Raw genomic sequence first — 72,089 nt, forward strand, 5'->3', positions numbered from 1 at the left:
GTATAGGGAGTGTAAGAGGAGTACAAATGGAATGTATAAGGAATATATGGGGACTGTATAGGGGCTATACAGGGAGCTTACAGGGGGTATATGGTGAGTGTATAGAGAGTATATTGGAGTGTATGAGGAATACATGGGGAGCATATAGGGGGTATATGGAGACTTGGAGAGCATATGGGGAGTACATGGGAAGTGTATAGGGAGTATATGGGGAGCATATGCAGTGTATGTGGAGTACATATGGAGCATATGTGTAGTATATGGGTAGGCTATAGGGTATACATGGGAAATGTATAAGATGTTTATGGGGAGTGTATGAGGACTACATGGGGATCGTAGAGGTTGTAAAAGGGGAATACATGGGGATTGTACAAGATGTGTAAGGGGAGTACATGAGGAGTATGTATGATGTATAGGGGGAGTGTGTGGGCCATAGAATATGTCAGTGATATATAAGGGATGAGAATGTCTGTACAGTGCTGTGGAATATGTCAGTGATATATAAGTGATGAGAATGTCTGTACAGCGCTGTGGAATATGTCAGTGATATATAAGTGATGAGAATGTCTGTACAGCGCTGTGGAATATGTCAGTGATATATAAGTGATGAGAATGTCTGTACAGCGCTGTGGAATATGTCAGTGATATATAAGGGATGAGAATGTCTGTACAGCGCTGTGGAATATGTCAGTAATATATAAGGGATGAGAATGTCTGTACAGCGCTGTGGAATATGTCAGTGATATATAAGTGATGAGAATGTCTGTACAGTGCTGTGGAATATGTCAGTGATATATAAGTGATGAGAATGTCTGTACAGCGCTGTGGAATATGTCAGTGATATATAAGGGATGAGAATGTCTGTACAGCGCTGTGGAATATGTCAGTGATATATAAGTGATGAGAATGTCTGTACAGCGCTGTGGAATATGTCAGTGATATATAAGTGATGAGAATGTCTGTACAGCGCTGTGGAATATGTCAGTGATATATAAGTGATGAGAATGTCTGTACAGCGCTGTGGAATATGTCAGTGATATATAAGTGATGAGAATGTCTGTACAGCGCTGTGGAATATGTCAGTGATATATAAGGGATGAGAATGTCTGTACAGCGCTGTGGAATATGTCAGTAATATATAAGGGATGAGAATGTCTGTACAGCGCTGTGGAATATGTCAGTGATATATAAGTGATGAGAATGTCTGTACAGTGCTGTGGAATATGTCAGTGATATATAAGTGATGAGAATGTCTGTACAGCGCTGTGGAATATGTCAGTGATATATAAGGGATGAGAATGTCTGTACAGCGCTGTGGAATATGTCAGTGATATATAAGTGATGAGAATGTCTGTACAGCGCTGTGGAATATGTCAGTGATATATAAGTGATGAGAATGTCTGTACAGCGCTGTGGAATATGTCAGTGATATATAAGTGATGGGAATGTCTGTACAGCGCTGTGGGATATGTCAGTGATATATAAGTGATGAGAATGTCTGTACAGAGCTGTGGAATATGTCAGTGATATATAAGTGATGAGAATGTCTGTACAGCGCTGTGGAATATGTCAGTGATATATAAGTGATGAGAATGTCTGTACAGCGCTGTGGAATATGTCAGTGATATATAAGGGATGAGAATGTCTGTACAGCGCTGTGGAATATGTCAGTGATATATAAGTGATGAGAATGTCTGTACAGCGCTGTGGAATATGTCAGTGATATATAAGTGATGAGAATGTCTGTACAGCGCTGTGGAATATATCAGTGATATATATGTGATGAGAATGTCTGTACAGCGCTGTGGAATATGTCAGTGATATATAAGTGATGAGAATGTCTGTACAGCGCTGTGGAATATGTCAGTGATATATAAGTGATGAGAATGTCTGTACAGCGCTGTGGAATATATCAGTGATATATATGTGATGAGAATGTCTGTACAGCGTTGTGGAATATGTCAGTGATATATAAGTGATGAGAATGTCTGTACAGCGCTGTGGAATATGTCAGTGATATATAAGTGATGAGAATGTCTGTACAGCGCTGTGGAATATATCAGTGATATATATGTGATGAGAATGTCTGTACAGTGCTGTGGAATATGTCAGTGATATATAAGTGATGAGAATGTCTGTACAGCGCTGTGGAATATGTCAGTGATATATAAGGGATGAGAATGTCTGTACAGCGCTGTGGAATATGTCAGTGATATATAAGGGATGAGAATGTCGGTACAGCGCTGTGGAATATGTCAGTAATATATAAGGGATGAGAATGTCTGTACAGCGCTGTGGAATATGTCAGTGATATATAAGTGATGAGAATGTCTGTACAGTGCTGTGGAATATGTCAGTGATATATAAGTGATGAGAATGTCTGTACAGCGCTGTGGAATATGTCAGTGATATATAAGGGATGAGAATGTCTGTACAGCGCTGTGGAATATGTCAGTGATATATAAGTGATGAGAATGTCTGTACAGCGCTGTGGAATATGTCAGTGATATATAAGTGATGAGAATGTCTGTACAGCGCTGTGGAATATGTCAGTGATATATAAGTGATGGGAATGTCTGTACAGCGCTGTGGGATATGTCAGTGATATATAAGTGATGAGAATGTCTGTACAGAGCTGTGGAATATGTCAGTGATATATAAGTGATGAGAATGTCTGTACAGCGCTGTGGAATATGTCAGTGATATATAAGTGATGAGAATGTCTGTACAGCGCTGTGGAATATGTCAGTGATATATAAGGGATGAGAATGTCTGTACAGCGCTGTGGAATATGTCAGTGATATATAAGTGATGAGAATGTCTGTACAGCGCTGTGGAATATGTCAGTGATATATAAGTGATGAGAATGTCTGTACAGCGCTGTGGAATATATCAGTGATATATATGTGATGAGAATGTCTGTACAGCGCTGTGGAATATGTCAGTGATATATAAGTGATGAGAATGTCTGTACAGCGCTGTGGAATATGTCAGTGATATATAAGTGATGAGAATGTCTGTACAGCGCTGTGGAATATATCAGTGATATATATGTGATGAGAATGTCTGTACAGCGTTGTGGAATATGTCAGTGATATATAAGTGATGAGAATGTCTGTACAGCGCTGTGGAATATGTCAGTGATATATAAGTGATGAGAATGTCTGTACAGCGCTGTGGAATATATCAGTGATATATATGTGATGAGAATGTCTGTACAGTGCTGTGGAATATGTCAGTGATATATAAGTGATGAGAATGTCTGTACAGCGCTGTGGAATATGTCAGTGATATATAAGTGATGAGAATGTCTGTACAGCGCTGTGGAATATGTCAGTGATATATAAGTGATGAGAATGTCTGTACAGCGCTGTGGAATATGTCAGTGATATATAAGTGATGAGAATGTCTGTACAGCGCTGTGGAATATGTCAGTGATATATAAGGGATGAGAATGTCTGTACAGCGCTGTGGAATATGTCAGTGATATATAAGTGATGAGAATGTCTGTACAGGGCTGTGGAATATGTCAGTGATATATAAGTGATGAGAATGTCTGTACAGCGCTGTGGAATATGTCAGTGATATATAAGTGCTTATAATAAATAATGTGGGGTGTATGGAGATGATTTCTAGGGTATATTTGCGGTGTATATGAAAAAAAAACTTCCCACATTACTTACCTCTTTTTTTCATCTCAGAACCAGAGAAATGATCAGGCGTCTACTTGTGGTCAGATACTATGGGGAGTTCCTAGGGGCCCTCAGATGGAGCCCCAGGTAGCAGAAAGTTTCCGTACACCTCTGGATGGACAACTCTTTGAGTATAGATATTGTAGTAGATGTCACCTGCAGTCCTATGTAATGCCACAGATAACACAGTGATAACTCTCTGAGTTCAGATAGTGTAGTAGATGTCACATGCAGTCCTATGTAACACCACAGATAACACAGTAATAACTCTCTGAGTATGCATATTGTAGTAGATATTACCTGCAGTCCTATGTAACACCACAGATAACACAGTGATAACACTATGAGTACAGATAATGTAATAAATGTCACCTGCAGTCCTATGTGACACCACAGATAACAAAGTGATAACACTATGAGTACAGATAATGTAGTAGATGTCACCTGCAGTCCTATGTAACACCACAGATAGCACAGTGATAGCTCTCTGTGTACAAATAATGTAGTAGATGTCACCTGCAGTCCTATGTAACACCACAGATAACACAGTGATAACACTATGAGTACTAATAATGTAGTAGATGTCACCTGCAGTCCTATGTAACACCACAGATAACACAGTGATAACTCTTTGAGTACAGATAATGTAGTAGATGTCATCTGCAGTCCTATGTAATGCAACAGATAACACAGTGATAACACTATGAGTACAGATAATGTAGTAGATGTCACCTGCAGTCCTATGTAACACCACATATAACACAGTGATAACTCTCTGATTACAGATAATGCAGTAGATGTCACCTGCAGTCCTATGTAACACCACATATAACACAGTGATAACACTATGAGTACAGAGAATGTAGTAGAGGTCACCTGCAGTCCTATGTAACACCACAGATAACACAGTGATAACTCTCTGAGTACAGATAATGTAGTAGATGTCACCTGCAGTCCTATGTAATACCATAGATAACACAGTGATGACTCTCTGAGTACAGATAATGTAGTAGATATCACCTGCAGTCCTATGCAATACCACAGATAACACAGTAATAACACTATGAGTACAGATAATGTAGTAGATGTCACCTGCAGTCCTATGTAATACTACATAAGACACAGTGATAACTCTCTGAGGACAGATAATGTAGTAGATGTCACCTGCAGTCCTATGTAATACTACATAAGACACAGTGATAACTCTCTGAGGACAGATAATGTAGTAGATGTCACCTGCAGTCCTATGTAATACCACAGATAACAATGTGATAACACTATGAGTACAGATAATGTAGTAGATGTCACCTGCAGTCCTATGTAATACCACAGATAACACAGTGATACCTCTCTGAGGACAGATAATGTAGTAGATGTCTCCTGCAGTCCTATGTAACACCACAGGTAACACAGTGATAACTGAGTACAGATAATGTAGTAGATGTCACCTGCAGTCCTATGTAATACCACAGATAACACAGTGATACCTCTCTGAGGACAGATAATGTAGTAGATGTCACCTGCAGTCCTATGTAACACCACAGATAACACAGTGATAGCTCTCTGAGTACAGATAATGTAGTAGATGTCACCTGCAGTCCTATGTAACACCACAGATAACACAGTAATAACTCTCTGAGTACAGATAATGTAGTAGATGTCACCTGCAGTCCTATGTAACACCACAGATAACACAGTGATAACTCTCTGAGTACAGATAATGTAGTAGAGGTCACCTGCAGTCCTATGTAACACCACAGATAACACAGTGATAACTCTCTGAGTACAGATAAATTGGCAGATGGTAATTGCATTGGGAGAGACTTACGTTATAGGCTATGTACACCTTTGGGGTTAGTTTTTTTATGATTGCATCTTGCTCATTTTGAGCTAAAAATATTTTTTTCAGTTGGTCTTTATTAAAAATATTCAATCATTCTGCCATTAAGGGTTAACTGTTTGTCTAGCTTTATGACTGGTACTTTCACTTTTACTTAGTTCCCTAATAACCCTTATCTCTAAATTACTAAAAGTCATAAACACTTATTTAAGCCATATCCTTATCATTAAGATAAGAATTGCAGTATATTGAGTGTTTATAAGGATCAGAGATTGAGTTTATAGAAATCCGTGTGCTCGCCTCCAAAGCCGCAGCATTCAGCAGCTCAGTCTGCTGTGTGTGAATACCCCCCTATCACAGAGGACAAGAAGCTATCCTTCAATATATAATGTAAGTGCCCCCACCCCATTACATAGTAACCACTGCCCCAGGAGACAGTCTTCCGTCTGTATAAGATCACATTACATATCATAGTGTGAGATCGATGACTTGTCCACTACCAGATAACATTGCTGTATCCAGGGCAATGAACAGGTTAACTGACCAACAGCTGGACAGCACAGGGTTAATTCACAAGGACATCTGGAGGGTGAGAAGCTTCTAAGAATTCAACAGCTGCATCATTAACATACTATATGCAAGATGCACATCCACAAGTATCACAGGACGCCCCCTGTAGGCAGCCGGTGGTAACACAACTCACTGAACTCAGCTACATCTGCAGTCATTCAAAGTGCGAACACGGACCAGCAGAGAGTGCAGCAGACAAAGCCAGATCCTCCCTGATTGGATGAAATTTCTCCAGAGATTATTCCAGAAATGAGGAAATTACCCGAACGTTTACAGAGGAAGTCAGATCTAAGGCGATGTTCACACATTAGTCATAAACGTTACAAGATCAAAGGAAAAAATTGTGAAAAACTGCCAAGGACTGAGTAATCCTCAAGATACCGAGCAACAGCCCAAGATAAAACTACCGCCAACACTCACATTCGTCTGTCTGTGGACAAATACAGTATAAGATACATTGGGGTCTTAATAAGCCCTGTAGCTGGCGGTGGATCAGCGTGTCCATTTTCTACACCTAAGACAGGTGTGCCAATTAATGGATGAGACGGGCCTGCCGCCCCCCCCCCCCCCCCCCCCCCTTTATGGCCCATGCCAAAATGACTTTTTAAAACCTGGTATAAGCGGTCTTTGCACCACAATCTGAACCAGAAATATGTCAAATATAGGCATATTTAAGATAGTAAATCAACCCCCATTGTACATAGGAGCGGTATTATAGTAGTTATATTCTTGTACATAGGAGCAGTATTATAGTAGTTATATTCTTGTACATAGGAGCAGTATTATAGTAGTTATATTCTTGTACACAGGAGCAGTATTATAGTAGTTATATTCCTGTACATAGGGGCAGTATTATAGTAGTTATATTCTTGTACATAGGAGGCAGTATTATAGTAGTTATATTCTTGTACATAGGAGCAGTATTATAGTAGTTATATTCTTGTACATAGGAGCAGTATTATAGTAGTTATATTCTTGTACATAGGAGCAGTATTATAGTAGTTATATCCCTGTACATAGGAGCAGTATTATAGTAGTTATATTCTTGTACATAGGAGCAGTATTATAGTAGTTATATTCTTGTACATAGGAGGCAGTATTATAGTAGTTATATTCTTGTACATAGGAGCAGTATTATAGTAGTTATATTCTTGTACATAGGAGCAGTATTATAGTAGTTATATTCTTGTACATAGGAGCAGTATTATAGTAGTTATATTCTTGTACATAGGAGCAGTATTATAGTAGTTATATTCTTGTACATAGGAGCAGTATTATAGCAGTTATATTCTTGTACATAGAAGCAGTATTATAGTAGTTATATTCTTGTACATAGGAGGCAGTATTATAGTAGTTATATTCTTGTACATAGGAGCAGTATTATAGTAGTTATATTCTTGTACATAGGAGCAGTATTATAGTAGTTATATTCTTGTACATAAGAGCAGTATTATAGTAGTTATATTCTTGTACATAGGAGCAGTATTATAGTAGTTATATTCTTGTACATAGGAGCAGTATTATAGTAGTTATATTCTTGTTCATAGGAGCAGTATTATAGTAGTTATATTCTTGTACATAGGAGCAGTATTATAGTAGTTATATTCTTGTACATAGGAGCAGTATTATAGTAGTTATATTCTTGTACATAGGAGCAGTACTAAAGTAGTTATATTCTTGTACATAGGAGGCAGTATTATAGTAGTTATATTCTTGTACATAGGAGCAGTATTATAGTAGTTATATTCTTGTACATAGGAGCAGTATTATAGTAGTTATATTCTTGTACATAGGAGCAGTATTATAGTAGTTATATTCTTGTACATAGGAGCAGTATTATAGTAGTTATATTCTTGTACATAGGAGCAGTATTATAGTAGTTATATTCTTGTACATAGGAGCAGTATTATAGTAGTTATATTCTTGTACATAGGAGGCAGTATTATAGTAGTTATATTCTTGTACATAGGAGCAGTATTATAGTAGTTATATTCTTATATATAGGAGCAGTATTATAGTAGTTATATTCTTGTACATAGGAGCAGTATTATAGCAGTTATATTCTAGTACATAGGATGCAGTATTATAGTAGTTATATTCTTGTACATAGGAGCAGTATTATAGTAGTTATATTCTTGTACATAGGAGCAGTATGATAGTAGTTATATTCTTGTACATAGGAGCAGTATTATAGTAGTTATATTCTTGTACATAGGAGCAGTATTATAGTAGTTATATTCTTGTACATAGGAGGCAGTATTATAGTAGTTATATTCTTGTACATAGGAGGCAGTATTATAGTAGTTAGATTCTTGTACATAGGAGCAGTATTATAGTAGTTATATTCTTGTACATAGGAGCAGTATTATAGTAGTTATATTCTTGTACATAGGAGCAGTATTATAGTAGTTATATTCTTGTACATAGGAGCAGTATTATAGTAGTTATATTCTTGTTCATAGGAGCAGTATTATAGTAGTTATATTCTTGTACATAGGAGCAGTATTATAGTAGTTATATTATTGTACATAGGAGCAGTAATATAGTAGTTATATTCTTGTACATAGGAGCAGTATTAAAGTAGTTATATTCTTGTACATAGGAGGCAGTATTATAGTAGTTATATTCTTGTACATAGGAGCAGTATTATAGTAGTTATATTCTTGTACATAGGAGCAGTATTATAGTAGTTATATTCTTGTACATAGGAGCAGTATTATAGTAGTTATATTCTTGTACATAGGAGCAGTATTATAGTAGTTATATTCTTGTACATAGGAGGCAGTATTATAGTAGTTATATTCTTGTACATAGGAGCAGTATTATAGTAGTTATATTCTTATATATAGGAGCAGTATTATAGTAGTTATATTCTTGTACATAGGAGCAGTATTATAGCAGTTATATTCTAGTACATAGGATGCAGTATTATAGTAGTTATATTCTTGTACATAGGAGCAGTATTATAGTAGTTATATTCTTGTACATAGGAGCAGTATGATAGTAGTTATATTCTTGTACATAGGAGCAGTATTATAGTAGTTATATTCTTGTACATAGGAGCAGTATTATAGTAGTTATATTCTTGTACATAGGAGGCAGTATTATAGTAGTTATATTCTTGTACATAGGAGGCAGTATTATAGTAGTTAGATTCTTGTACATAGGAGCAGTATTATAGTAGTTATATTCTTGTACATAGGAGCAGTATTATAGTAGTTATATTCTTGTACATAGGAGCAGTATTATAGTAGTTATATTCTTGTACATAGGAGCAGTATTATAGTAGTTATATTCTTGTACATAGGAGCAGTATTATAGTAGTTATATTCTTGTACATAGGAGCAGTATTATAGTAGTTATATTCTTGTACATAGGAGCAGTATTATAGTAGTTATATTCTTGTACATAGGAGGCAGTATTATAGTAGTTATATTCTTGTACATAGGAGCAGTATTATAGTAGTTATATTCTTATATATAGGAGCAGTATTATAGTAGTTATATTCTTGTACATAGGAGCAGTATTATAGCAGTTATATTCTAGTACATAGGATGCAGTATTATAGTAGTTATATTCTTGTACATAGGAGCAGTATTATAGTAGTTATATTCTTGTACATAGGAGCAGTATGATAGTAGTTATATTCTTGTACATAGGAGCAGTATTATAGTAGTTATATTCTTGTACATAGGAGCAGTATTATAGTAGTTATATTCTTGTACATAGGAGGCAGTATTATAGTAGTTATATTCTTGTACATAGGAGGCAGTATTATAGTAGTTAGATTCTTGTACATAGGAGCAGTATTATAGTAGTTATATTCTTGTACATAGGAGCAGTATTATAGTAGTTATATTCTTGTACATAGGAGCAGTATTATAGTAGTTATATTCTTGTACATAGGAGCAGTATTATAGTAGTTATATTCTTGTTCATAGGAGCAGTATTATAGTAGTTATATTCTTGTACATAGGAGCAGTATTATAGTAGTTATATTATTGTACATAGGAGCAGTAATATAGTAGTTATATTCTTGTACATAGGAGCAGTATTAAAGTAGTTATATTCTTGTACATAGGAGGCAGTATTATAGTAGTTATATTCTTGTACATAGGAGCAGTATTATAGTAGTTATATTCTTGTACATAGGAGCAGTATTATAGTAGTTATATTCTTGTACATAGGAGCAGTATTATAGTAGTTATATTCTTGTACATAGGAGCAGTATTATAGTAGTTATATTCTTGTACATAGGAGCAGTATTATAGTAGTTATATTCTTGTACATAGGAGCAGTATTATAGTAGTTATATTCTTGTACATAGGAGGCAGTATTATAGTAGTTATATTCTTGTACATAGGAGCAGTATTATAGTAGTTATATTCTTGTACATAGGAGCAGTATTATAGTAGTTATATTCTTGTACATAGGAGCAGTATTATAGTAGTTATATTCTTGTTCATAGGAGCAGTATTATAGTAGTTATATTCTTGTACATAGGAGCAGTATTATAGTAGTTATATTCTTGTACATAGGAGCAGTATTATAGTAGTTATATTCTTGTACATAGGAGCAGTATTAAAGTAGTTATATTCTTGTACATAGGAGGCAGTATTATAGTAGTTATATTCTTGTACATAGGAGCAGTATTATAGTAGTTATATTCTTGTACATAGGAGCAGTATTATAGTAGTTATATTCTTGTACATAGGAGCAGTATTATAGTAGTTATATTCTTGTACATAGGAGCAGTATTATAGTAGTTATATTCTTGTACATAGGAGCAGTATTATAGTAGTTATATTCTTGTACATAGGAGCAGTATTATAGTAGTTATATTCTTGTACATAGGAGCAGTATTATAGTAGTTATATTCTTATATATAGGAGCAGTATTATAGTAGTTATATTCTTGTACATAGGAGCAGTATTATAGCAGTTATATTCTTGTACATAGGAGGCAGTATTATAGTAGTTATATTCTTGTACATATGGGGCAGTATTATAGTAGTTATATTCTGGTACATAGGAACAGTATTATAGTAGTTATATTCTTCTACATAGGAGCAGTATTATAGTAGTTATATTCTTGTACATAGGAGGCAGTATTATAGTAGTTTTTTTCTTGTACATAGGAGGCAGTATTATAGTAGTTATATTCCTGTACATAGGAGGCAGTATTATAGTAGTTATATTCTTGTACATAGGAGCAGTATTATAGTAGTTATATTTTTGTACATAGGAGCAGTAATATAGTAGTTATATTCCTGTACATAGGAGCAGTATTATAGTAGTTATATTCTTGTACATAGGAGCAGTATTATAGTAGTTATATTCTTGTACATAGGAGCAGTTTTATAGTAGTTATATTCTTGTACATAGGAGCAGTATTATAGTAGTTATATTCTTGTACATAGGAGAAGTATTATAGTACTTGTATTCTTGTACATAGGAGGCAGTATTATAGTAGTTATATCCTTGTACATAGGAGCAGTATTATAGTAGTTATATACGTGTACATAGGAGCAGTATTATAGTAGTTATATTCTTGTACATAGGAGCAGTATTATAGTAGTTATATTCTTGTACATAGGAGCAGTATTATAGTAGTTATATTCTTGTAGATAGGAGGCAGTATTATAGTAGTTATATACTTGTACATAGGAGGCAGTATTATAGTAGTTATATTCTTGTACATAGGAGCAGTATTATAGTAGTTATATTCTTGTACATAGGAGCAGTATTATAGTAGTTATATTCTTGTACATAGGAGGCAGTATTATAGTAGTTATATTCTTGTATATAGGAGGCAGAATTATAGTAGTTATATTCTTGTACATAGGAGGCAGTATTATAGTAGTTATATTCTTGTACATAGGAGGCAGTATTATAGTAGTTATATTCTTGTACATAGGAGCAGTATTATAGTAGTTATATTCTTGTACATAGGAGCAGTATTATAGTAGTTATATTCTTGTACATAGGAGGCAGTATTATAGTAGTTATATTCTTGTACATAGGAGCAGTATTATAGTAGGTATATTCTTGTACATAGGAGGCAGCATTATAGTAGTTATATTCTTGTACATAGGAGCAGTATTATAGTAGTTATATTCCTGTACATAGGAGCAGTATTATAGTAGTTATATTCTTGTACATAGGAGCAGTATTATAGTAGTTATATTTTGTGTATAAGAGCAGTATTATAGTAGTAACATGGTTTTATAGTCATTTCCTATTGCCACTTTGCCAGGTTTGCTGATGTAATATTATGTAACATTATGTAATATGTGTGCTAACTACTTGACAATGGAAAACATACTGGAATTGTAATTGTTGCTTTTTCTGTGTGAATGACACGTTATTAAATCATTTACAATGTGATTAATAAATATACTTACATCTTATCTTGTAAATATTTTAACTTAATGGAAAGTTGGTGTTGTGGCTTGATTGCAGGAAAGTTATTCCTGCAGATGAGAATGTACATTATACATCTTATTGTATAGTACTGTGTAGTAGAACCAGAACTTGTGCACTTACCTTATACTGATCAACAGTTTAGCTGTATTCAATTATTGCAACCAGCAAAGAATGTGTGATCTGAGACGCAAAGGTGAAGAATAAGAAATCTAATTCCAGGGATAGTAATGTAAATGATGGGGCAAGACCTCAATATCTAAGACTCATAAAGTTACGAGATGGATAGATAGATAGATAGATAGATAGATAGATAGATAGATAGATAGATGATAGATAGATAGATAGATAGATAGATAGATAGATAGATAGATAGATAGATAGATAGAATTTTAGTGTTGGGTTTCGCCATTCTTTACCTGTTTATTTTTCTTTTTTATGATGTATTCTTTCCATTGTCAGTTTCTTCTGTTTCTCTTTTTTGTTTGTTCTTTTTTTTTTCCTTTTTGTGCTCTTTTTCATTGTGTTTTTTATTTTCTTCTGTCAAAATATTAGGTTGGAGAAATCTAAAAATGGTGTCTTGTTAGGAGAGGTGGTATCTCGTGCTGTCAGTGGTGATGGGTTCTGGACGGATACCTACTGACTTATGTTTGACTCCCATTGATTGGAACCGGTTCCTCCTGATCCGTGTACAGGTGGTTCTAGTATTCGGATCCGTTTTACATTGTGTACATGAGATGGGATGGCGCTGGTTTCCTTTAGGATCAGCAAGAAGAATTTTAATGCTTCACTCATCTACAGTATAAACAATAAGACAAGTGTGAACGACGCCAAGCAATGCTGAAGTCCAAGCTCCAAGAACAGTAAAATGAAGAAATGTAAGAGATTGTCAGATTCTGGGCCATGACTCCTATGAACCCTCCTGTGTACACGAGCCTAGCCCTGTTCCTCCTGTTCACACTGTGCTGTCCATACCGCCAGCAGTATCCTGTACAGGACCCATAGACATGTATGGGGCAGACGTATAACAGCAGAGCGTCCTCTCCGCCGGACATGCGTCTTCTGTCCACGTAGGAAAGTGTGAACTGAACCAACAAGAAGTCACCAAATAACTGTATATAATTTATAATGCAAAAGCATGAGTATGTAGTATGTATCTGAGAGTGTAGGAGAGTATGTGGCCGCATGGAGATATATCGCTATATGTGGGTATACAGAAGTAGATGGGTGTATGGGAGTAAATGGGAGCGTGGGGCTATAGGAACATATGTTAATATATAGTGTGACACAGTGAGGGGTTGTGTCTGGCAAGGCAGGTATTTTCCTTGTAGCATGTGCGGTTGGGATGGTTTCCAGCCAGGTGAGGTCAAATACCGGACCGGAGTTTAAGTGCCGGTCCGGGTTTTGGCAGCACCTGGCTGTCCTTAAATAGGCAGCTGGGCTCAGCAGAGAGGTCTCTGTTTTTGGGATCTGAGGCTTTGTGCCGTGCTGGAGGGCTGAGAGCTGCACACTGGGGTAACAGGCCCCCTAAAGCCTGGACTACTGGATGCAGAACTGCCAGCAAGGTGACTTGTGTTATATGAACTTTCCATTGTGTGTGAATTAACACCAAGACTGCAAAGTTACTGCTGTTTTGTGCAATTGCCTCAAGTGTGAATAAACACTGACGTTTTGAGTTAAGAACTTGTATTTTGCCTCTGTACTGCGCCCGCTTACCCTATCTACCAGAGCAAAACCCCACAATAGATACATATGGGTTTATGGGAGAATGTAGTTATATGGGTTGTGGTAATGTGAACAGTGCTGGAAGGCGTGTTGTCCCACGTCAGGTACCTCAGATGGGTGAGACAGATACAATCCAGACAGTGGCAGTGGTCTCATTAAAGCATAGTTTGCTGCGACGTTTTGTATACATTTTCTTGGCTGGATTTTACTTGGACAGGTGGCTAGGCTTGGTAGAGGGAGTTGCCAGTCCACCCCCTTCCAGTATGGGTGGTTTTCCTTTCTACCTGAGGTGATGGCAGGTGAGGCCTGCTGTAATCAGGCTGGCATAAAGCGCCTCAGAGTAGGTCAGTCTGGGAAGAGATACGCTGTGAGATGCAGAGACCCAGAGCAGAGGCTCTGTGCGTGGTCTCGCCAGGCTGAGAGACCCCGGGGCACTGTGACAGCCCGAAGTTTGGGGAACGCAGTGACGCCGGGATTCAAGGGTCACAAGGCCGGAGTCGGGAGGACTGTTGGGCCACACTTCCCCATACAGGTACGGGACTGATTACAGCCGGAGAGGCTGGGGAACTGCGGGCTGAGAAAAGCCGCATATGGGTTCCGTGTGTGAACAGGGTTCTGTAGCTGAGTCAGGGCCACGTTAACAGGTGTAGTGAGAGCCCCGCCGGGCAGGTATGTGGGAACCTCACCCCCCCCCCAGTGATTATTAACTGGACTGTTCAGTGTATGAAAAATGTCCCAATAAATGCAATGTTTGGCCTCGAAAGCTGCGGTGGACGACAATTCTTGTGAGAATGACCCCCCAAGTACAGCGATCCCTTACAGGGTATATGTTAGTATATGGCAGTACATGGCTGCATATGGGGGTATATAGGAGTATGTGGTTGTATGGATATATGTTAGTATATCGGTATATGGAAGTATATAGGAGTATGTGGCTGTATGGATATATGTTAGTATACTGGTATATGGGAGTATATAGGAGTATGTGGTTGTATGGATATATGTTAGTATATCGGTATATGGAGAAGTATATAGGAGTATGTGGCTGTATGGATATATGTTAGTATATCGGTATATGGGAGTATATAGGAGTATGTGGCTGTATGGATATAATTTAGTATATCGGTATATGGAGAAGTATATAGGAGTATGTGGCTGTATGGATATATGTTAGTATATCGGTATATGGGAGTATATAGGAGTATGTGGCTGTATGGATAGATGTTAGTATACTGGTATATGGGAGTATATAGGAGTATGTGGCTGTATGGATATATGTTAGTATATCGGTATATGGGAGTATATAGGAGTATGTGGCTGTATGGATAGATGTTAGTATATGGCTATATGTGGGAACTCTTATATATGTGACTGCACAGTATATGTTTTCGGTCTCAGTCGTGTAGTCCGTGTATCTGGATCCCTGGATATATGGACCCCAGGATAATAAAGGGCGCAGACCTGGCGGACCCTGGGCGGGGAGGACTGGCAGAAGTCACACAGATGTACAGACCTGGGGATCGAAGTGAATATAGAACGCCTCTTACATGTCAGAAGCTTTGTTTTTTAGAATTTTAGCATCAGAACAGCATTTCAAAAAAAATATATATATATATATATTTATTTCTATATCGCCACCGTATTCCGCAGCACTGTACAAATTCAGAGGGTTCATGTACAACACAAAAGACATCACAAAAAATAAATGAGAATCCTTCCGGTACTGACCCAAGTGTAAACCAGGAGGCTTCCCCCGACCCTGCGGGCACCCGCCATCATATGCACGATTCTGTCTTCATGTTTTAAATATGTCAGATTATTTATTTATTTTTATTCAGCTTTTCAGGCGTCAAAATTTCTGTCATGGAGACAAATTCTATTGAGGGATTGTTTATTTTGATCCTGTGATCACTGATTCCCTTTAGAATACTGAGCCTCGCTGTGAATTATCGCTCACGAGTCATTTAAGAAAGGAGAACAAAAGGTCCACTAGGGTCATTAACGGCTGAGGGCAGCACAGGAAGGGTTAAATCCAAGCTCACACAGAAGGAACATGAGCCGCCCTAGTGGTCACTGCAGGAACTGACAGCACAAGGCAATGATGAGAGTAATAATCGGGCTACATTCACACAAACGTATTTTGTTTCCGTGTCCGTTTCGTGTTTTTTTTTGCGGAGAGGATGAGGACCCATTCATTTCAACAGGTCCACAAAAAATGCGGACAACACACCGTGGGCTATTCACATCCGTATGTCTTTTCCATAACCCAGCAAGAAAGATAGAACATGTCCTATTCTTAGTATTGGCATTGTTACAATGGATCCGCCAAAAAACGGATGCCAAAAGAACGTGATCCGTATTTTTTTTGGGTCAGTGTTGTGCGCACCGCAAAACACATACGGTGGTAAAGCCAGCGGAGACCCTCTGTGTACACAGCGCACCTGTCCCGGGGGAACTACAAGTGTCAGCAGAGCCAGGTATTCTGCAACTCTCTCTGGGATTTGTAGTTCAAGAAGAACAAAGTGGGTGTTATCGTCACTCCCCATAATGCACTCAAGGGTTAATTGCTGAGACTTGTAGCCTTGATGAGAATCAGTTCAGGGCTACACGGCGACTTGTGCCTCGTCAATTCTTGTCATTTTTTGTAATAACAATCAATGGTCACGACAGTCGCAACAAATGCATCCAAGTTGGATTTTTGTGCAACTGACGCGTCGCAGTCGCAGTGCGACACCATTGACTCTACAAAAAAAGTCACGTGACACATGTTGCCGTGTAGCCCCAGCCTAATAGTAATGATGGGGGTGGTGATGATGACATTATGAAGATGATGGGGGTGATAATATGTGATCACATAATATAACCCTAAACATTATTATTAGAGGCTGAGAACATGAAGGGTTAACATATGAGACCCCAAGGTCCTGCTCCCACCATTATCACACACACACCATCCTGCAGATTATTGCACCAATATAAATATGCTGATGTGATTAGATTGTCAGCTCCAGGGTGAGAGCTCCCTCCTTAAGGCCTCTTTCACACGACCATATGGCTATTTCAGTGTTTTGCCGTCCGTTTTTCACGGATCCATTGTTCCGTTTTTGTGTCAGTTGTGTTTCCGTTTCTGTTCCATTTTTCCGTTCCGTTTTTCCGTATTGGCATATACAGTATACAGTAATTACATAGAAAAAATTGGGCTGGGCATAACATTTTCAATAGATGGTTCCGCAAAAACGGAACAGATACGGAAGACATACGGATGCATTTCCGTATGTGTTCCATTTTTTTTGCGGACCCATTGACTTGAATGGAGCCACGGAACGTGATTTGTGGGCAATAATAGGACATGTTCTATTTTTCAACGGAACGGAAATACGGAAACCGAATGCATACGGAGTACATTCCGTTTTTTTAGCGGAACCATTGAAATGAATGGTTCCATATATGGACCGTATACGGAACGTAAAAAAACGGCCTGGCAATGGGAAAAAAACAGGTCGTGTGAAAGAGGCCTATAATTCGGGATATGGGGACTGTGTACAGTACAAGTGGTGAGGATGATGAGGGTGATAGTTATTAATACTTTGATCACCATCATCTTCTTCAGATCACAATATATAGTCTCTGAAGCTGGGGCAGTGCTATATGCAGCCATTGGAGTACAACTCCCATCATCATCATCATCATCATTATTAGTAACAGAAGATGGACTAGGACGCAAAGTATAATGTACTACAACCCTCACCATCTCGGCACATTAATGTGTTTATGATACTTGGGACAACTGTCCCTGACAACCTGACAACAGGCAGCAGATTAGTAATAAATACCCCGTTATCAGATTGTATGTGATGATGATGATGATGATGATGATGATGATGAATATTCTGCGCCATTTCCTTGCTCTAGAAATAAACTGACTATTCAAGAAATATCAAACTGATCAAACTTTTTTCCGTACGAAAATTTTTTAGTATTTTTCCCACACAAATTACTGAGAATATTTATGATTTCTTTAAAGAAGGAAATCAGAATATCTAGAACAATCCATGAAGGATATAATATATGTGTGAGAGAATCCTCCTGCCCTCCGGACACCCTGCCGGACTCCTCACAGCAGGGAGGTCACATTAATCTAAGGAGATACAATGTAGCAGTGACGTCACCACACCTCATACACAGCCCATCTTCTGGAGTCATTTGTGTCGCAGATTTATCCCATGATAAGAAAATGATCCCTGACACCTAGTGACACCTATTGTCCCCTTCCATCGCCTACCCCTCAGAAATGTCGCACAATCACCAGGGGCGAACCCAGATTTTGTGGTGAAGGAAAAAGGATCGGAATATGTAGCGGAGGATCCGACCTCTACAGACCCTAAAGACCAAATGTCGGGACCACAGAAAAAGTCTCCGAGCGACCTGTTTATATGGCGCAAATATGTGGAGTCCGAGTGTAAATTATTATATTAATTATGAATAATCCGAATTTATTTCTATAATATTCTCCGACCAGCTGCAGCTCAAAGATTATAGTGAATCATTTCTACCCAGAAATTATAATAATCTCCACTTTATATAATGTCTGAGAATCTGGGGGGAGTCAGAGTCCTTTCCCTAAAATTCTTAAAATATTATTATTATTATTATTATTATTATTATTATTATTACAATAATAAACCATAAAGCGTAGAAATAAATAATAATAATAATTAATAATATTATATATATATATATATATATATATATATATATATATATATATATATATATATATATATATGATTTTCGGTTCATATTGTCGCACAGTAAAGGCGCAGGGAGGTGAAGAGACTTTGTTCCCCGAGTAATTTTGGACTCAGATGGTTGCACACAGTGACTACCCGGGGGCCCGGCTCGTCCTGGGGGCCACAGCTTCAGTAAAAAAAAAAAAAAACTGTGTGGAGAAGCTCTCATAGATTTTACAGCTTTTCACATTTTCTGGACAAAGAAAATAAATGACCCGACGCCGACCCGTCAACCAAGGGCCCAGAAACGACCACAACAGGGGGCAGGGGGGTAAATGTTCATATTGAATGTGATATACAATATATCGCATGGGAGGCGACCATTATACACACATTATAATGACTACTCTAACCCCCGACAACCCCCGACAACCCTGACATCCACACGCCCCTCCCATAAATAAGAGGCGCACGTGACCATCCAGAAGCTGCAACCAAGAAGGATTTATTTCAGGTGATAATAAGATAAAAGGAGACCAGAACAATAAACCACAGAAATAGGAGGGGGGGGGGGGTATAAAATAAATTATAAACTTATTTTCATCTATAATATAAAATAAAAAAAGAGACAAAACCTGCAGATTATTATATACAAGGAAGAGGAGAAAGTGACAAAACCTCAGCAACAATGTAACAAAACAGCAACAATGTAACAGAAGAATCCAGTGACCTCAACTTTAAATATTAATATAAAGGACTCTGAAGGCAGGAACCCCTCAGGGAGCACTTAGGACCGTCCTTTATAATTTTCTGCCCCTTATAATTTTCTCTGTAGATTATAATAATATTCGGGCAAATCTCACATCTGCTTCTTCTCTCCGATCTTACATTTCATTCCCATTTCTCCACTTTTCAAGTAATTCTGAGTTTTCTGGATTTGTAGGACTCAAATTCACACATTTTACATTTTGCAATAGTCTTTGATGGGGTGGGGGTGCACTCATGGTTGGCCCCTAGGCACATGATTGGCCCCTGGAATGCTGTCCTGGTGGGGAAGAGGTCAGTATTTAGTGCAATCATAGGAGTAGGGGCTGCCATGGCGGTATATGGAGGGGGGGGCTCTATAGGGGATCTGGCAGCTGGCATTATTGCTCACTTGATGGTCCCCCAGGGCTGAGCCCTCAATGCCCAGGCGGTGGGAGGTGAACATCTCCCTAACATTGGGGAATGTCTGCTGCTGGGGGGTGAAGCTGTGCCCAGAGAGGTGGTTGAGCTCTGCACTGTGGTTGAGGTACCAAGAGGGGGTCTGCCCTGGTGCCCCTCCTTGCTGTTGGTGGTGGCCTGAGGTCAGGACAGTCTCCTGGCTGGAGTTGAGGCTCATGGAGTTCAGTGGAGACGTTGTCCCATTGTGGTGGTCAGCCTCGTCCAGGGTGGTGGGCACACACAGATGTCCTGACCTGTCACTGGTGTACAGGCTCATGGCCCTCATGCTGCATTGGTAGCTCCCACCACCCTCCATGGCTTGGGTGCAGGCCTGGCTGTAGATGGAGGGCTGGCTTTGGGCATAGGTTATGGGCAGGGAGGGGGCCATACCTGTTCGGCAGGACACAGGGCTCAGCTCCCCGTGAGGAGAAGTCCTTAGTGTCATGATGTTCTCCACGCTGAAGCCTGACAGTCCGTTGCTGGATGGGTGGTGGTCAGGAATGGAGCTTTCTGTGGACACAGAGGGGGTGGAGGCCACACTCCTGGGGCTGTCCTGCATGGCACTGCCACCATCGGGGCTCATGTTCTCCACCTTGGTGATGACTGGCAGCTCTGGAGACTCACTCTTGATGATGACCTTCTTGTGGTCATGCTGGGCCTCCTTGGCCAGGTCCATGCTGGGGCTCTGGAGCTTGCCCTGCTCCTTCTGGTGTCTGTCCTCCTTGTCTTTGCCGCCGGCATCCTTCTTCTTGAACCTCCTCCTCCTCCTCAGGAAGCTGCCATTCTCGAACATGTTGTAGGAGTCCGGGTCCAGAGTCCAGTAGGAGCCCTTCCCTGGCTTCTTGTCGTCTCTGGGCACCTTGACGAAGCACTCGTTGAGGGACAGGTTGTGCCTGATGGAGTTCTGCCAGCCCTGCTTGTTCTCCCGGTAGAAGGGGAAGCGGTCCATGATGAACTGGTAGATGCCATTCAGGGTGATCTTCTTCTCAGGGGCATTCTGGATGGCCATGGTGATCAAGGCAATGTAGCTGTAGGGGGGCTTCACCAAGTCTTTGGGGGCTGAGGGCTGGTGGTGGTGATGGTAGGGGCCATAAGACCTGTTCATGCCCGGGGAGTACTGCTCATGCCCGGGGTAGACGCTCATGGGGGCAGTCATGGTGCTGTAGGTGCCAGCTGCTCTGTAGTAGTTCTGCTCGCTCAGGTAGGGCACGACCCCCAGGGCATTGTCCGCCACAGAGTAACGAGCCTGCATCATGGATGCCCGGGCACCAGAAGTCAGCAGGGCCGGGGGTTGTCCAGGGCCCAACAGGGCAGGGGTCAGAGCCGGGCACCAGCCGGGCAGGGGGCGTCAGAGGTGGGCACCAGAATCCAGAGCTGGGCACCAGCAGGGCAGGCTGCAGACAGCTCCACAGTCCAGACGGGGGAGGTATTCAGCTGAGGAGCATCCTCCCCGGCAGGGGCCCCTGAGAGTCCGCTGAGGGTCCGGAGAGAGTCCGCTGAGGGGCCGCTCGCTGCTCCCACTTCTCAGCTCTGCTAAAACTTTCCAAACTTTTTTTCTGTGAGCCGAAGCTTTTACTTTCAGGAAACCACGCCCCTTCCCACAGCTTCCAGCCAATCCGGAGTCAACAGGATTTCAGCTCAAAAGTTTCAACTTTTTTTTTTCTTGATTTCTCCAAAACGAACATATTTTAACCTGAAAACGCGAAAATCTAGTCACTGCAAAACTAGATACACTGTAACTTCCATGTCACTGCATTGTATTTATATAGTGTAACATACACATCACTGCATTATATTTATACACATTGTAACATGTATCACTGCATTATATTTATATACATAGTAACATACACAGTCCCTGCATTATATTTATACACATTGTAACATGTCCCTGCATTATATTTACATACATTGTAACAAACACATCTCTGCATTGTATTTATATACATTGTAACATGTATCACTGCATTATATTTATATACATAGTAACATGTCCCTCTATTATATTTACATACATTGTAACATACACATCCCTGCATTATATTTACATACATTGTAACATGTATCACTGCACTATATTTATATACATTGCAACATGTATCACTGCACTATATTTATATACATTGTAGCATGTCCCTACATTATATTTATATACATTGTAACATGTATCACTGCACTATATTTATATACATTGTAGCATGTCCCGACTCCCTACATTATATTTATATACATTGTAACATACACATCTCTGCATTATATTTACATACATCACTGCAGTGTAACATTGTATTGTGTCTGCCATTGTAACAACCTGTCATTGGGCTGTAATTTCGTAGCAATGTTTCTCTGTAACATAACGTAATAGCTGTGACACATTATCTATACATTGCTTTTCTAGCATTATATCTCAGAAACATTATATCTCCGGACTGTCACATTTATATCACTGTTATAAAACGGTAACACTGTGTCTTTACTGGATAGTTACATTGTATCAGTGCATGGAGCATGTATCTCCTGTACCTCTGGATTGTAATATTATTGTATCACCGCATAGTAGGACAGTTACACTGTATCTCTGTAATATAATAACATTCATACAATGGGTAACAGCCTGTCTGCATAGCTCTTCTTACCTTATAACGCTGTATCTTTTTATATAATCTCTCCCCCATAAAATGGTATATTTTGTATGACATCTTACATTATAACTTTGCATCTTTTTATATTTCATCTCATCTCCGTAACATTGTATCTTTTTATACATCTGACTTTATAACACTGCATCTTTTTATACAATCTCTCCGTGACTTTGTATCTTTTTATATTTCAGCTCTCCCCTCTAATATTCCCTCTGTTTTCCAGCCTGTGTGCCCCCTACCGTGGACCCGATACTTCTGTGCAGTCGTGATACATTGTATGTCGGGACATTATTATCTTCCTTTCCATCCTGTGATGTCGGATTTATTGTCACCATTAATGATTTCCCCGGACAAGATGATAAGGAAAACCTGTGTATAGTGACGAGTGATAATTTATATCTTCACAGTCACGTATGTTACATTTTATTATTATGGACTTAGCCTGGGATATTTTATATTTTGTCGCACCTTTGCGGTATGCCCCTCTGCGCCATTTCCTTCTCAGGGATAACCGATCGGTATAGGGTCATTCACACGATTATTTGTGATGAGGATGACAGCAGGAGGACCCCCATCATCGTCACAGATGAGGATTGTAGTCTCTCCTCGCTGGGGATCCGTCCAGTATCTGCAGGGTAATATCTTCCACATGGATCAGCTCATTACAGGTAACCGGATCCTGCGTTTATTTAATGTAACACTTTGTGTTTTCACACGGCAGGGTGGGGGGTGGTGGTGGGGGGGTCCTGGGGGGGGGGGGGGGTCTCTGGATTTAGGATGAAGAGTTCACAGTGACCTGAATGAGGCTCCTGCGCTGACACACTGTCACAGGAGACTCAGCAGAAAACAGACTGCAGCCCCCCCCCCCCCCTTATTATTTATTATTCACCCGATGATAATTACCAGCAATTTCCATAATGTCCTCTTTTCTGATGCAGTAAATTGACATTTATTATGTTGCACTTTGTAATAATAAAAAATAATAAAAGAAACATCGGAGATCTGAAGCTTTCATAGGACTGCCCTTCAGTTACAGTGTTATGTGTAATTACATAGGACTGCACTATCTGTACTCAGTTATCTTTGTATGTAATATTACATAGGACTGCAGGTAATATCTAATGCATTTTCTGTACTCAGTTATCATATATTATATGTAATATTACATAGGACTGCCCTTCAATTACATTGTGTTATGTGTAATTGCATAGGACTGCATTATCTGCACTCAGTAATCAAAAAAATATTATTATATAGGACTGCAGGTAATAATGCATTATCTGTACTCAGTTATCATCATATATATAAATATTTCATAGGACTGCAGGTAATATATAATGCATAATTTGTACTCAATTATCATTATGTAATATTACATAGGACTGCAGGTAATATATAATGCATTATCTGTACTCATATATGTAATAATACATAGGACTGCAGGTAATATCTAATGCATTATCTGTACTGAGTTATCATCATATATTATATTTAATATTACATAGGACTGCAGGTAATATCTAATGCATTATCTATACTCAGTTATCATCATATATTTCATGTTATTTACATAGGACTGCAGGTAATATCCAATGCATTATCTGTACTCAGTTATCATCATATATAAATATTACATAGGACTGCAGGTAATATATAATGCATCATCAGTACTCAATTATCATTATGTAATATTACACAGGACTGCAGGTAATATCTAATGCACGATCTGTACTCAGATATCATATATTATATATAATATTACATAGGACTGCAGGTCTAATGCATTATCTGTACTCAGTTATCATCATATATTTTATATAATTTACATAGGACTGCAGGTAATATCTAATGGATTATCTGTATCATCATATACAACGCATTCGGGAAATCCTCAGACCCTTTCACTTTTTTCACATTATGTTATATTGCTCCTTGTGCTAAAAGAAAAATAAAAATCAAGTTTTCCCCATCATTCTGTATTCATTTCCCCTTAATAAAAATGAAAACACCATTTTAGAAATGTTTGCAGATGTAATAAAAAGGAAAGACTGAAATTTCTCCTTGACATAAGTCTTCACACCCTTTACTCAGACACTTGACATTGCGCTCTGGTTCCTCCTATTGATTGGACATGATGTGGTAAGTTCAGTCCTGTCTATATAAGATCTCACAGCTGACAATGCATCAGAGCAAAAAAACAGGTCATGAGGAGCAGAGAACTGCCTGTAGAGCTCAGAGACAGGATTGTGCGGAGGCTCAGATCTGGAGAAGAGGACAAAACATTTCTGCCCAGGAGCACAGTGGTCTCCATAATTCTTACATGGAAGAAGAACCAGGACTCTTCCTAGAGCTGCCGCCCCCCAGAGCCCTGAACCTAATGGAGCATCTCTGGAGAGACCTGACAATGGCTGTCCACCGACGGCCCCCGTCCAACCTGACCGAGCTGGAGAGGATCTGCAGAGAAGAACGGCCGGAAATCCCCAAATCAAGGTGTGAACCTCGTGGCCTCATCTTCAAGAAGACTAGAGGTTGAAATCACTGCCAATGGGGGCGAAGACCTATGTCCAAAGTAAAGGGGACGAAGACTTATGTCCCGAGTAAAGGGGATGAATACTTATGTCCTGACTAAAGAGGCTGAAGACTTATGTCCCGAGTAATGATCTACCCTTACTTAGATCAATATGTAGAATGACCCTGGCATCACATGGGCTTGTACCAAGTGGGTATAGAAGGGTTAATATGTACTGGTCCAGTAGAGTAATACGGACAAGTAATTGTATCCTGGAGCCTCTTATGAGATCCTTCCCCCGGGTTTTCCACATTTTATTGAGTCCAAAAATAAACCTGAAAACACTAAAATCCTCTAGAAAGGTTGCTAAAATGGTGACTTATTCTAACTTGGGATTAGGGCGCCGCCTATGGGCGAACACATAGAATCTCAATGGACATGAGCCCTCTCTGCAGGATGAGAGGGGAGGTGCTGCCATCTAGTGGCACTGTTAGAACAGACACAACATCATGCGGTCACTTTCTGGCTTTGAGCAGACAGGCAGTAGTATGCTGCGCAGGTTAAAATCTATACACCCCAAAAACTCAAAGACAACAGATATATAATACAAAGATAACACATTTTATTCAACAAATAATGGAATAAAAATCACATATATATTAGCAGCATTACATTCACAGGAACAATGCCCGCAGGACGACTAATCATGATGCATACACATAACAATTTCTTCTACAGGCCAGGGGTATCAGTAAAAACCTGCCAAAAATAAAGTGCACAGTGCCAGAGAATAGATCAATACATACAGGAGACAATTTCAATAAACAAAAAATACAGACCAAAGTAGTCCTGGATCCCGACACGTGTTTGGCGGTCGCTTTCTCAGGGGATACCCTATTTGGGGATCCTGACGCCAAGATCTTAGTTTTTTTAATGTTGAGACGTCTCCTCTTCCATCCTCATCGAGAGGCTCCTTAATTCTTCTTCGCTTTCCGCCATAAGAGTCGTATCATCTGCATATCTGAGGTCGTCCATATTTCTTCCAGCAATTCTAATTCCGGCTTTTGCCTTATCCAGTCCAGCATTTCACATGATATATTCTGCAGACAAGTTAAATACATAGGGTGATATAATACGCAGCCTCGTCGGACTCATTATCCGATATTGAACCGATCCGTTTTTCCATGTGCACTTCTCACAGTTGCTTCTTGACCTGCGTACAAGTTCCTCAGGAGACATGTTCGGTGATCCGCTGCTCCCGTCTCTTTAAGAACTTGCCATATTTTATTGTGATCCACACAATCAAAGGCTTTGGTGTAATAATCTGCAGGATATATGGCTATGTATCTGTCAATTGGTGGAGAGCTCAGAGCGATGTTCTGCAGAAGTCTGGAGGGATCAGAGGTGTAATAATCTGCAGGGTATGAAATGACTTCTTGTTCTGGCTGTGACACATTTCCTGGGCTTTTAACCCTTTCAGGGGTTCAGCTGTCTCTCTGTGCCTTCACACGACCGTATGTATTTTGCGGTCTGCAAAATGCAGATCCACAAAAAATATGGATGACGCCCGTGTGACATCCATGTTTTATCCGTTTTTTTGGGGGTGGATCTGTTGTAACAATGTCTGTCCTTGTCTGCAAAATGCATCTTTTTTTGCAGTATTATATGGACATTGTATGGTAGTATTATGTAGGCACTGTAGGGCAGTATTACATGGACATTATGTGGCAGTATTATATGGACATGGTATGGTAGGATTATGTGGACATTGTGTGGTAGTATTATATAGATATTCTATGGTGGTATTAAATAGGTATTGTATGGGAATATCACATGGACATTTTGTGGTAGTATTATGTAGGCACTATATGGCAGTATTATATGGACATTGTATGGTAATATTACATAAGCACTGTACTACTATACTGTACTACTATATAGTAGGCATTGTGTAGAAGTATTATATAGATATTGTATGGTAGTATTATGTAGGCACTATATGGCAGTATTATATGGACATTGTATGGTAATATTACATAAGCACTGTACTACTATACTGTACTACTATATAGTAGGCATTGTGTAGAAGTATTATATAGATATTGTATGGTAGTATTATGTAGGCACTATAGGGCAGTATTATATGGACATTGTATGGTAATATTACATAAGCACTGTACTACTATACTGTACTATGTACTGTATTACTATATAGTAGTATTTTGTAGGCATTGTGTAGTAGTATTATATAGATATTGTATGGTAGTATTATGTAGGCACTATATGGCAGTATAAGATGGACATTGTATGGTAATATTACATAAGCACTGTATAATTGTATTTCGTAGGCATTGTGTAGTACTATTATACAGATATTGTACGGTAGTATTATACAGATATTGTACGGTAGTATCCTAAAGGCAGGGGCGTTGCTAGGGTCTCAAAAGATCCGCAGCTCAAGCCCCAATGAATTTGGCCCAGTTCTCTAAGTCGCCCCCTCCCCCCACACCCCGCACTTTGCTGTACTCGCTATAGAGCAGCACCTACCTCTCACATCCGGTGCCTCCAATGTAGATCTTCTCATCATCTTCTGCCTTCGGTCCGGACATCTTCTCCCACCCGCTCCTCATCTCTGCAGAGTGAGTATTAATAATGCCCTCACAGAGCCCCCAGTAGAAATAAGGCCCCTATTGTTCCCCCAGTGGTAATAAAGCTCCCTACAGACCCCTCAGTAGTAATAAGACCCCCACAGTGCTCTCAGTAGAAATAATGCGGATCTATAAGTCCCTCCTATAGAGCCCCCAGTAGTAATAAGAACGCCTGTAATGTCCCCTGTAGTCATATTCCTCCCTCCACCATACAGTCCCATGTAAATATCATCACACCATCTCCCCAGCCCCCTCCAATATACAGTCCCATACAGTGGCGTACATAGAGAAGTAAGGGCCCCATAGCAAGGATCAGATCGGGCCCCCCACAGGACAGACGGGTTTCCGCCTAAACCCCTTCCAATCACCCGTGGGCCATTTTTCCAACTGCCTCATTTGCTAAAAGTTGGATTGCAACCTCCGGGGCTCCAGGTGTTGTGAAACTACAATTGCCACCATGCCCAGCTGTAGGCAGTCCGGGCATGCTGGGAGTTGTAGTTTTGCAACAGCTGGAGAGTTGCAGGTAGACCATCCCTGTTTTAGAGGGTAAAGTCCTGACCAAGTGTTCACCTCCAGTAGAAGAGGAGATGATCCCAACTAAGACCGGGCCCCCTCTGGCCCTGGGCCCAATATAAATAACATCCCTCTCTATCTACAGCCCCCTCCAAAATACAGCCCCATGTAAATAATATCACCCCCTCCCCAGCCGCCTCCAACATGCAATCCCATGTAAACATCACCCCCTCAACATACAGTCCCATGTAAATAAAATTGCCCCTCAACATTCATTTCCATGTAAATAACATCCCACCCTCCCCAGCCCCTTGCAACATACAGTCCCATATAAATAACATGACCCCCTCCCCAGCCCCCTCCATCATACAGTCCCATGTAAATAACATGACCCCCTCCCCAGCCCCCTCCATCATACAGTCCCATGTAAATAACATGACCCCCTCCCCAGCCCTCTCCAACACATAGTTCCATGTAAATAACATCCCTCCCTTCAGCCCTAACACACAGTCCCAGTTAAATAACCACAACTCCCAGCATTGCTCTGCCTCTCCTCATGTAGCAGACATCACCACAGCTTCTTCCCCCAGGACTTCTCCTCTTCACTGCCGTCCTCTCCCGCACTGGTCACATGATGGTGACATCATGGCAGGTCCTTCTCAACCACTGCCTGTTTTATTGGTCACATGACCTGTGATGTCACCACAGGTCCTTCAGATCTTCTACTGCATTAGATGTAATTGTATTGCCGTCCTGAGGACTTACAGTTGTATCTAGCTGGCAGGCAGGACATTCGGGGCCTGGGACAAAACATCAGGGGCCCAGCAACGCCCATGGTACTGAATAGCGTTGTTATATGAGTATTGTATAACATTTTGTTGAGGGCATTAGTACAGACAGTGCATTGTATGACATCACTATGTAGACGCTGATGACGGTTTCCAGCTGCTCTTCGCTCTGCAGGGCGTCCAGAGTTGGAGCACCCCCTCCTAGGACATCTTTTTTAACTCGTTTTATTGGATAACACTTGTCAGACACATTATAATCCATGGCTGAATATCGGGCAAGGTCCAAGTGGTGAACTAAACTGGAAGAGCATTGCGATGGGCCTGGTGTTTGGTGGCTGCTGGGAGCGCAGAGAAGTTGTGTTCTAGATGTCCTATGGGGCTACAGACCATAGTCAGACATTGCCAAGAGCCGGGGACTCCAGGGATGGATCAGTCAGATCACATAAGCTTTATTGTCAGGAGTAAATACATTTTAGCATTGCCAAAGCAAGTGGGAAATAATTGGGTAGGGTTGGGGGATGGGGACATGTCCAGGGTGGGGTATAGGAGTCCATGGTATATCAGGCTCCTCTCAGTCTATGGCAGGCAGAGGTCAGTCTGTAGCGCCATCTAGTGCCAGATATCAGTATGGAAGATTTAAAAGCTCTGCTCCAAGCCATGCTTCACCCTTAGGCCCCCTGCACCAAACGTGTGCTTCCCGTTGCCGTATTGTGGATCCGCAATACACGGGTGCCGTTCCGTGGGCATTCCACATCACGGATGCGGACCCATTCACTTGAATGGGTTCGCAAATCCGGAGATGCGGAATGGTACGGAATGGAAGCATGGAACGGAACACTATGGAGCGCTTCCGTGGGGTTTCCTCCCGTACTTCCGTTCCGCAAAAAGATAGAACATGTCCTATCTTTTTGCGGAACAGCCGGATCGCGGACCCATTCAAGTGAATGGGTCCGCGATCCGCTGCGGCTGCCCCATGGACTGTGCTCGTGCATTGTGGCCCGCATTTTGCTGGCCGCACCACGACCACGGGGCGCACACGTTCGTGTGTAGGGGGCCTAAAGCAGTGATGCCCAACCTGTGGCCCTCCAGCTATTGTAAAACTACAACTCCCAGCATGCCCAGTCAGCCTACAGCAGGACATGGTGGGAGTCATAGTTTTACAACTGGAGGGCCACAGGTTGGGCATCCTGATCAACCACAACAATAAAACCACTGAGAGGTGCCCTGAGAACATGGGTTATGGGAAGGGAGGGAGGGTAGAGTCAGGCAGGGATATTCCGGTAGGTACGAGCTATCCCCTATCCACAGAATAGGGCATAACTGTCAGATCGGTGGGGGTCCTACCGTTGGGACCCCCACTGATCACAAGAACAGGGGCCCATACCCCTTACGGACCCCTTGCTGCTTCCCATAAGTGACTGGAGGAGCCAGTCCCACAAGTGCGCAGTCGCTCCATTCATGTCTATGGGAGTTCTGCAGATTCCGGAGTACTGGATGGCTATCTCCGAAACTCCCATAGACATGAATGGAGCGGCTGCGACCGGCCACTCCGCTCCTTTTAGGGGAGCAGCATGGGGCCTTCAGGGCCTACAGGGCCCCAGTTATTGTGATCAGTGCGGGTCGTAGAGGTAGGACCCCCACCAATCTGATAGCCCCCATGCTGTGGAGAGGAGCTAACTAGTGCCTACCGGAATACCCTTCAATCTATTGGAAGCTGGAAAATGAGCAAGCGTAAGGATCCCAGCGAGGCCTCATGCACACGACCGTTGTGTGCATCCGCGGCCGTTGTTCCGTTTTCCGTTTTTTTCCGCGGACCCATTGACTTTCAATGGGTCAGTGGAAAAATCGGAAAATGCACTGTTTGGCATCCGCGTCCGTTGGAAGACGGCGGCCTGGTCTGAGGAATCAGGTTACATCACTTACCTGGGGAAGAGATGGCACCAGGTGCACTATGAGAAGAAGACAAGCCAGCGAAGGCAGTGTGAGGCTCTGGGTCCTGTACAGACAGACCCCCCTTCACAGCAGCAGTGGCCCCTAATGGCAGGTGCCCTCTTTCAACGGGATGATGCCCCAGACACGCAGCAGAAACTGACCTGAAATGAGGGACAAGCAATTGCAATGCAGAGGGTGAAATCCACAGCCGTTTCTGCAGCCGAAAATGTGACAAATGAGTAACTGTGGATGTGGGTTTCATCTTATCCACTGCAAAGGGTTAAATCCGTGGTGGAAGTCTGTGGCATAAATCACCTGGAGATTTCAAATCTGCATCACAGGACAGTTCACACCAAGGACTTTTTATTCACTGCACGGATGGGAACCTGTAAAAGGCTGCAGATACTCTGCATGTGAAGAGTATATAAGCCAGTACCCTGCAGCTATGAGAGCAGAGGGAGGTGCAGTTCTCACAAGTTTGACCTCTTCAGGCCACTGTAGACTCAGCGCAGACACGTGGAATGTGCAGCAGAACATGGAGCCTGCCACCCGAGTCCGAGCTGGTGAGCAGCACATATACCGCATACAGCGGGACAGAGCAACATAGTAACACAAGGACATGGTGATATAGTAACATAGTAACACAAGGACATGGTGCTATAGTAACATATGGATATAGTAATATAGTAACATAGTAACACATGGACATAGTGATATAGTAACACATGGACATGGTGATATAGTAACATAGTAACACAAGGACATGGTGCTATAGTAACATAGTAACACATGGACATAGTGATATAGTAACACATGGACATGGTGATATAGTAACATAGTAACACATGGACATAGTGATATAGTAACATAGTAACACATGGACATAGTGATATAGTAACATAGTAACACATGGACATAGTGATATAGTAACATAGTAACACATGGACATGGTGATATAGTAACATATGGATATAGTAATATAGTAACACATGGAGATAGTAATATAGTAACATAGTAACACAAGGACATAGTGATATAGTAACATAGTAACACAAGGACATAGTGATATAGTAACATAGTAACACAAGGACATAGTGATATAGTAACATAGTAACACATGGACATGGTGATATAGTAACATAGTAACACAAGGACATGGTTATATAGTAACATATGGATATAGTAATATAGTAACACATGGAGATAGTAATATAGTAACATAGTAACACAAGGACATAGTGATATAGTAACATAGTAACACAAGGACATAGTGATATAGTAACATAGTAACACAAGGACATAGTGATATAGTAACATAGTAACACAAGGACATAGTGATATAGTAACATAGTAACACATGGACATAGTGATATAGTAACATAGTAACACAAGGATATAGTAACATAGTAACACAAGGACATAGTGATATAGTAACATAGTAACACATGGACATAGTAATATAGTAACATAGTAACACAAGGACATAGTGATATAGTAACATAGTAACACAAGGATATAGTAACATAGTAACACAAGGACATAGTGATATAGTAACATAGTAACACATGGACATAGTAATATAGTAACATAGTAACACAAGGACATAGTGATATAGTAACATAGTAACACAAGGATATAGTAACATAGTAACACAAGGACATAGTGATATAGTAACATAGTAACACATGGACATAGTAATATAGTAACATAGTAACACATGGACATAGTGATATAGTAACATAGTAACACAAGGATATAGTAACATAGTAACACAAGGACATAGTGATATAGTAACATAGCAACACATGGACATAGTAATATAGTAACATAGTAACACAAGGACATAGTGATATAGTAACATAGTAACACATGGACATAGTGATATAGTAACATAGTAACACATGGACATAGTGATATAGTAACATAGTAACACAAGGATATAGTAACATAGTAACACAAGGACATAGTGATATAGTAACATAGCAACACATGGACATAGTAATATAGTAACATAGTAACACAAGGACATAGTGATATAGTAACATAGTAACATATGGATATAGTAATATAGTAAATCGACTTCGGATGAAACATCGATTCGCATTAAAACTTTGAGGCTGGGTTCAGACCTGAGCGTATTTGATATGCGCGTTTTTGTCGCGCGTTTTTATGCACGTTTTTTGCAATAGTAAAGGCGCGTTTGACGCGCGTTTGTGTGATTGACTGCAGTGTCCTATGGCCACAAACGCGCGTCAAAACGCCCCAAAGAAGCTCAAGAACTTGTTTGAGCGTAGGGCGTTTTTCAGCTCGTTCAAACGCGCTGTAAAACGCTCAAGTGTGAACCCAGCCTGAATACTGCACGGAGCGAGCCCTCGGTTACGGTACATTATTAGAATGTATTGGCTCAGATGAGCCGAAGTTATTACTTCGTGAAATCTCATGAGACTTCAGGTAATAACTTCAAAAATGTATTTCTACTGTTAAAAACCTTTTCCCAAACTCTGGTTCTGTTCCGTAGAAATAAATTTTTCTTTGCGAGACTTCGCGAAGTAATAACTTTGGCTCATCTGAGCCAATACATTCTAATACTATACGGAGGGCTCGCTCTGTACAGTATTCAAACAAAGTTTTATGCGAATCGACTTCGGATGTTTCATCAGAAGTAGATTCGCTCATTCCTAATAGTAACACAAGGACATAGTGATATAGTTACGTAGTTAGGCTCCATTCACACGTCCGCAAAATGTGTCCGCACCCGTTCCGCAATTTTGCGGAACGGGTGCGGACCCATTCATTCTCTATGGGGACGGAATGGATGCGGACAGCTCACAGTGTGCTGTCTGCAGCCGCAATTGCGGAGCGCGGCCCCGATGTTGGGTCCGCAGCTCCGCAAAAAGATAGAGCATGTTCTATTCTTGTCCGCAGCTTGCGGACAATAATAGGCATTTCTATTGGGGTGACGGGCTGGTGTGTTGCGGACCCGCAGTTTGCAGGTCCGCAACACACCACGGACGTGTGAATGTAGCCTAAGGGCGGGTTTGTATCAGCGTTAGTAATTCCGTTCTGTTCCTTTATAATGGAATATAACAGGACTTTTTTTCCCGTCACACATAACAGAACAAAACGGAGCTGTTATTTGTGCCCATAGAAATGCATTAGGACAGAGCAAAACACGGATGCTGGTCATATGTGCTCTGCAATTTGCGGAACAGAATGGGTCGCCCATTATAGAAATGCCTATTCTTATCCGCAAAAGGGACAAGAATAGGACATGTTCTATTTTTATATTATTATTTTTATTTTTTGCAGGGCCACAGAACGGAGCAGACACGGAGTGCTGTCCACATTTTTTGTGGGCCCCATTAAAGTGAATGGGTCCGCATCCGAGCGGCAAAAAATGTGACTCGGGTGCGGACCAAACAATGGCCGTGTGCATGAGGCCTTACATAGTAACACAAGTACATAGTGATAATCTACACTCACCTAAAGAATTATTAGTGCCCCCATACTAATCCGGTGTTGGACCCCCTTTTGCCTTCAGAACTGCCTTCATTCTACGTGGCATTGATTCCACAAGGTGCTGATAGCATTCTTTAGAAATGTTGGCCCATATTGATAGGACAGCATCTTGCAGTTGATGGAGATTTGAGGGATGCACATCCAGGGCACGAAGCTCCCGTTCCACCACATCCCAAAGTGCTCTATTGGGTTGAGATCTGGTGACTGTGGGACCATTTTAGTACAGTGAACTCATTGTCATGTTCAAGAAACCAATGTGAAATGATTGGAGCTTTGTGACATGGTGCATTATCCTGCTGGAAGTAGCCATCAGAGGATGGATACATGTTCTCATTCTGTTTACCCCAAATTCGGACTCTACCATTTGAATATCTCAACAGAAATCGAGACTCATCAGACCAGGCAACATTTTTCCAGTCTTCAACAGTCCAGTTTTGGTGAGCTCGTGCAAATTGTAGCCTCTTTTCCCTATTTGTAGTGGAGATGAGTGGTCCCCGGTGGGGTCTTCTGCTGTTGTAGCCCATCCGCCTCAAGGTTGTGCGTGTTGTGGCTTCACAAATGCTTTGCTGCATACCTCGGTTGTAACGAGTGGTTATTTCAGCCAACGTTGCTCTTCTATCAGCTTGAATCAGTCGGCCCATTCTCCTCCGACCTCCAGCATCCACAAGGCATTTTTGCCCACAGGACGGCCGCATACTGGATGTTTTTCCCTTTTCACACCATTCTTTGTAAACCCTAGAAATGGTTGTGCGTGAAAATCCCAGTAACTGAGCAGATTGTGAAATACTCAGACCGGCCCGTCTGGCACCAACAACCATGCCACGCTCAAAATGGCTTAAATCCCCTTTCTTTCCCATTCTGACATTCAGTTTGGAGTTCAGGAGATTGTCTTGACCAGGAGCACCCCCCTAAATGCATCGGAGCAACTGCCATGTGATTGGTTGGCTAAATAATTGCATCAATGAGAAATAGAACAGGTGTTCCTAATAATTCTTTAGGTGAGTGTATATATAAATGATCCTCTACTGTGGTTATTAGTTATTTCTCTATCGTCTGAGCCTCAGACAGGGTCAGTAATACTGCCCCCTGTGGTCCCCACTGGTAACTACACCCACCGCCGGCCATCATGTGACCTTCCTGCATCTTCTCTCTCTCCAGGATGCAGTAAATGGGACATTCGCCAGAAGGTTTGGGATTACATGGAACACAATGATCTGGCCGATTTCCCGCGCCCGGTTCACCACCGCATCCCCAACTTCAAGGTACAAGTGCAAACAGGAGGTTACTCCCATAAGAAATTAAAACCCATCCTGCCCCTGTCCTGCTCACACAGCAGAAAGTTGGTTACAAATGTATCCAGAAAATAGTCTGGACTCTAGATTGATACATTTTACTTGTGCTGATACATTGTAGCAACAGATGATGAGAACCATGAGTTTACCTATATTGGATACAATTGTAACAGACTCTCAGCTGTGAGCATTCAGTGGGCCAGTATGGATGTTTCACCTCTGCATGAGAACAAGAATGTTCAAATCACTGACAGCAAGCAGAAATGGTGAGGAACTAAAGCTCTAAGGCCCCTTTCACACAAGCGAGTATTCCGTGCGGGTGCAATGCGTGATGCGAACGATTTGCGCCCACACGGAATCCGGACCCAGCCATTTCAATAGGTCTGTGTACATGTGCGCTGGTTTTCACGCATCACTTTTGCGTTGTGTGAAAATCGCAGCATGCTCTATATTCTGCGATTTTCATGCAACGCTGGCCCCATAGAAGTCAATGGAGCTGCATGAAAATTGCATCCGCAAGAAAGTGCGGATGCGATGAGTTTTTCACGGATGGTTGCTAAGAGATTCAGTTTTTTATCATGCACGTGAAAAAACGCATTAAATCGCATTGCACCCGCGCGATAAAAACTAAACAACTGAACGCGATCGCAGAAAAAACTGAATGACTTTGTTTGTGAAATCGCACATTTTTCACTGAACGCATCCAGACCTAATCCGCACACGCTCGTCTGCAAGGGGTCTAAGTATTACAGACCTGTAGAACTTGGGTTTTAATTCTGTTTGATATTAAAGATTTGAGCCCCTCCACCACCACTAGGGGGCTGTGACGTCACTAGGGCCGGGCTAGGCTGATGCTGGAGTGGGCCACCTGCTGGGTCGTTTGTAGGCCAAAATATTTGGGGCTTGAGCCCGGGCATGTTTTGTCCAGGGCCCCGAAAGTAGTGACCACCGTGCAACTGTATTGCAGTCCTCATTTGAATAGCGCAGCAGCCATTAGAACCAATGGTTCCCTGCCGTTCACTCTCATAGGCCACTAGACCTGAAGCCTAGAAGGCAGGGCAGGCGCAAAGGGGCAGACTGAAGCATGGGGCGACACTCAGGTGAGTATTTTGTTAGTTTTTTTTCTTCCACTTTTGGAGCAATATAACTAGAGATGAGAGAATTTCTCAGAAATTCGATTTTGCTGGTTCACCGAATTTTCGGAAAAATTTCAGTTCAATACGAATTTATTCGTGGGCGAATCACTTTAAAAAACGTCTATTTCCTGGCTGCAGAGAGCCTTTATAGTGGTGTAGAACACTGTGCCTGTATAGCGGTGTAGAACACTGTGCCTGTATAGTGGTGTAGAACACTGTGCCTGTATATTGGTGTAGAACACTGTGCCTGTATAGCGGTGTAGAACACTGTGCCTGTATAGCGGTGTAGAACACTGTGCCTTTATAGTGGTGTAGAACACTGTGCCTGTATAGTGGGGTAGAACACTGTGCCTGTATAGTGGTGTAGAACACTGTGCCTGTATAGCGGTGTAGAACACTGTGCCTGTATAGCGGTGTAGAACACTGTGCCTGTATAGTGGTGTAGAACACTGTGCCTGTATAGCGGTGTAGAACACTGTGCCTGTATAGTGGTGTAGAAGACTGTGCCTGTATAGTGGTGTAGAAGACTGTGCCTGTATAGCGGTGTAGAAGACTGTGCCTGTATAGTGGTGTAGAGCACTGTGCCTGTATAGTGGTGTAGAGCACTGTGCCTGTATAGCGGTGTAGAGCACTGTGCCTGTATAGCGGTGTAGAGCACTGTGCCTGTATAGCGGTGTAGAGCACTGTGCCTGTATAGTCGTGTAGAGCACTGTGCCTGTATAGCGGTGTAGAAAACTGTGCCTGTATAGTGGTGTAGAACACTGTGCCTGTATAGTGGTGTAGAACACTGTGCCTGTATAGGGGTGTAGAACACTGTGCCTGTATAGCGGTGTAGAGCACTGTGCCTGTATAGTGGTGTAGAGCACTGTGCCTGTATAGTGGTGTAGAGCACTGTGCCTGTATAGCGGTGTAGAACACTGTGCCTGTATAGCGGTGTAGAACACTGTGCCTGTATAGTGGTGTAGAACACTGTGCCTGTATAGTGGTGTAGAACACTGTGCCTGTATAGGGGTGTAGAACACTGTGCCTGTATAGTGGTGTAGAACACTGTGCCTGTATAGCGGTGTAGAACACTGTGCCTGTATAGCGGTGTAGAACACTGTGCCTGTATAGTGGTGTAGAACACTGTGCCTGTATAGCGGTGTAGAACACTGTGCCTGTATAGTGGTGTAGAACACTGTGCCTGTATAGTGGTGTAGAGCACTGTGCCTGTATAGCGGTGTAGAACACTGTGCCTGTATAGCGGTGTAGAACACTGTGCCTGTATAGCGGTGTAGAACACTGTGCCTGTATAGCGGTGTAGAAGACTGTGCCTGTATAGCGGTGTAGAACACTGTGCCTGTATAGTGGTGTAGAACACTGTGCCTGTATAGTGGTGCAGAACACTGTGCCTTGCAGTAACACACATAGTCTGCTGTGATAGTGAGATAATACTGTGAGTCCGTATGACATGCAGATGACAGGCGTCGCTCTTAGAATCACTGCACACTTCACTTATTTGGGCAGTCACAGGGACAAAACTGACCAAATAATTCCAGTATGAACTCAGCCTTACAGGTCGATGTTAGCGCCAAGAAGAAGCGCACTCCTATTACACCGTCATCAGCTGATTCCACATAGATGTCTACAGAACCTGTTCTATTAACCCCTTATACAAGTAGAGCCCCCGACAGAGTGGAGAGGGGGTCAGCAGTAAGTCTGTGGTGACGTCACTGATTATTTTGCCCTTCCTCTGATCTGTCAGAACAATAACCCCCAAAAAACTAATCCTGTCCGTGGAGCATCCGCCTTCACTCAGTCAGTAATCCATCAGTATTGCTAAAGCCAAAAAAAGCAGGAGTGGATCTAAAACAGAGATGACACGTAAATGGAATATTTGCATGTCTTCTGTGTTTTGTACCCACTCCTGCTTTTGGCTACGAAATCATAAGCCAATTCTGATGCAAAACAGAGACCATGTCATACAGGCCTTACAGCTGTTAGACAGGATCCGTTTTGAGTCTCATTTTTCCTTCCTTCCGACAGATCAGAAGAAGGGTCAATGATGATGTCAGCCAGGCCGAAAGGCAAAATAATGGCCCAGTCATGAAGTGGGGAGGGTGGGAACAGCATGAGAAGTCCACAGAGTGGCCCAATGACAGAGTCTGGAGGTGGCAGCAGCATCAGGAGGCCACAGAGTGGACAATGACAGAGGGTGGAGGTGGCAGCAGCAGCATCAGGAGGAGGCCACAGGGTGGCACAATGACAGTGTGGAGGTGGCAGCAGCATCAGGAGGCCACGGAGTGGACAATGACAGAGGGTGGAGGTGGCAGCAGCAGCATCAGGAGGAGGCCACAGGGTGGCACAAGGACAGTGTGGAGGTGGCAGCAGCATGAGGAGACCACAGAGTGGCACAATGACAGTGTGGAGGTGACAGCAGCAGCATCAGGAGGAGGCCACAGGGTGGCATAGTGACATAGTGTGGAGGTGGCAGCAGCAGCATCAGGAGGAGGCCACAGGGTGGCAGGGTGGCATAGTGTAGAGGTGGCAGCAACATCAGGAGACCACAGAGTGACTCGATGACAGTAGGGAGGTGGGTGGCAATACTAGTACCAGCTGAAGATGGTGGGTGAAAGAAGAAGCACTTGGCATCAGATGTGTGGCATCAGGCTGCTGGCAGCATCATAGTAGCTGAGCCAGGTAGCCAGAAGAAACCGGGCTCTTTTGTCAAAGTGTTGGTGTGGCACCATGGATGATCTAGTCTGATGTATCAGGCATTGGTGGGTGGAAATCCTGGCTGATCCACGCCTGATTCATCTTGACAAAGGTCAGTCTCTCCACATTTTGGGTGGACAGGTGAGTTCTTCTTGGGGTAACTAAGGCTCCTGCCACACTAAATACCCGCTCTGATGCCATACTACTGGCCGGGCAGGACAGCTTTTCCACGGCAAACTCTGCCAGTTGCAACCAGAAATCCAGTTTGGCTGCCCAGTAGTCCAGCGGATCTTTAATGTAGGGTGGCAGGGTGCTGGTCCAGGTCCTGCTCCAGGTCTAGCTGCTGCTGGTGAGTAGTTTCTTCACTATGCGGGTAAAGAATGCTGCTCATCAGTGACTCTAGACTCAAGTTGCTGCAGATGGAGCTGGAACTGCTCCTACACCCCCACAAAGTGATCCAAAGATTATTAGCTAAAAATGAAGGTTGGGTGTCCACCCTAGTACAAGGTGACTCGAGGAGAAGGGGGAGTCAGTGAACAATAAACACACTACTAGAGCACACCTATAATCACAGTTAGTGAAATTAATCACATATATTAACCATATAAAGGTATAACCAAAGATAAAAATCAACTCACTTCACGGGGGGTGGCCAGCTGGATAAACTCAAGACACCAGCATGGACCAATAACCCCCCGGCCAGGAGCTCCTGTAGAGTCTTCAAAACTGATAGTTGCCCAGTATGGAAAAAAGGCTTCACCCCAGTAATATTGCTGAAGGCTTTGGCTTCTTTAATGTAGAAAAATGGCTCATAAAAAAGGCTCAACGCGTTTCGGGGTATGCAAACCCCTTCATCAGGAGAAGGTACAGATAGACATATGCATATAATAACCTATATGTGATTATATACTGTTATTATAGGTGTGCTCTAGTAGTGTGTTTATTGTTCACCGACTCCCCCCTTCTCCTCGAGTCACCTTGTACTAGGGTGGACACCCAGCCTTCATTTTTAGCTAATAATCTTTGGATCACTTTGTTGTTTTTTTCTCTGATACACTTTTGGGTTTTGGCGCTTCTTATAGGGGTGTAACCTCTTTGACATGTTTAGTCACTTTCTTTTATTCTTATCTGCCGACACATTCTTGGTTTCTATGAAATTAATACACCCCAAAAAGTCTGTAATTTTCTCACTTCACCGCACAACGGCTAATAAGCCCTTTTTTCCCCCACTAATACAAGCCAAAAAATGCTTTAGAACATATAACTGCACCGCACAAGGGCAAATAAGACATAGAAATATTCCCTTGTAATAACCCCTGTTAATGCCGGTATCACTCAGCACTTGCACCCCAATAACCAGAACGGTTTGCTGGAATTACAGAGCTGTATAATGGCAATGTGGATCCGCAGTCAGTGCAGCAAGGTGTAATAGGATTGTTCCTATTACCCAGACTGTAACCTCCCCGACTGAAGCCTGTTCTACATAAACGCTGTGGAAGGATTCCTCCCTATCCTTTCCCTGAACTTCTATGCAGCAAAATAAAAGTTTTCAACTCTTTCCTCGCACTGTCCCTAGCGCCTGCTGACGTCTGTCCCTGCACTAAGTACACTGGAAAATGGCAGAATCCAAGGTGGCTGAGGCTATTTATAGGCCTGTGACATCACAGGGCTGGCTGGCTGCTGATTGGCTGCATGCATGGCATTGTGGGTGATCCCGCCTTCCCAGAGTTCCTTGCTCCATGTCCTCACACGTGCAGCAGTCATTCTAGGAAAAAATGTGATTCATTACCACAAAGCGTCAGGAAATTTGGATTCGGTGCGAATCAAATTTTTCCTGAAATTCGGATCAAATTCCACTTCGTCAACTTCGATTCGCTAATCTTTAAATATAACTACTTGAGGCCCTGTAGAGAGATATTATTAGTACTGGGGCACTACAGGGGGCATTATACCGACTGGGGCACTACAGGGGGCATTATACCGACTGGGGTACTACAGGGGGCATTATACCGACTGGGGCACTACAGGGGGCATTATACCGACTGGGGTACTACAGGGGGCATTATACCGACTGGGGTACTACAGGGGGCATTATACCGACTGGGGCACTACAGGGGGCATTATACCGACTGGGGCACTACAGGGGGCATTATACCGACTGGGGCACTACAGGGGGCATTATACCGACTGGGGCACTACAGGGGGCATTATACCGACTGGGGCACTACAGGGGGCATTTTAACTACTTGGGCAATTTTAGAGGGCTTATTACTATGGGGAGCTCTAAAGGGGCCCTTATGGAGGAGCCTTAATACAGTCCTGATCAAAAGTTTAAGACCACTTGAAAAATGGCAAAAAATCCTATGTAGCATGGCTGGATCTTCACAAGGTTCAAAACATTTTTTGAGCATTCAATTTAATGAAAACAACAAATAAAATGAAACAGGCTGTTTTTCAGCTGATCAAAAGTTCAGGACCACACCTCCAAAAAAAAACTAAACCCCCCAAAACAGAAATCCAACCTCCAAACATGAGCTCAGTAATGAGTAGCTCCGCCGTTATTGTTTCGGCATGCTTGATGCAAGCGTTTCCATGAGGTGAGTGGGAACATTTCTCAGTGGTGGTGAAGACGGCCGCACGAAGGCCATCTACTGTCTGGAACTGTTGTCCATTTTTGTAAACTTCCCTTGCCATCCATCCCCAAAGGTTCTCAATTGGATTTAGATCAGGGGAACACGCAGGATGGGCCAAAAGAGTGATGTTATTCTCCTGGAAGAAGTCCCTTGTCCTGCGGGCATTGTGTACTGCAGCGTTGTCCTGTTACCCCACAGACGAGGGCCCTCGGTCATGAGGAATGCTCTCTGTAACATCTGGACATAGCCAGCGGCCGTTTGACGCCCCTGCACTTCCTGAAGCTCCATTGTTCCACTGAAGGAAGAAGCCCCCCAGACCATTATTGTGCCCCCTCAACTGTGGCGCGTGGAAAACATCTCAGGTGGGATCTGCTGGTCATGCCAGTAACGTTGGAAACCATCAAGGTTACATTTTTTCTCATCAGAGAATAAAACTTTCTTCCACCTTTGAATGTCCCATGTTTGGTGCTCTCTTGTAAAGTCCAAACGAGCAGTTCTGTGGCGTTCAAGGAGACGAGGTCTTTGAAGACGTTTTTTGTTTTTGAAGCCCTTCAGTCTCAGATGCCGTCTGATGGTTATGGGGCTGCAGTCAGCACCAGTAAAGGCCTTCATTTGGGTCGAGGATCGTCCAGTGTCTTGACGGACAGCCAATTGGATCCTCCGGCTCAGTGCTGAGGACATTTTTTGGGTCTTCCACTTGACTTTTTTGTTCCATAACCCTCAGGATCATTTAAGAAATTCCAAATGCCTGTCTTACTGCGTCCCACCTCAGGAGCGATGGCGGCTGTGAGAGACCCTGCTTATGCAGATCAACAACCCGACCACCTTCAAAAAGGGAGAGTTTTTTTGCCTTCACAACGTGTGACTACCTGACAGAAGATGACAATGAATCCACATCTGTGCACAGATTTGGCCTTTTAAAGGCATGTGGTCCTAAACTTTGGGGAAACAGCCTGTTTCAGTTTAATCGTTGTTTTCATTAAATTGAATGCTCAAAAAATGTTTTGTCTCCCTCCCATTTCTTCTTGTTGCATGTTGAAGCTCCACTTGGAACCTTGTTAAGATCCAGCCATGCTAAATAGGATTTTTTGCCATTTTTCAAGTGGTCTTAAACTTTTGATCAGGACTGTACTACTGGGGTACTTTATAGGGCATTATCACTACTGGGGGCATTTTAGGAGGCTTTAATACTACTTGGGGCACTTTAGGGGACTTTAATACTACTTAAAGCATTATAGGGGCCTTTAATACTACTTGAGGCACTTTAGGGGGTCTTATTACTACTGGGGGCACTTTAGGGGGCCTTAATACTACTAGAAACACTGTGGTGCATTATTACTACTGGGGGCATGTTAGGGGGCCTTAATACTACTGGAGTACTGTAGGGGGCCTTATATACGCACGCTGCGGTTTTTGTCCGGCCGCCTCTCGGCTTGTTTGCCACGCTGTGAAAGGACCTCTGGCTCACCCCCGTTATAGTGAATGGGGCCGGAGAGGACTTCCGGTGGCATAGTGGGCTAGCGTTAGCATGAATCTGCCAGGCTGTTCTCCCCGCAATCGGGCACCATGTTTGCACTTCGCTCCAGCGCCATACATGTACGGCACTGGTAGTGAAGGGGTTAATACTACTGGGGCACTTTAGGGAGCCTTATTACTACTGGGAATACTGTAGGGCCTTATTACTACTGGGAATACTGTAGGGCCTTATTACTACTGGGAACACTGTGGGGCCTTATTACTACTGGGAACACTGTGGGGCCTTATTACTACTGGGAACACTGGGGGGCATTTTAGGGGGGCTTATTACTACTGAGGGCAGTTTAGGGGGCCTTAATACTACTGGGGCACTAAAGGGGGCCTTATTACTACTGGGGCAGTTTAGGGGGCCTTATTACTACTGGGGCACTTTGAGAGCTTTATCACTACTGGGGGCACTATGGTACTGTGGAGGCATTATTATCGGGCACAATATGGAGGCCACTACTACCAATAGGGGCAGTCTCTGGGAGCATTATCACTGTAGGAGGCCTAGTAGTAATGAGGGCACTCAGGGAGAGATTTACTATTGGTGGGACTTTCGGGAACACTTTTATTATGGGGGGACTATCTGTGTGGCACTTATTTCTTCAGTATAGTGTTTGGGGCATCAGGGAGCACAGCGGGCACAGTATTGGAGGTAGCAGCAGGATTACACTGTTGGGGCACCAGGAGGAGGAGGAGGATGATAGAAAAGTGAGGAACCTAAGATGTCTGTGTGGTAAAATCTGCAGCGACAAGACACTGCATAAAGATGTCATCATGGCGGTCTGCTCCCAATGGAGAAGATGAGGAAAGAGAACATCTACATCAGAGGAGACGTCCCTGCTGATATAATAGGTATGTAGTTCTATATTATCCGGTCCATTTAGTAGAACTGTATGTAATGTCCATCCAAATATGCCATTAGCATGGGGAAGGGAGTACTAAAAATGCCCTGGACATCACTCCTATGCGGTGACCTCATGAACTCCCTCATCCTCCACCATGTGACTTAGGGCGTTCCCACATTTGTGCTATGTTACCATGTTACCTGCATACTTTTGGGTCTCCTGTGCTTTGTACCCCCTCTATGGGTGCACTCCAGGGTTCTGACCCCTCTCTCGGTGTGTAGGGGGCGCCGCAGGCTTGTGAGCGGTTAACGACCTTGCAGGATTTCCAGTTGGCGAAGACGGTTAAGATAAATCCGGACGCTCCGCAGAAGAACGCACGATTTCTCACCCTACAAGTAAGTGACTATCCTCCCTCTGCTCCCTCCCCCAGGCGTCCCGCGGGGCCGGTCACAGGGTCACATCTCTGGAGGTTTTCAGCCAGGCGAAGGAGATTAAAGTGGATCCGGATAAACCCCTGGAAGGTGTCCGCCTGGCGGCTCTACAGGTAGAAGCGGCTCTGGGGCTCCCCTTTATACGTCATTACCCACAATCCTCTCTGATGGCACATTAACCCAGATACTAGTGGGGCTTGTTGATTTCCCATTGTCTGCAGGCCGGTAAAACGTTGCTGGTTCCGACTCCGCGGCTCAGAACCGGACTCTTCAACCGGATCACTCCACCTCAAGGGGCCAGCAAAGAGGTGCTGAGGATCTGCTCCACCTCACAGGTGAGTGATATAGGGAGCAGAGCAGGCTTTATTAAAGGGGTCCTCAGGGACTTTACTAATGACGCGCTAAGCTAAAAATGAAGACTGGCCCCAAATGCTGAAATATTGTTCTGATCACACAGTCCCACAGGAGGCAGGGAGCCGCAGAGCTGATCTACAGCACTATCAGGGGCATTGCTAGGGTCCCAAAAAATCAGGGGCACAAGCCTCAAGGTTTATGGTCCGTACCCCCCAACATGTGAGATGGGGAAACAGCTCTCCTTGTCTGAACCCTGTTTGTGTAGATTAAATTAAATGATCTGGACTGACATTCTGCTGTTTGGCCACAAGATGCTGCTGTTTCCTAAACTCAGCTACAGATTGCAGATATTTCCATATTCATGAGAGGTGGAGTTACACACAGAACCTGGAGAGGAAAGGGAGCAGCCATCTTAGAGGGAGCTGAGACTGAGGAACTGTGAGAGCAGAGGATCCGACGACATCCAGGTGTGGGGGCATACCTCAGTGACCAGAGCTGCAGCTAAGTGAAGCTGATTGTGTCCAAGACCCTGATCCTGTCCAGAGAAACGAGGATTGCTTCCAGGAACGCTGATGAGAGCTGAAGAGCAAAGCCACATACACTGCGGTGCCGCAAGCTTGTTGGAGAGGCATTTTGTTCTGTTCAGAGTCACCAGCGGTGGCAGAGCAGACCCGGGTCAGTAAGATCGTGCACGCACCTCATTACAGTGTTGGCGCCTAGAGACTGAGACCAGGCCTGTAGTTCGTTAGATAGGATTTCTGTTTGTGTCAGGCCACAAGTGTTACTACTGTTCATTGCAAGGACTTTAAAGTGACATTTTACATTGAAGAGCTGATAAAATCTCCACAAACTTAAGCCAGGCTGCATTTTGCTCAGAAGGAATACTCAGGCACGTGGGACAGGACCAGTTATGGGAGGGGGAATCCTGCAGAGCTTTGTAAGATTGTAAGCTGTTGTGCTGCACCGCACATACAGTGATTCATTTTTTTGGGGGGGGGGGGGGTAATAACAGGTAAGATGTGGCAGTTTAGTTGTGCCCGCCAGTAGGTAAAGTACCACGCTTTCCTCCTGCATCCATCGGAGGGCGGCGCGCTGTGCAGCACAAGGGTCTCAGCCTTCGGGCCGGGTGTATGTACATTTATTGTGTGTTCCCAGCATTTGTGGTTGTGTTCATTACCACGTTTAAAGGGGTCATCCAATTTCAAGAACCCCACCCCCACACACACACACATGTGCCAGGCCCCTCACTGGTAATATACTTACCCAGCTCCCAGCGCAACCGCTGCTGCTTCTCCCTGAATACAGATGAAAACATCTGGTGTCGGGGGGGAGCAGCCAATGGCAGGCGGGGACGAGCCTCCCTAGCATTGCAGGTGACGCTAGGGAGGCCCGGCACATGTGGCGGGGGGGGGTTTCTTGAAATTGGATGACCCCTTTAAACGTGGTAATGAACACAACCACAAATGCTGGGAACACACAATAAATGTACATACACCCAGCCCGAAGGCTGAGACCCTTGTGCTGCACAGCGCGCCGCCCTCCGATGGATGCAGGAGGAAAGCGTGGTACTTTACCTACTGGCGGGCACAACTAAACTGCCACACCGTACCTGTTATTACCCTTTAAAAAAAGAACCTCTGTATGGGTATGTGGTAGGGGCTAGCCTGCGGTGCAGCACAACAGCTTACAATCTTACAGTGCTCTACAGTATTCCCCCTCCCATAACTGGTCCTGTAGCACGGGCCTGAGTATTCCTTCTGAGCAAAACGCCAGCCTGGCTTGAGTTTGTGGGAAGTTTATCAGCTCTCCAATGTGAAATGTCCCTTTTAAGTTATGGAGTCCTTGCAAACTACAGGCCTGGTCCCATTACACTGTGATGTGGTGCGTGCACGATCTTACCGACCCGGGTCTGTTCTGCATCCGCTGGTGACTCGGAACCGAACAAATACCTCTCCAACAAGCATGCGGCACCGCAGTGTATGTGGCTTTGCTCCTCAGCTTTCATCAGCATTCCTGGAAGCTATCCTCGTTTCGGATCAGGGTCTTGGACACAATCAGCTTCACTTAGCTGCAGCTCTGGTCACTGAGGTATGCCCCCACACCTTGATGCCGTCTGCTCCTCTGCTCACACAGTTCCTCAGTCTCAGCTCCCTCTAAGATGGCTGCTCCCTTTCTTCTCCAGGTTCTGTGTGCAACTCCACCTCTCATGAATATAGAAATATCTGCAATCTGTAGCTGAGTTTAGGAAACAGCGACATCTTGTGGCCAAACAGCAGAATGTCAGTCCAGATCATTTAATTTAATCCATACAGTGTTCAGACAAGGAGAGCTGTTTCCCCATCTCAAAAAGACACACACAACTCGGTATACAAAGACCAGTATTACCAATAATACCTTTATACAAGGCGCAAATAATACTGCCATACAGGGATTAACTATTACCGCCGTACTGTTATTGAATGAATCCGACTATGCAAAGACCAGTATTACCAAGAATACCGCTATACAAGGCCCAAATAATATTGCCACACCATGACCAGTTCCATTAACACCACTACACAAAGACCAATGTTATCAATAATACCAATATACACATTCAAGTCAATACCGCCACACCATGACCACATACTGTTAGTGAATAACAACAATTACACATCCAATTTAACAACAATACTTATATACACATCTAAAATAATACTGCCACACCATTTCCACTGTCATTACTGCTATATAGTGACTAATTTAACTTTACTATTACTGAATAAAATAAAATCTCCTCTGCAAAGTCCAATATCATCAATAATGCTGCTATACCAGGAGCAAATAATACCGCCAAACAGTGATCACACATTACTGCCATACTGTTATGGAATGAAATATTACCAGCTACCAATGATCTGTCTGTACAAGGCACAGACATTACTGATCAATGCCCCCAATGCCCCCAGACGGTGCAGAATAGGCACAATACAGAGACCGGCATTACGTCCTGCTGCACCCCCACTTCTGTGTTACTGCTCCCTAATGGTGCACAGACCCCCAAATACTGCATTCCAGATATAATGGTGCCATAAGTATAAAGTATAGTTATCCACACAGTACACCACATGTAACAGCGCCCCCTTTAGGAACCACACCTTAACAGTGCCCACCTCTCCGCCCTTGCCTAGCAATAATGCCCTTTTTTGCCTCTTAGAAAATAAAAAAAACAATAAATATGGATATTTTGTCAAGTGGGGGCAGAAAGGGACTGTGACTGCTGTTTAGGGGAACCTAGAGAATATTATTATTATTACTACTATTAATACCCCTTTCTGCCCTCACAATAAAAATGCCCATCTTTGTCTAATGGCTAACTGCGCCCCCTCATTTATTATAGCACCCCCTTACCATTTATAATGCCGCTTACTTATTATAGCGCCCCCTTACCATTTATAGCACCCCTCATTTATTATAGCGCCCCTTACCATTTATAGCACCCCCTCTTTTATTATAGTGCCCCCTCACTATTTATAGCACCCTTCATTTATTCTAGCGCCCCTCACTATTTATAGCGCCCCCTCATTTATTATAGCGCCCCCTCACCATTAATAGCGCCCCCTCATTTATTTTAGCGCCCCCTCACCATTAATAGCGCCCCCTCATTTATTATAGCGCCCCCTCACCATTAATAGCGCCCCCTCATTTATTATAGCGCCCCCTCATTTATTATAGCGCCCCCTCACCATTTATAGCACCCCCTCATTTAATATAGCGCCCCCTCATTTATTATAGCGCCCCCTCACCATTTATAGCGCCCCCTCATTTATTATAGCGCCCCCTCGCCATTTATAGCACCCCCTCATTTATTATAGCACCCTCTCACCATTTATAGCGCCCCCTAATTTATTATAGCGCCCCCTCACCATTTATAGTGCCCCCCCACCATTTATCGCACCCCCTCATTTATTATAGCGCCCCTCAACATTTATAGCACCCCCTCATTTAATATAGCGCCCCCTCATTTATTATAGCACCCCCTCATTTATTATAGCACCCCCTCATTTATTATAGCACCCCCTAACTATTTATAGCACCCCCTCACTATTTATAGCACCCCCTCACTATTTATAGCACCCCCTCATTTATTATAGCACCCCCTCATTTATTATAGCACCCCCTCATTTATTATAGCACCCCCTCACCATTTATAGCGCCCCCTCACCATTTATAGCATCCCCTCATTTATTATAGCACCCCCTCACCATTTATAGCACCCCGTCATTTATTATAGCGCCCCCTCATTTATTATAGCGCCCCCTCACCATTTATAGCACCCCCTCATTTAATATAGCGCCCCCTCATTTATTATAGCGCCCCTCGCCATTTATAGCACCCCCTCATTTATTATAGCACCCCTCACCATTTATAGCGGCCCCTCATTTATTATAGCGCCCTCTCAGCATTTATAGCACCCCCTCATTTAATATAGCGCCCCCTCATTTATTATAGCGCCCCCTCGCCATTTATAGCACCCCCTCATTTATTATAGTGCCCCCTCACCATTTATAGCACCCCCTCATTTAATATAGCGCCCCCTCATTTATTATAGCGCCCCCTCACCATTTATAGCACCCCCTCATTTAATATAGCGCCCCCTCATTTATTATAGCGCCCCTCGCCATTTATAGCACCCCCTCATTTATTATAGCACCCCTCACCATTTATAGCACCCCCTCTTTTATTATAGTGCCCCCTCACTATTTATAGCACCCTTCATTTATTCTAGCGCCCCTCACTATTTATAGCGCCCCCTCATTTATTATAGCGCCCCCTCACCATTAATAGCGCCCCCTCATTTATTTTAGCGCCCCCTCACCATTAATAGCGCCCCCTCATTTATTATAGCGCCCCCTCACCATTAATAGCGCCCCCTCATTTATTATAGCGCCCCCTCATTTATTATAGCGCCCCCTCACCATTAATAGCACCCCCTCATTTAATATAGCGCCCCCTCATTTATTATAGCGCCCCCTCACCATTTATAGCGCCCCCTCATTTATTATAGCGCCCCCTCGCCATTTATAGCACCCCCTCATTTATTATAGCACCCTCTCACCATTTATAGCGCCCCCTAATTTATTATAGCGCCCCCTCACCATTTATAGTGCCCCCCCACCATTTATCGCACCCCCTCATTTATTATAGCGCCCCTCAACATTTATAGCACCCCCTCATTTAATATAGCGCCCCCTCATTTATTATAGCACCCCCTCATTTATTATAGCACCCCCTCATTTATTATAGCACCCCCTAACTATTTATAGCACCCCCTCACTATTTATAGCACCCCCTCACTATTTATAGCACCCCCTCATTTATTATAGCACCCCCTCATTTATTATAGCACCCCCTCATTTATTATAGCACCCCCTCACCATTTATAGCGCCCCCTCACCATTTATAGCATCCCCTCATTTATTATAGCACCCCCTCACCATTTATAGCACCCCGTCATTTATTATAGCGCCCCCTCATTTATTATAGCGCCCCCTCACCATTTATAGCACCCCCTCATTTAATATAGCGCCCCCTCATTTATTATAGCGCCCCTCGCCATTTATAGCACCCCCTCATTTATTATAGCACCCCTCACCATTTATAGCGGCCCCTCATTTATTATAGCGCCCTCTCAGCATTTATAGCACCCCCTCATTTAATATAGCGCCCCCTCATTTATTATAGCGCCCCCTCGCCATTTATAGCACCCCCTCATTTATTATAGTGCCCCCTCACCATTTATAGCACCCCCTCATTTAATATAGCGCCCCCTCATTTATTATAGCGCCCCCTCACCATTTATAGCACCCCCTCATTTAATATAGCGCCCCCTCATTTATTATAGCGCCCCTCGCCATTTATAGCACCCCCTCATTTATTATAGCACCCCTCACCATTTATAGCACCCCCTCATTTAATATAGCGCCCTCTCACCATTTATAGCACCCCCTCATTTATTATAGCACCCCTCACCATTTATAGCACCCCCTCATTTATTATAGCGCCCTCTCACCATTTATAGCACCCCCTCATTTAATATAGCGCCCCCTCATTTATTATAGCGCCCCCTCGCCATTTATAGCACCCCCTCATTTATTATAGCGCCCCCTCATTTATTATAGCACCTCTCACCATTTATAGCGCCCCCTCATTTATTATAGCGCCCCCTCATTTATTATAGCGCCCCCTCGCCATTTATAGCACCCCCTCATTTATTATAGCGCCCCCTCATTTATTATAGCGCCCCCTCACCATTTATAGCACCCCCTCATTTATTATAGCGCCCCCTTACCATTTATAGCACCCCTCATTTATTATAGTGCCCTCTCACCATTTATAGCACCCCCTCATTTAATATAGCGCCCCCTCATTTATTATAGCGCCCCCTCGCCATTTATAGCATCCCCTCATTTATTATAGCGCCCCCTCATTTATTATAGCGCCCCCTCACCATTTATAGCACCCCCTCATTTATTATAGCGCCCCCTCGCCATTTATAGCACCCCCTCATTTATTATAGCGCCCTCTCACCATTTATAGCACCCCCTCATTTAATATAGCGCCCCCTCATTTATTATAGCGCCCCCTCGCCATTTATAGCACCCCCTCATTTATTATAGCGCCCCCTCATTTATTATAGCGCCCCCTCGCCATTTATAGCACCCCCTCATTTATTATAGCACCCCCTCATTTATTATAGCGCCCCCTCATTTATTATAGCGCCCCCTCATTTATTATAGCGCCCCCTCATTTATTATAGCGCCCCCTCATTTATTATAGCACCCCCTCATTTATTATAGCGCCCCCTCATTATAGCGCCCCCTCATTATAGCGCCCCCTCATTTATTATAGCGCCCCCTCATTTATTATAGCGCCCCCTCATTTATTATAGCGCCCCCTCATTTATTATAGCACCCCCTCATTTATTATAGCGCCCCCTCATTATAGCGCCCCCTCATTATAGCGCCCCCTCACCATTTATAGCGCCCCCTCATTTATTATAGCGCCCCCTCACCATTTATAGCACCCCCTCATTTATTATAGCGCCCTCTCACCATTTATAGCGCCCCCTCATTTATTATAGCGCCCCCTCACCATTTATAGTGCCCCCCCACCATTTATAGCACCCCCTCATTTATTATAGCACCCCCTCATTTATTATAGCACCCCCTCATTTAATATAGCGCCCCCTCATTTATTATAGCGCCCCCTCATTTATTATAGCACCCCCTCATTTATTATAGCACCCCCTCACTATTTATAGCACCCCCTCATTTATTATAGCACCCCCTCATTTATTATAGCACCCCCTCATTTATTAGAGCACCCCCTCATTTAATATAGCGCCCCCTCATTTATTATAGCACCCCCTCATTTATTAGAGCACCCCCTCATTTAATATAGCGCCCCCTCATTTATTATAGCACCCCCTCATTTATTATAGCACCCCCTCACCATTTATAGCGCCCCCTCACCATTTATAGCACCCCCTCACCATTTATAGCACCCCCTCATTTATTATAGCGCCCCCTTACTATTTATAGCACCCCCTCATTTATTATAGCGCCCCCTCACCATTTATAGCACCCCCTCATTTATTATAGCGCCCCCTCGCCATTTATAGCGCCCCCTCGCTATTTATAGCGCCCCCTCGCCATTGATAGCGCCCCCTCGCCATTTATAGCGCCCCCTCACCATTGATAGCGCCCCCTTATTTATTATAGCGCCCCCTCGCCATTTATAGCGCCCCCTCACCATTTATAGGGAGAAGCGGATGATCCCCCTCCTGCCTTGTACCCTTCATGGTTTACCTATGAACAACGCCGTGCCTTCTGCTGTGGCTGTACCCGGTACTGCAGCTCCAAGCAAAGTCAGTGTTACAGAGCTGCAGTACCGGGTACAACCACAGCTGTTGGCGTGGCGCTGGGTGAGCAGTGAAGGGATGTAGCTGATCTGTGTGGTGACTATAGAGTTTCCGGGGCTCTGACTACTTGTCTTCTCCCTTCCCCTGCAGGGAGTGAAGGATTTCAGCGTCCCACTGGGCCTGGATTCTGCGCTGCAGGTGGATCTGGTGGTTGTCGGATCGGTCGCTGTTTCGGAGAAAGGTGACTCTCACATTTTGATAACGGGAATAGGGTTTTATGGGTGTAGGTTCCCTCTGTTATTCCTCCAGGAAATGTATGAACACGCTGATAACTGGCCGTTACCATTCTTACATTGCGATGCCGTCTGCTCTGCCGCTCTCCGATGTCGGCCACCATTCTGACCGCATTTTGGTACCAGAAACATTCATGAGGAACTGATTGGCCCACCCAAGCAGACCACCCGTAATCTGCCCGCTAGGGCCTAATATTAGCCCGGGCCCCATGCCCTGGTAGTCGGCACACTTGTCGGGGGCTTCACAAAAAACTATAATTAATATTGCAGGTGAAAAATCAGTCAGGGCAGGGGTCCAACAGCTGGGACCATGTACCCACATAACAGATGGGGTCCGGCAGCAGTCAGTGCATAAAGCTTCTTGGTTAATGAATAGAATACTAGCACTACAGTGAAGACTGACACACAATCAGAGAAGTGGAGCTACTGGGGGTGGAGGCTTTTTTTCTCTTGCTGGATATCTATATATATATATATCATGCGTGACTTCTTCTTTCAGGCTGGAGAATCGGGAAAGGTGAGGGCTTTGCAGATATGGAGTACGCCATGATGGTGGCCATGGGTGCGGTGACAGAACAGACGGTGGTGGTCACCGTGGTCCATGACTGTCAGGTAAGCAGGAATGGAACAATGGAAGGGATGCTCAACCTGCGGCCCTCCAGCTGTTGTAAAACTACAACTCCCACAATGCCCTGCTGTAGGCTGTTCGGGCATGCTGGGAGTTGTAGTTTTGCAACAGCTGGAGGGCCGCAGGTTGAGCATGCCTGCGTTTGGATTTGAGATGTCTGTGTGTCACCCCAAAATGATGAACTCCTGCAGCTCCTCTATCTGCGCCTCTTATTTACAGCTGGTTCATGAATAGAATGCTGAACCTACAGTAAGGACTGACACATAGGCAGAGAAGTAGAAAAAGGGGCCTGGTGAAGTTCTATGTATGTCCTAGCCATGGTCTGTGCAGCTGGTGGGTAGTTTCAGGCACTAGACTGGTGGCCATTAAACCACCTGAAGACTGGGGGTAGGGGGGGTGCAGGGACTTATAACCCAGCACTGCCCATACCTTGTGTTTGCAGGTGCTGGACATCCCCGAGGATCTGCTGGACGACCACGACCTGACCGTGGACTACATCCTGACCCCCACCCGGGTTATCAAAACAGACTGCAGCCGCCCCAAACCGCAAGGGATTATATGGTGCAAGGTCAGTCTGTCAGGTAGCATGGGATCAGTAACAGGAACCCCCTGTTTACTGGGGAAGTTACTGATATATCTCTGCATGCTGTCAGTGAATGGGAACATGCTTGTTTACACGCAGAAGCTGAAATCCTGTACAGACTTGATACTTCCATAGCTGAGGGTTTGTTACAATTCCATCCAATCTGGACAATTCTCTTTGGGGCTCCACAGATTTCTCTCCTGTCCTGAGCTTTTTCACAGCTGAGGGTTTGTTACAGTTGTATCCAGTCTGGACAATCCCCTGTGAGGTGAGCAGCACGCTGCTGCTTCCTGTCCTGTTAGTTACATTTGCCTGCACTGATACATTGTATCAGCCTGGGGTCCAGGAATGCCTCGACTGGATACATTGTAACCAACCTGTTAGAAGGGGTTTGAACTCTAAGTATTAGGCTACTTTCACACTTGCGGCAGAGGAGTCTGTCGCCGGAACTGCCTGCCGGATCCGGCAATCCGGACGCAAACTGATGGCATTTGTCAGACGGATGCGGATCTGTCTGACAAATGCATTGAAATACCGGATCCGTCTCTCCAGTGTCATCCGGAAAAAAGGATCCGGTATAAAAAATCTTGGGCATTTTTAAAGGTCTGCACATGCGCAGATCGGAAAGCTGGATCCATTTTGCCGGAACACTTAATGCCGGATCTGGCATTCCGGCAAGTGATCAGTATTTTTGGCCGGAGAGAAAACTGTAGCATGCTGCAGTATTTTCTCTGTCCAAAAAACGTAAGAGGGACTGAACTGATGCGTCCTGAACGGATCGCTCTCCATTCAGAATGCATTAGGGTAAAACTGATCAGTTCTTTTCCGGTATTGAGCTCCTGTGACGGAAAGCAAAAACGCTAGTGTGAAAGTACCCTTAACAAGAATGTTCACAGCAAGCAGAGATCTTGAAATGGGGAGGAATTGAAGCACATGGTCTGTTAGAAAGCTCCAGAACGTCTTATTTTAGGATTTGGGGTAAAGCAAAGTTTGAAAACATTTTGTGTTCCCTTGACCCTCAGATAAGTCGGGAGACGATGAGTAAGATCCCGATCCTGAGGAAACTCCAGGATCTTGAGCGCAGAGCTGGGAAGGATGTGACGCTGAAGAGTGACGAGGACCCCACCCTAAGGAGCCCGAGCACAGGAGCAATGGGAGCGGCCCACCCCAATCGGGCTCCGGTCACCGAGGACAACCCAACCGACCAAAAGGAGGTCACCACCATTTATATTGGGAACATCCCCCCCACTACCCGGGTCAGTGAGCTGAAGAGCTTATTACGAGAGCGGGGGGCGTCTCCAGTGCACCTGACATGGCAGGGTGCCCAGCACCGAGCCTTCCTGGACTATGCTGATCCATGCCAGGCCCGGCTGGTGCTGTCCAGCCTGGAGGGGCTAAGTATAGGGGGGCAGGCCATGCAGGTAGAACTGGCCAGAACCCAGCAGAACCAAGTCAACAGATACCAAGTCTATGGACAGAAGAGAAGCCAATACTTTACACATGGGGGTGACACCCCAGGAAAGTAGAGGTCACCAGGCCGGGAACGGAGCGAGACGCCCTCCACTGGGAGGTTCCGAACATACAATGGAATCTGTTTCTGGGAAAGCTGGGTCACAACTACCATGGCCGCCTCTATAGGTCTGACAAGGGTTGTCACCCAGCTTTCTGAAATGTCAGAATGGCGAATCTGCTTGATCCGCTGCTCCCATCGAGGTTACCTGACAGGAATGTGGGAAAGCTGGATGACAGCAGGAGATGAACTGGCCCCACCGTGAGGTGTCACCGCAGCGGGGTGGGGGGTGCACCTGTAAGATTCGGGGTCTGAGTGGATGAAGACCTGGATGTCGGCTCCAGTCTCTGCAGGGGGCCGTCTCTGGACTGTGATCAGCTTCGGGGGTCTCACCCTCAATGAGGTCTCAGGAATATAAAACAATAAAATGACTGACACCAGATACGATTCTGAGCTGAACAAACCGGAGGCCGATCCAAAGTGGAAGTCATCACTGCCCCCTCCAGGGCGAGACTCCCATCCCCCTTTCCCCAAGATCAGCACACTCCTTTCCTGAAATCCTCTGTGCTGCTGTGGTTTGCTTCCACTTATTGCATGTACCATTAGCCATCTCACTTTAAGGCCTCATGCACACGAACGTATTTTGTTTCCGTGTCCGTTCCGTTTTTTTTTTGCGGATAGGATGCAGACCCATTCATTTTAACGGGTCCGCAAAAAATGCGGACAGAACACAGTGTTCTATCCGCATCCGTATGTCCATTCCGTAGCCCTGCAAAAAAAAATAACATGTACTATTCTTGTCCGTTTTAGGCATTGTTATAATGGAGCCGCAAAAAAAAACAGATGGCATACGGATGTAATCCGTTTTTATTTTTTTTGCGGATCCGCAATTTGCGGACCGCAAAACACATACGGTTGTGTGCATGTAGCATAATCCAGTTTGTCATTACATAACAATTACTGAATCTTTATACATAGGGACATTACAGCGCTGTTCACACTCCCCCGTCCCCCCATGCTGTCGGCAGCGCCAATCTTTACAGATCCATCTTTGTTATTGCACATTTGCGGTCCTGGAATATTTGTGTTAATAATGCGGCCTCTGAGCAGAACACTGTGGAGGAGATGCTGCTGTGCACACTTTGGCCACTAGATGTCACTCAGATCCCATGGTCCAGGCTGGTTCTGTTATGCTGCACATACAGGTGAAACTGGAAACATTAGAACATCGTGCAAAGGTCCATTTATCTCAGTAATGCAACTTAATATTAGAATATTGTGAAAAGGTTCCATATTCTCGGCTCAAAGTGTCAGACTCTAGTCAGATAATTAATCCATACCCCCTGAGCCTGAGCAAAGGGGACCTCCAAATTGTGACTTTGGGGTTTCATAAGCTGTAAGCCATAATCATCCAAATTATAACAAATAAAGGCTTGAAACCTCTCGCTTTGCATGTAATAAATATCATATAGTAGTTTCACCTTTTAATTTGCATTAGGCTACATACACACGACCATATGTGCTTTGCGGTCCACAAATTGCGGATCCGCAAAAAAAAAAAAAAGTATGACTTTTTTTTTTTTTTACGGATCCATTGTAACAATGCCTAAAACGGACAGGAATAGGACATTTTCTGTTGTTTTTTTTTTTTTGCGGGGCTACGGAACGGACATGCGGATAGCACACGGTGTGCTGTCCGTATTTAAAATGAATGGGTCCACATCCTATTCACACAAAAAAACGGAACTGACACAGAAGCAAAATACGTTAGTGTGCATGAGGCCTTACTGAAATAAATGAACTTTGCACGATATTATAATTTTTCGAGTTTCACGTGTACATCCACACAGGCGAGCGGGGTACACAGTGCAGATTATTACACCACTGGCCTCTGCAGAACATCGCTCTGTCCTCTCTACCTCCTGACAGATACATAGTGATATATCCTGCAGATTATTACACCACTGACCTCTATAGAGATCTGCAGAGCATTGCTCTGTCCTATCTGCCTCCTGACAGATACATAGTGATATATTCTGCAGATTATTACACCACTGACCTCTATAGAGATCTGCAGAACATTGCTCTGTCCTCTCTACCTCCTGACAGATACACAGTGATATCCTGCAGAGTATTACACCACTGCTGTAAAGCAGGTCTCTAAATCCTGTTAAGAAAAGCTCCGGCAATCTGTCGCCATCTGGTTTTGACTGGAAGAAAATAATTTTCGGTGACGCTTACCCTTTAAGGAGGTGTATGCTGGGCATCACAGAGGCACCATGTGGCGGCACACAGGAATGTCTGTGGATCCATAGTACAGACACTAGGGGGCGCTGCTGACCTGTGGACGGCAAACATTGGCTCCCACAGAGGGGCTGCGACCATGGTGGAGCGTCCCCTCGTGATACAGTAACCAGGACCCCAGGACATGGCCCCCCAGATCTGTGCACCCCAAATTCTACAGCCCCCCTCAGACCCCAGACCCCGTAACTGGTGATAATCAGGGGGCTCATTATGTAACGGATTCTTCCTATCATTTATATCATCCCATGTATCTGGGGGCCCCACAGCTCTATACAACCTTGGCTTCCTGGTTCATGAATAGAACACCAGGACTACAGTGAAGACTGACACATAAGGTATATAATGTCGTTTTTGGGGCGGACATATTGTCTGTTACCCAGCTTTCCCAAATACGGATAGAAGGAAACGGAGTAAGCTCCAGGTCTGAGATTTTCTCCAGATGATGAGTAAGGCACTTGAGGCTGGAGGACAATGGTGGAGATGAGTGCGTGTGACACGAGGAGGGCTCCCACCCCGCCTGGCAGGGCCAGACTTCCTCACCGCTCTATATATAAGTCCCCTGGCTGCGGCCATCTCTGGGGCTTCCTGCACACTCAGGATATCGGCTGAACTCCCAACCTCCGCCTCTTATCCGAGGCCCACCTGCTGCCGACGCTCACTTCAAAGCCTGGGCCCCCCCATACATGCCCAGCTATAGGGGTGCAGACTATGAATGGCATGTGGTGGTTGTGGGGCCCCTGTACAGATTGCAGAGGGGCCCAGTAGCCTCATCCCCCCCTCTACATGCCTGCCAGTATTCAGCTTGGATACAGGGTTCAGCAACCGCCATCTGTTGTGCAACTACAACTCCCTGCATGCTCCATTTTTTTTCTATAGGAGTTTCGGTAATAGCTAAGCAAGTGTGCATGCTGGGAGTTGTAGTTTCCCAACACCTGCAGTGCCGGAGGTTGTTGACCCCTAGGAAGCAAGCAAGGGTCTTAGGAAGCTGCTGCGCATCAGTAAATGTCCATTTCTATGGTTTGATACCAGTGAGCAGGAACAGAACGCGCTGCAAACCCCTGTGTCCTTCCAGTGTGCGGTACTACGTCATCACTAAGAATAGCAGAGCTCAGCTATACCGTCCACCTGGAAGCTGAGATATGAGGAGCTGTTTGCTGGGGGCTGCACTGGATCAGGACCCTTGAGAGGTCCCCGAGTCACACTGGTTCCCTGTTAAGATGCTTTCACACACAGCAGACGTTCTGTGGCAGGGTCCACGTGTCACCAAAACGTCCCCAACCACAGGATGGAAGTCATCGCAGGTGCAGCAGGATCCACCCTAACAGTCTCCTGGGTCTGGGGGTGCAATGCTGTATTCAGGAGTAGGGGGATAACTATTACACTGCTCCAGATGGTAAGGGGTCCCTGCTCTTATGATGGGTGGGGGTCCCCACTGATGTAATCGTTATCCCCTTTCCTTCGTATAGACCAAGGCTTATGACCGGAATACCTCTTTAATCCATTGTCAGAGCGGATCAGTTTTGGTGTTCAGGTTAAAGCTACATGCACATGAACGTTGTTTGTTTCGTGTCCATTTTGTTTAGGTTTTTTTTGCAGCTAGGATGCGGACCTATTCATTTCAATGGGTCCGCAAAAAATGCAGAGAACTCCCCGTGTGCGGTCCGCATCAGTATGTCCGTTCCGTAGCCCCGCCAAAAAAATAGAACATGTCCTATTCTTGTCCGTTTTAGGCATTATTCCAATGGATCCGCAAAATAAAAACTGATGGCATACGGATGCAAAACACATACGATCGTGTGCATGTAGCCTAACTTATATTGGGCCATGGGGCTTACACTCTAATTCCCATTACCATTTAATCTATGGCAGGGAAACTGAACAAAAAAATCCAGGAAAAAGTGCGGTCCCTGAGGAAGGGAACGGCAAACCAACAGAGGCATGTGATTAACCCCGTGAATGCTGCAGCTCAGCTGAGACGTGGTTATTCAGATTGATCTGATGAAATCACTAACAGCGGGATCCTGTTCTTCTCTTCTATGTGATTTTCATCATTTTATATCATTTATATTTTGTTTGCTTTTTTTCTGAGGCAAAAATTCTGCAGCTGCAGGAAAAACAAACAAAATTATATTAAAAAAATGCAAATAATAGTAATAAAAACAATAAACGGGAACTTCTGCATCTGAACACAGTCCTACCCCATGATATAAATCTGACACAGTCCTACCCCCTGATATACAGTACAGACCAAAAGTTTGGACACACCTTCTCATTCAAAGAGTTTTCTTTATTTTCATGACTATGACGGCATCAAAACTATGAATTAACACATGTGGAATTATATACATAACAAACAAGTGTGAAACAACTGAAAATATGTCATATTCTAGGTTCTTCAAAGTAGCCACCTTTTGCTTTGATTACTGCTTTGCACACTCTTGGCATTCTCTTGATGAGCTCCAAGAGGTAGTCCCCTGAAATGGTCTTCCAACAGTCTTGAAGGAGTTCCCAGAGATGCTTAGCACTTGTTGGCCCTTTTGCCTTCACTCTGCGGTCCAGCTCACCCCAAACCATCTCGATTGGGTTCAGGTCTGGTGACTGTGGAGGCCAGGTCATCTGGCGCAGCACCCCATCACTCTCCTTCATGGTCAAATAGCCCTTACTTTCAAAGTTTTCCCGATTTTTCGGCTGACTGACTGACCTTCATTTCTTAAAGTAATGATGGCCACTCGTTTTTCTTTACTTAGCTGCTTTTTTCTTGCCATAATACAAATTCTAACAGTCTATTCAGTAGGACTATCAGCTGTGTATCCACCTGACTTCTCCTCAACGCAACTGATGGTCCCAACCCCATTTATAAGGCAAGAAATCCCACTTATTAAACCTGACAGGGCACACCTGTGAAGTGAAGACCATTTCAGGGGACTACCTCTTGAAGCTCATCAAGAGAATGCCAAGAGTGTGCAAAGCAGTAATCAAAGCAAAAGGTGGCTACTTTGAAGAACCTAGAATATGACATATTTTCAGTTGTTTCACACTTGTTTGTTATGTATATAATTCCACATGTGTTAATTCATAGTTTTGATGCCTTCATAGTCATGAAAATAAAGAAAACTCTTTGAATGAGAAGGTGTGTCCAAACTTTTGGTCTGTACTGTAAATCTTACACAGTCCTACCCCCAATATAAATCTAATACAGTCCTACCCCTGATATAAATATAATACAGTCCTACCCCTAATATAATACAGTCCTACCCCCTGATATAAATCTGATACAGTCCTACCCCCTGATATAAATCTGATACAGTCCTACCCCCGATATAAATATAATACAGTCCTACCCCGGATATAAATCTGATACAGTCCTACCCCCCGATATAAATCTGATACAATCCTACCCCCTGATATAAATCTGATACAGTCCTACCCCCTGATATAAATCTGATACAGTCCTACCCCCGATATAAATATAATACAGTCCTACCCCCGATATAAATCTGATACAGTCCTACTCCCTGATATAAATATAATACAGTCCTACCCCTGATATTAATCTGATACAGTCCTACCCCTAATATAATACAGTCCTACCCCCGATATAAATATAATACAGTCCTACCCCCGATATAAATCTGATACAGTCCTACTCCCTGATATAAATATAATACAGTCCTACTCCCTGATATAAATATAATACAGTCCTACCCCTGATATAAATCTGATACAATCCTACCCCCTGATATAAATCTGATACAGTCCTACCCCCTGATATAAATCTGATACAGTCCTACCCCCTGATATAAATCTGATACAGTCCTACCCCCGATATAAATATAATACAGTCCTACCCCGGATATAAATCTGATACAGTCCTACCCCCTGATATAAATCTGATACAGTCCTACCCCCGATATAAATATAATACAGTCCTACCCCCGATATAAATATAATACAGTCCTACCCCGGATATAAATCTGATACAGTCCTACTCCCTGATATTAATCTGATACAGTCCTACCCCTAATATAATACAGTCCTACCCCCGATATAAATATAATACAGTCCTACCCCTGATATAAATTCCTGATCTCCAGTCGTTATTTTCTTGATTGTGAAAAATCAGCAATTGTAAAATTTACACTACTCCTAAAGTCAAAGATATTGCAGCCTTGTCATTGGCCCACAAGCAAGAAGCAGTGAGGGATCATGGCTACTGATGAAAAAGTAATCTAGAATATTTGCAATTACGAAGATATAGCACTATATTCTAGATATTCACAAATTCTCAAAGTGATATTCGCGCTAAAAATTCACGATTAGAATATTCGCGATCAACACTAGTCCTGAGGACAGCGATACAGTGGAATGTAGAGAGATGAGAAGCGCTTCATCTCCTACTGTCCTGCCATTGCAGCCCCCACTTGTCACCAGGGCCGCGCCGCCTGAGGCAATCACCTCATCTCGCCTAAGTGGCGGTGTGGCCCTGCCTACCCCCTGATATAAATCTGATACAGTCCTACCCCCAATATAAATCTGATACAGTGCTACACCCCCCAATATAAATCTGATACAGTGCTACCCCCGATATAAATCTGATACTGTCCTACACCCCTGATATAAATATAATACTGTCCTACACCCCCCAATATAAATCTGATACAGTCCTACACCCCCCAATATAAATCTGATACAGTGCTACCCCCGATATAAATCTGATACTGTCCTACCCCCTGATATAAATCTGATACTGTCCTACACCCCCCAATATAAATCTGATACAGTGCTACCCCCGATATAAATCTGATACTGTCCTACACCCCTGATATAAATATAATACTGTCCTACACCCCCCAATATAAATCTGATACAGTCCTACCCCCAATATAAATTTAATACTGTCCTACCCCCTGATATAAATATAATACAGTAATAGCCTGGAGCTACTATCACCTGTATTTGAGAAAGGCAAATTCTATGCGGAAACGTACGTCCATGGGTGACGAATAAAGAAGTTTTCAGCTCAGCAAAACGGAGTGCTGGTCTTTCTAATATATCACTAGAGGGATCCGACCTTAACAAGCACAGTGCCGTCCAATTGTTTGTTTCCATAAATATAATACTGTCCTACCCCCTGATATAAATCTGATACAATTCTATCCCTGAAAATAAATTTCCAGAGGATCTCCTTCCACTGCTCAGTGAAAATCACTGAAAGAACATGGATGCCATCCGTATTGTGTCATAGACTTCCATGGCATGTTTGTTCCACATCATGCGTGAAAGTAGTGCTTGTCTCCGCAATTTTTCCATTGACGCCTAGTCAGTGAAAAATTACAGAGATGTGAATAAACACATTAAAAGTCAATAGAGAACACGGACCTCGCACATCCGTGATTCACTGAAGTGAGAATGGGGCCTGACTGTGAAGGTAGCCTTAGGGCTCACGGCGGATACCAGCCGCGTGCATTCCACATTTTTCAGAACAACGGACGACCCATAATAGAAAAATCCATCCCTTGTCCATAATGCAGACAATAATAGGACATATTCTTTTTTTTTTGTGGCCATGCGGACATACGGAATGCATACTGAGTAAATTACGTTTTTTTATGCGGACCCATTGAAGTAAATAGATCCGCATACGAGCTGCAAAAAAACAAAGGCAAATACGTTCATGTGCATGAGCCCTTAGACCTCAGTCACACCTCAGTGTTCGGTCAGTGATTTCCACCAGTGATTTTGAGCCAAAACCAGGAGCGGCTCTAAACACAGAACAGGAGCAGATCTCCCCCTTATGTCTATGGAGGCTCCAGTCCTGGTTTTGGCTCATATTCACTGATGGAAATCACTGACCAAACACTGACATGTGAATGAGCTCTGAGTGAGTATCTCATCTAAGGAACCCTTTAAATGGGAAATATAATGGGAAAAATCCAGTGATAAATCCAATCTATGACTGTTGGTCCAGACAGTTGTTGTTTTTTGGCAGCTATGGATACAACTAATTGTGTGGTGGACCTTAGTGTCGGTGACCATAGCCTGATAGCGCCAGACGGAAGAACGCAGGAGCAGAAACCGCAATGGATGTGAACCCTGCCTAACAAAGTATATCAGGTTACATGAGGTTGGATCACATCAGAATATATCAGATGATACAAGATTGTATCTAACAAAGTATCCTGGTTCTTATGAGGTTGTGTCAGATTGTATCAGAGTATATCACATTGTATGGAATTGTATCTAATAAAGTGTATCAGCTCAATGTATAATGCATGTAACAACATGTATCAGATTGTATCATATATACATATATTGATATCAAGTTGTAGTTGACTGTATCTAACAAAGTACATCAGGTTGCAGTATATGAGTCTGTATCAGAATATATTCGGTAAAATTGTGTCAATAGTATATCACATTTTATCTCCTTATGGAGAGACCTAATCTGATGGCATTTGAAGCAGAACTTACTAAGAGCTCATTTGCATCCATTTGTATTAGGATGTGTCACATTGTACCAGTCTGTATAACACAGTGTATCAGTTTGTACCAGTCTGTATAACAGTGTATCAGTTTGTATCAGTCTGTATAACACAGTGTATCAGGTTGTATCAGTCTGTATAACACAGTGTATCAGGTTGTATCAGTCTGTATAACAGTGTATCAGGTTGTATCAGTCTGTATAACACAGTGTATCAGGTTGTATCAGTCTGTATAACAGTGTATCAGGTTGTATTAGTTTGTATAACACAGTGTATCAGTTTGTACCAGTCTGTATAACAGTGTATCAGTTTGTATTGTACCAGTCTGTATAACAGTGTATCAGTTTGTATCAGTCTGTATAACACAGTGTATCAGGTTGTATCAGTCTGTATAACAGTATATCAGGTTGTATTAGTTTGTATAACACAGTGTATCAGTTTGTACCAGTCTGTATAACAGTGTATCAGGTTGTATCAGTCTGTATAACAGTGTATCAGGTTGTATCAGTCTGTATAACAGTGTATCAGTTTGTATCAGTCTGTATAACAGTGTATCAGTTTGTATCAGTCTGTATAACACAGTGTATCAGGTTGTATTAGTTTGTATAACACAGTGTATCAGTTTGTATTGTACCAGTCTGTATTACACAGTGTATCAGGTTGTGTCACATTGTATAGGACTGTATGTAACAGTGTATCAGGTTGTATTAGTTTGTATAACACAGTGTATCAGTTTGTATTGTACCAGTCTGTATTACACAGTGTATCAGGTTGTGTCACATTGTATAGGACTGTATGTAACAGTGTATCAGGTTGTATCAGTCTGTAAAACACAGTGTATCAGGTTGTATTGTACCAGTCTGTATAACACAGTGTATCAGGTTGTACCAGTCTGTATAACACAGTGTATCAGGTTGTGTCAGGTTCAGTCAGGATCTGTTGTTTCAGGTTCTCTGTTTTTATTTCCTGAAAATAGAATAAAATCCAAAAACTAATACAACCTGCCCAATCATATAACTATATAAATGTATCAGATGCAGGAAAAATACAAAAATATAAAGTAACAAGGAGATATCATTGTAAACAGCATCGTCTGGTATCTTTAAGGGACATAATGAGAAATGATGGGAGTCCTTTCTCATGTGGAATATGCTGCTGATTGTCACGAATATCCTCTGTGTGAATAGCGGTCAGCAAATGACTTCACCCGGTAAAAGATGGATTCACAATCGCAGCGATTCTCCATGATGACCGCAGACATGAGGAGGAACAGCTCCAGGGGCAGATAGTGAATGATCTGATTCCGATTATCCTCCTCTAGTTACTGCACACAGACCGCTGGATGCTTCACCAGATAATGGCTCATTAAGGCCTCTGCATTTATTTGGCAATTTGTTTTCACTTCCATAAAATGTATTATAATGCAAATTATTCATTCCTCAAAGCTGGTCCTGATAATCTATATCCTGTAATGTGTAGAATAATAATTATAATAATAATATTGTTATTGTTGTTATTATTAACAATAACAAAGTCAGTGATTGGAGCTCCCTCCACAGGTCGTTGCTTCGTTTTACTTCCTAAGAATCTGCAGTTTATTTTCTTTATTTTCCCTCCAACTCTATTAAACTGCATGGAACATTTATATTATTATTAATGATGATAGGAGTAGTGGTTATATTAGTACAGGAGTAGTAGTAATAACAATAGTATAGTAGTAATAAAACAGTAGTGATAGTAGGAGTAATAGTCTAGAAGAATTCAGTAATAAAACTGGGGAGAATATCAGGATTAAGGTAAATGAAGAAGGAAAACGAAAATCCTTGCGGCAGCGACAAAGCGCGATGTTTGGCGCAGATCGTGCGATGTTGTCGCTGCTCTTCCTCCTGCACCGGATCTCAGAAGACAATCTTGCGCTTTTCAGTAAACGCGCGGTTTGTGCCAGGTCTGCGGTAAGAGAAGAAGCCGCATGTGGATGTAACTTGTGGATATCGCTCCCTTCTGACTTACATTAACTCTGCTCACAAAAACGCCTCAGCTAAGACCCCTCAACCCTCTGCAGAGACCCCAGACTCATCCTGTATCCAGCGGCTGGAGCTCAGACCCCTGTAATCCCCTGGACATGGCAGTACTGCACCCCCCTCTCCAATACACACCTAAAAATAATACTGCCCCCAGTCATAATCACCCCCAGAGTATTATGGAGAGACCCTCCAATACACACCTAAAAATAATACTGCACCCCCCATCAACACACAAATTATCGAATAAACTGTTAATAATATCAAATAAAACAAGAAATATAATGCAAACAATACAATTATACCTCTAAATACATAATAATAGGCTACCCCCCCCCCCCCCCCACACACACACATATATCTTTTAAACTGCTGACAAAGTAATAAATAATAATAATAATAATATTATACCCCCAGAAATAAATATATATATATATATATATATATATATATATATATATATAATAAACTACTAAAAATATAACCACATAACAATAGATTATTCCCTCACACACAATCATAAATATGAATGATACACCGTCCTCTCACAGTATAATATAACCCTGCATCTAATAATAATAATACTAATAATAATACTAATATTGCAGCCCCCCCTTCGGCGGGATCTTGTGTATTGAGCTTTAGTGGAACTAGAAGTCCTAGAATCCTTACTCAGTGTGATCCCTGTAATATTCATGATGTATTATGACCCTCATCATCCTCTTCTGGGTTGGCAGTGATTGTTCCACCTCCATTATTTTATATTCACACAAATAATCCGATCTCTATCAGGACTCCTCTCTTGTCCCAAATATCTAATGAAAGAAGATTTCTCTGCAAATTAACAAATAACATAAAAATTTTATTTGGATTTTTTTTCTTTTTTAATTTACAGACACAAAAAATGATTTTTTTTTTACAGTGCAGAGAAAAGTAAAAAGAGAACTTCAATCCCAGATACACAGAGGAGTTCCTCGTCCTTCATTATATATAAACCGATGATAGATTCTTCTGGATTTACAGTGACCAAACATCAAAAACACTTTACACGGCAAATATTGCCAAGAGAGGTCCCTAAAATACTGAAAAAAAAACTGCAGGAGGCGCAATAAATATAAGGAGACCTCAAAAGTGCCACAAAGTCTCTGCAAATGGCGCATCTGGGCCGGAATCCACTCCCATCATCCAGGGGTCACCCTATGGGTGTCACATAGATACATTGTTTTTTGCTTCTGGTTGATACATTGTGACTGTTCTTCCTCATGACTTTCACCTTCCTTCCCAATGAACCGGCGGCCATGGAAATGTTGAGCGTTCTGACACTGAGCTGGAGGAGTTGTAGTCCTCTGAGGTGAAAAGGTCAAGCCCAGATGCAGGGTCCTCTGTGGTCGGGGGTCTTCACATGACGCAGGGCTTGATGTCCTGGTAGCTGACCTGCTGGTGGTGGTAGTAGGAGCCGGCGCCCCCGTGCATGGAGGAGGCCATGGCGTTAAAGGAGAAGACGAACTCCTTCCTGTCATTCATGCTGGGGGACTGAGAGTGGTACCGGGGGACACCTGTGGGGGACACAAGGACAGTTAGAGCAGCACTCCCAAACTAATCCCTCCGAGCAATGGGTACAGCAGAAGTACAAAGAAATTACTACTACTAATAATAATAATAAGTAATAATAATACTACCAATCATAGTAATATTACTACTAATAATAATATTAATAGTAATACTAATAGTAATAATACTAATACTATTAATAATATTATTAATACTAATACTACAAATACTACTACTAATAATACTAACAATAGTATTAACAATACTACTGCTGCTACTACTACTACTACTAATAATATTAACAATACTAGTACTATTACTTATAATACTAGTAATAATTCTAATACTACTATAATTACTACTACTAATAATAATAGTTATAATAATATTATTATTACTAATACTACAAATACTATTACTAATACTACTAACGATAGTACCACTACTACTGATAATAACAATATTAATACGAATAACACTAATAGCATGACATACGCAATAAAAAGTGATAGCATTATTATTATTATTATTATTATTATTATTATTATTGTACCCCTATATAATGCGTGCAGTTTACCTCTCTTTTATATCTTACAGTCATGTCTGACACATATTTAGATAGATAATCAGTGCAGACATTTCCAGGCCACTTATAGGGGAAATCATATCAAATGCCATTGAAGGAAATTGTCCAATTCTAATTGTAGAGACTTAGAAGGAGATAATAACAATAATCCTCATCATACACATCATCATCCCCATTATCGGCATCTCATAATAGCCTCTGACGGTGATGATAATAACAATAATAATAATAATTATTATTATTATATAAGGAGAGGTTGTGAGGAGCAGCGACCAAAACTTCTAGTTTGCAGGATAACCAGTGACTGATGATGATAATAATAATAATAATAATAATAATTATAATACTTTTCTATATGAGGAGAGGTTGTCAGGAGCAATGATCTGAACTCCTCTAGTTTCCAGGACATTGATGCACAGATAATGTAATAATTCATAGACTGTAGGCTATTATCGGTATTACTACTTTTAGAATAACTATCACCCTCATCATTTCTATTACTTCAGTTTCTGCTTCCTCCTGGGATTGCAGAGAGGAAGAGGAGTCTTTGGGGACGATGTTAGTGTGACTCGGGCCCTTTGACACCTCACCCTTATAGGGCCCGGGGCCTCAGACACAATGTGCGCCCTCAGGAGCGGTAATTGCCCAATGTCTCCACACTAACTGCTGCCATGTCCCATATGTGGAGATTAACAGATCCCCCTCCACCACCACTTTTTCCCCCTCATTTTCTTCAGAGATACCCCCCACCCTCATCCAATCCCATCCTCTGCCTGCACCATGGTCCTAGCTCTCCCTTGTCCATGGCATGCACCAACTGGTCACTTACCTTGCAGGTCTGAGGCTGTGTTGTGGCTGTTCTGGTGCAGATATGGCTGCTCCAGGGAGTGTGAGGACAGGCTGGAGGACAGGGGGTTGTTGCCAGAGTTGCAGGGTGACAGGGGCTGCTGCTTTATATAGGGGGCACCTCCAGAGAGGGCAGTAGAGGTTGGTGCCCAGGCTGAGGCAGGACTTGAGTACACAGAATGAGGCTCCATTACTGCTCCCCCTCCCAGGAGAGGAGAGCCAGAGTCATGGTGGGGGTAGTCACCTCCAGTGGAGCCTGTACAGCTGCCCATGTAAGAATGGCCACCATTGGCAGACAGATGCGGGTGTCCACTCAGTCCCATTCCATCCACGTTACTGGGCAGATGGCCATTCATCATCCCTAAGCCAGGGTCCAGGGACAGGCTGTTGGGTGGGCAGGAGATGGTCCCAGCAGATCCCTGGAAGCTGTAGGTGTCTGGAATGTGGTTGAAGCCCAGGCCATTCATCATGCTGTACATGGGCTTCAGAGCCTGGCACTTTCTTCTGAAGCCCCTGGGCCTCCTTCTGAAGGACCCCTCCTCGAACATGAACTCACTGGCGGGGTCAATGGTCCAGTAGTGCCCTTTGCCAGGTCTGCCCAGGCCTTTGGGCAGCTTGATGAAGCATTCATTGAGGGACAGGTTGTGCCTGACAGAGTTTTTCCAACCCTGGTAGGACCCCCTGAAGAAGGGGAAGCGGCTCTGGAGGAACTGGTAGATCTCACTGAGGGTCAGCCGCTTGGTGGGCGAGCTCTGGATGGCCATGACGATCAGGGCTATGTAGGAGTAGGGGGGCTTCTCCGGCCTCCTGATGCCAGCGTTGGTCTTCTTGGTCTTGGTGGCGCAGGAGGCTGATTCCATGACAGATGTCTGGCCGGGGTGCTTCTCTGGAGCTGCTGACATGGGGCTGCTCTGCGCAGGGGTCTGGGCTGGGGGCTGCTGGATCTCTGCCGTCATTATTGAAGCTCTGGGGTCTCCTGCCAGTCAATGAAGACAGGGGGCTCAGAACCAGAGGTCGGGCGGCTGTTCTGAGATGGGGACTTGTGACTGCACAGCTCTCTCCTAAATACAGAGAGGCTCTGCAGGATGCTCTGCTGTCAGAGGAGGCTCTGCAAGATGCTCTGCAGGATGCTCTGCTGTCAGATGAGGCTCTGCTCTGCAGGATGCTCGGCTGCTCACAGATGCGGTGCTGCTCCTCTGTATCTGTGAGTGAATGTGGAGCAGGAAGGAGAACTCCTCCTGAGTGACTGTCCCGATGTCTCCTGGTGGTCGGGGGTCTCCCCTGCTGTAGCTCCTCTGCGGTGGGTGTGCGGCTGCAGTGACTCCCCGCTTCTCATGGCAGCAGGACTGTGCCCTCCAGAGTGATCGCCTTTACTTATCTCTTGTCATCAGAGTCTGTCGGCTCTTCACAGAGAGACGTAAGAAGAGGGGTCTCCCCGCCCCCAGCCCACCGACCCCTCCTCCGGTGACTGGGGGTCACTTAAAGGAGCAGCAGCACAAGTCTATGGAAAACTCTATTTACTTCACTTTATTACAATCCTGTCCATAGATCTGCTGTATGGAGATCGGCAGGGTGGACATAGACCCCTAGAACATGATATAAGGACCCCCTACTCTATACATACAAGGTGGGGGGACATTAGATGACCCCTACTATATACATACAAGGTGGGGGGAGACATTAGAGGACCCCTACTATATACATACAAGGTGGGGGGAGTCATTAGATGACCCCCTACTC

The 72,089-nt window shown here is 43.3% G+C and overlaps 3 protein-coding genes across 4 annotated transcripts; 1 reads left to right on the forward strand and 2 right to left on the reverse strand.

Annotated features, from left to right (window-relative positions):
- Window positions 1–19,568: 19,568 nt before the first annotated feature.
- FOXC2 (forkhead box C2) lies at window positions 19,569–21,691 on the reverse strand. Its single transcript, XM_040409647.1, has one exon. The coding sequence runs from the start codon at window positions 21,435–21,437 to the stop codon at window positions 20,040–20,042; it is 1,398 nt and encodes a 465-aa protein (XP_040265581.1). The 5' UTR covers window positions 21,438–21,691; the 3' UTR covers window positions 19,569–20,039.
- Window positions 21,692–31,722: 10,031 nt separating this feature from the next.
- MTHFSD (methenyltetrahydrofolate synthetase domain containing) lies at window positions 31,723–56,661 on the forward strand. Of its 2 annotated transcripts, none has more exons than XM_040409586.1 (8): window positions 31,723–31,777; window positions 35,892–35,995; window positions 45,139–45,252; window positions 45,510–45,623; window positions 53,696–53,786; window positions 54,338–54,450; window positions 54,909–55,034; window positions 56,072–56,661. In XM_040409586.1, the coding sequence occupies exons 1-8, from the start codon at window positions 31,750–31,752 to the stop codon at window positions 56,573–56,575; spliced, it is 1,194 nt and encodes a 397-aa protein (XP_040265520.1). In that variant the 5' UTR covers window positions 31,723–31,749; the 3' UTR covers window positions 56,576–56,661. The 2 variants fall into 2 exon arrangements, with proteins under 2 accessions (XP_040265520.1, XP_040265519.1); XM_040409585.1 differs by lacking the exon at window positions 45,139–45,252 and adding an exon at window positions 45,288–45,401.
- An 11,563-nt stretch (window positions 56,662–68,224) lies between these two features.
- On the reverse strand, window positions 68,225–71,744 carry FOXF1 (forkhead box F1). Its single transcript, XM_040410344.1, has 2 exons — window positions 70,333–71,744; window positions 68,225–68,922 (listed from the first exon to the last, which is right to left on the reverse strand). Exons 1-2 carry the CDS (start codon window positions 71,303–71,305, stop codon window positions 68,765–68,767), a joined length of 1,131 nt encoding a protein of 376 aa, XP_040266278.1. The 5' UTR covers window positions 71,306–71,744; the 3' UTR covers window positions 68,225–68,764.
- Window positions 71,745–72,089: the final 345 nt, after the last annotated feature.

The sequence above is a fragment of the Bufo bufo genome, chromosome 10 (genome assembly GCF_905171765.1).
Source record: "Bufo bufo chromosome 10, aBufBuf1.1, whole genome shotgun sequence".
Lineage (NCBI taxonomy): Eukaryota > Metazoa > Chordata > Amphibia > Anura > Bufonidae > Bufo > Bufo bufo.

Coding starts and splice junctions, on each gene's coding strand:
- FOXC2 (XM_040409647.1), bottom strand. CDS start 21,437: ATGATGCAGGCTCGTTACTCTGTGGCGGACAATGCCCTGGGGGTCGTG.
- MTHFSD (XM_040409586.1), top strand. CDS start 31,750: ATGGAGCCTGCCACCCGAGTCCGAGCTG. Junction 45,624..53,695: donor GGATCTGCTCCACCTCACAG/GTGAGTGATATA, acceptor CTTCCCCTGCAG/GGAGTGAAGGATTTCAGCGT. Junction 54,451..54,908: donor CCGTGGTCCATGACTGTCAG/GTAAGCAGGAAT, acceptor TTGTGTTTGCAG/GTGCTGGACATCCCCGAGGA.
- FOXF1 (XM_040410344.1), bottom strand. CDS start 71,305: ATGACGGCAGAGATCCAGCAGCCCCCAGCCCAGACCCCTGCGCAGAGC. Junction 68,923..70,332: donor CACAGCCTCAGACCTGCAAG/GTAAGTGACCAG, acceptor TGTCCCCCACAG/GTGTCCCCCGGTACCACTCT.